Source organism: Capra hircus, chromosome 3 (genome assembly GCF_001704415.2).
Source record: "Capra hircus breed San Clemente chromosome 3, ASM170441v1, whole genome shotgun sequence".
Classification (NCBI taxonomy): domain Eukaryota; kingdom Metazoa; phylum Chordata; class Mammalia; order Artiodactyla; family Bovidae; genus Capra; species Capra hircus.
Window position 1 is genome coordinate 97,933,534 of NC_030810.1, and position 64,832 is coordinate 97,998,365.

Sequence of the window (64,832 nt, forward strand, 5' to 3'; positions counted from 1 at the left end):
AGACTATGAATGGATTATTATAAATAAATGGTCTCCAATTAATAGACATGAAATTGGCTCTAGTGTTTATTTATATAGGTAATACTTCAGAGGATATCTATATCTAATCCAGTCATATCTCAGTATACTCCTGGGATTGGTTTCAGCACCCCCCACTAATAGTAAAATCTGCAGATGCTCAAGTTCACTATATAAAGTGGTATAACATTTGCCTATAACCTATCCTCCTGTACACTTTAAATCATCTCATGTTACTTAAACACCTAATACAATGTAAATTCTATGCAAATATGCCCAACAGATTTAAGTTTTGCTTTTGGAACTTTCTGGGACATTTTTTGTGAATATTTCAATCTGCAGTTGAATTTTTGGATGCCTAACCCATGGGTATGTTGCAGGAAGGGGGACCTCTTCCAGGGCCCAGGAGTGGGCTCTTGTCTAACACTTAGAAATGAATTGTCTGAGGAGACACAGAAAGCAAGAGACTTTACTAGGAAGTGGCCCCTGGGCAGAGAGCAGCAGGGTCCGGGAAGCCAGGAAAATTGCTGTGCCATGTGACTCGCAGTCTCGGATTTTATGGTGATGGGGTTAGTTTCCAGGTTGTCTCTGGCCAATAACTCTTAGGGTCCTTACTGGTGGCATGCACATCACTCAACCAAGATGGATCCAGCCAGAAGGATTCTTGGAGGTTGGTAGGGCATACGGCTGGGAGTCTCTTTTCTCCTTTTGACCTTTCCCAAATTCTGGCTGGTGATATTGTTACTGAAATGTATGCCTGAGGGGTCCAGCTATTCACTGCTCAAAAGCCAATAAGCAGGCCAGGTTGGTGGAAAGGAAAGTTTGTTTTACTTCAGATGCCAGCAGCTGGGGGAAAGGGTGGCAGACATCTGTCCAAAGGTCATCCCCCACACACAAGTAGTGGGTGAGAGCTTTTATAGATGGGGTTGGAGGTGGTAACATGCAGAAACACCATAGTCATCTCACAGTTGACTTCAGTTGGTCATCAGTGGCGTGACCAGCATCATCTTGGTTGTTTTAGGTACAGTTTATCTTCAGTTCCCCTCTTACACTGTTGGTGGGAATGCAAACTAGTACAGCCACTATGGAGAACAGTGTGGAGATTCCTTGAAAAACTGGAAATAGAACTGCTTTATGACCCAGCAATCCCACAGCTGGGCATAAACACTGAGGAAACCAGAATTGAAAGAGACATGTGTACCCCAATGTTCATCACAGCACTGTTTCTAATAGCCAGGACATGGAAGCAACCTAGATGTCCATCAGCAGATGAATGGATAAGAAAGCTGTGGTACATATACACAATGGAGTATTCAGTTCAGTTCAGTTCAGTTCAGTTCAGTCGCTCAGTAGTGTCCAACTCTTTGTGACCCCATGAATTGAAGCACACCAGGCCTCCCTGTCCATCACCAACTCCCAGAGTTCACTCAAACTCAACGTCCATCGAGTCAGTGATGCCATCCAGCCATCTCATCCTCTGTCATCCACTTTTCCTCCTGCCCCCAGTCCCTCCCAGCATCAGAGTCTTGTCCAATGAGTCAACTCTTCGCATGAGGTGGCCAAAGTACTGGAGTATTACTCAGCCATTAAAAAGAATACATTTGAATCAGTTCTAGTGAGGTGAATGAAACTGGAGCCTACTATTCAGAGTGAAGTAAGCCAGAAAGAAAAACACCAATACAGCATACTAACACATATATATGGAATTAAGAAAGATGGTAACGATAACCCTGTATGCAAGACAGCAAAAGAGACACAGATGTATAGAACAGTCTTTCAGACTCTGTAGGAGAGGGAGAGGGTGGGATGATTTGGGAGAATGGCACTGAAACATGTATAATATCATATATGAAATGAATCACCAGTCCAGGTTCAATGCATGATACAGGATGCTTGGGGCTGGTGCACTGGGATCACCCAGAGGGATGGTACGGGGAGGGAGGCAGAAGAGGGGTTCAGGATGGGGAACACGTGTACACCCGTGGTGGATTCATGTTGATGTATGGCAAAATCAATACAATATTTTAAAGTAATTAACCTCCAATTAAAATAAATAAATTTATATTTAAAAAATCTTCAGTTCCATGGTACACTTGTTCTCATTTCTTTGCAGTCAATTCTTGAAATTATGGCAGCTTAAGTCCTGGGTATAGTCTGGTCATCAATACAGTTAACTTCTCCACCTGGTGTTTTGGTATCCATAAGACAGCTCCCTGAATATGGCTCAGAATTTCTATCATCTATTGAGATAATACTGTCTATTGAGCACATGAGAAGGAACTAAAGCTCCTATTATTATTTAGTCTCCTTAGACTGTTCTCCTTTGTTTCAGCATGCCTCTGATTAAATTTATTCTTTGACTGAAGTTTTCCACAGGCAAAAGGCAGGCAGAGGACATGGTTGGAGGGCAAGGATCATATGGTCCTGCTCTGTTTCAGACCCCCCTTTTCTTTGATACTCCTCAGTCTTGAGTAGGGACAGGCACAGAGCAAGAAAGCCAATAAACTCTCCTAGTTCCTGGACAAACATTTGAAAATTACTGGACATATTACAATGAGGATAGTAATAAAAATGTACCTTTGTACTATTTTTTATCTTAATGATTAAAGCAGATGTACAGTATATGTTTAATAGGCCACAAACAGGCTGTTTTGGTTAGCCTAAAGTTCAAATTAAATCATGTATAGTCCAGAATGACTTCCCCATACCTCAATATGTGAATATTTTTTCCATCATTTTTCACTTTTAAGTTGCAACTCTTTATATTTATATATTTGCCTAGTTGTCCACATTGGGGTAAAACTAATCTGATATCATAAACAGGCTCAGAGGTTAATAGGGAAATGCTCTACAGGCCATACATTTTATCATTCATACCCAACTGTCACACGAACATTGTACATGTGGTTTAAGTAGTACCCTTAAAATCAGCAGTGCTGCACATCATGAGCAGCTATACTCAGTGACAACTTTACTGAACAATTTTTCCATCCTGAACATTGGGGTCAAAAGTATGATTATAAAACAAACAATTACTTTCCATTAGAAGTCTCTGTTCACGTATTGCTGAAGCCTGGCTTGGAGAATTTTGAGCATTACTTTACTAGCGTGTGAGATGAGTGCAATTGTGTGGTAGTTTGAGCATTCTTTGGCATTGCCTTTCTTTGGGATTGGAATGAAAACTGACCTTTTCCAGTCCTGTGGCCACTGCTGAGTTTTCCCAATGTGTTGGCATATTGAGTGCAGCACTTTCACAGCATCATCTTTCAGGATTTGAAATAACTCAACTGGAATTCCATCACCTCCACTAGCTTTTTAAGGCCCACTTAACTTCACATCTGCTGGATCATGGAAAAAGCAAGAGAGTTCCAGAAAAACATCTATTTCTGCTTCATTGACTATGCCAAAGCCTTTGACTGTGTGGATCATAATAAACTGTGGAAAGTTCTTCAAGAGATGGGAATACCAGACCACCTGACCTGCCTCTTGAGAAATCTGTATGCAGGTCAGGAGGCAACAGTTAGAACTGGGCATGGAACAACAGACTGGTTCCAAATAGGAAAAGGAGTACATCAAGTCTGTATATTGTCACCCTTCTTATTTAACTTCTATGCAGAGGACATCATGAGAAACACTGGCCTGGAAGAAATACAAGCTGGAATCAAGATTGCTGGGAGAAACATCAATAACCTCAGATATGCAGATGACACCACCCTTATGGCAGAAAGTGAAGAGGAACTAAAAAGCCTCTTGACGAAAGTGAAAGAGGAGAGGGAAAACGTTGGCTTAAAGCTCAACATTCAGAAAATGAAGATCATGGCATCTGGTCCCATCATTTCATGGCAAATAGATGGGAAAACAGTGGAAACAGTGTCAGACTTTATTTTGGGGGGCTCCAAAATCACTGCAGATGGTGATTGCAGCCATGAAATTGAAAGACGCTTACTCCTTGGAAGGAAAATTATGACCAACCTAGATAGCATATTCAAAAGCAGAGACATTACTTTGCCAACTAAGTCTGTCTAGTCAAGGCTATGGTTTTTCCTGTGGTCATGTATGAATGTGAGAGTTGGACTGTGAAGAAGGCTGAGCGCCAAAGAATTGATGCTTTTGAACTGTGGTGTTGGAGAAGACTCTTGAGAGTCCCTGGGACTGCAAGGAGATCCAACCAGTCCATCCTGAAGGAGATCAGCCGTGGGATTTCTTTGGAAGGAATGATGCTAAAGCTGAGACTCCAGTACTTTGGCCACCTCATGCGAAGAGTTGACTCATTGGAAAAGACTCTGATGCTGGGAGGGATGGGGGCAGGAGGAGAAGGGGACGACCGAGGATGAGATGGCTGGATGGCATCACTGACTTGATGGACGTGAGTCTGAGTGAACTCCGGGAGTTGATGATGGACAGGGAGGCCTGGCGTGCTGCGATTCATGGGGTCGCATAGAGTCAGACGTGACTGAGCGACTGAACTGAACTGAGAAGTCTCTGTTACCAAAATCAGTTCAATATTCCAGGGGAACTTTGCTTTCTTAACAGAGAGAAAACCTAACTTCAGGCTTGCACCAGTTTACTGTTAGTAACAAAATTCATTTACCTAATTAAAGTGAGTCTAATTTTAATCCTGATGACATATGAATTTTTTTCAAAATTCCTTTTTCACAGACCTTTTGTCACTTTCTAACAAATTTGTCCTGTATTTCTTCATCCAGAAACAAACAACTGTAGGGCAAAATTATTACCATCATTTTTCCTCAACAAAAGTATCTCTATTCTGTATATGTTTTCTTTGTCGACAACATATATCCTACTTCCTTTACATACAAAAATGCTTCATTTATCATTTTTACATATTTTTTACTTATCATTTTTACATATTTTTTACTTATCATATTTACATATTTTTACTTATCATATTTACAAATTTTACAGTTTTTAACCATTGAAAGTTTTTACAAAACCAAGAAACAAGTCATTGAAATGTTACACCAGCATTTTCTGATTGGCGAACTTAACATATTTTATAACCTCAAAAAACATACAATTTTTATAGCATAATTTTTCTTAAGTGGTACAACATATATGTTTAATAAACCCAAACATCTTTAGTTTCCCTCTTGATCTTACAAGGAGACAAAAGTAGGTAAATTTAGATTTGTTTGATTTGTAAGTACTTATATTTTTAAGGCCAGTTAGAGTTCTTTTACAAATTAACCTCAGAGATATTATCCAAAGACAAAAAGACATACTGAGACATACAAACATCCAGAGACCTAATTCTTTCCTCTTTTTACATTTCATGAATTGAGCATTGCAATTAAACTTATCAGTTTATGGATAATAATCAGAATAGCCAAATTACACATTCAATTTAAAAAGGCTTTCCTTTTTTTTCCCCCCCTTAACTTGAAGTTTTACAGTTAACCAAAGACTGGAGTTCCAGGCACTGTGGACAGTTTATTTCAAGGACATGATAAGTGTTAACTTCAAGTTTTCTCCTAGGCATGTTTTTGGTTTCTCAGGGTCTGAAAAAAATGTTTTATCAAGTTAGCTTTCCCTACTGCATATGCAAAAAGAACCAGTTTTTTTAAATTTCAAGACTTTCATCTTAACCAATCTTCTCCGGAGTCTGAAGAATACTGTAGCCATACATTGTCCAAAAAAATTCTTTTTTATTCTTAAATTCACAGCTAGATTTTTTCTTAATGAACTGAACCTGAATTTCCCATTTTACATAAGGTAACAAGAATACCAGTTATACAAATGGAACATAAGGTCACATACCACACGACAGATCTATCATAAACCCTCTCCAAGGGTGACCAGTATGGAGTCCCAAACAAACACTTCCCCAACACAAATGGTCCGCTGCTGCTGCTAAGTCGCTTCAGTTGTGTCTGACTCTGTGTGACCCCATAGACAGCAGCCCACCAGGCTCCCCCATCCCTGGGATTCTCCAGGCAAGAACACTGGAGTGGGTACAAATGGTCCGTGGCGGTAGTCAAATGTCAGAATCCCAACACAAATGGTCCGCAGTGGTAGTCAAAGATCAGAACCAATTGGCTAAATAGCCAAATGACACTGGTGCTCCCAAGTGGTCCTCAACAGTGGTCAGATGTCAGAATCAATTTTGCAAGAATGCGCAAAAGCACTTCATGTTCACAAATGGTCTTCAACAGCAGACTGACATCAGAACCAATTGGTAAAAATGCCCAAATAGCAATCAGTGCTCATAAATGATCCTCAACTGCTGGGAGCCAGCGTGGAGAATCCCACCCATGGCAAAGATCATGAGGAAGAGGCCTGACGGGCAAAGGCGAGATCAGGACTCAAGGGACCCCCTGAACTTGCTCAGGCATCTACCCCCGAACCAGAATCTGTCTGTCTTATTATTTTATGTCTTTCACCAGCTCTTCTGACATTAGCAAGGGGCTGTCTCTGACCAAAAGAGTTAACTTAGGGCTCTAGTTGATAAATCTCCTGGGCATGAAAGGAGTGTTTCAAACCCCCTGTTAGCATTCTAGCTTACTTGGCAGCTTTATCCAGACTCTTGCAACATTGTTGAGCCTATGCAATGCTTGCTGCCAAATTCTCACATCCCTTATCCATTGTGTTCCTGGGAGTGCATATAGTCAGGATGTAGAAGAAGCAAGTAATAGCCTTAGCATTAGCAACATTAGACTTTGAGTTAATATGTTCTTTCTTTGCTGTAACCCACTGAATCTTTGCTCCATAAAAATGTAACTGTACTTTAAGGGTGACGCAGGCTAAGAATTTAAGAAGAAACACTTCAAGGGAAAATCATTGTTCTGGTGTTCTGGCTGACCAACCTTTATCAAAAGGAGGTCATGGAATATCAACAGGCCTCCAGAATAGAAGATGATGTACAGAAAATGAGACTTTTGCAGGAAGGAACCTGATATCGATAAAAGTTATTACTGATGGAATGTTGAGTTGACTCTGCATTTTTCACCTTGCTGTATGTATAACTCAGGGTATAAAAGCCCCGAGAAGAATAAAGTAAAGGGGCCTCGCTCGAAGAAGCTTGGTCACCCCGTGTCTCTTTCTTTATCTCTTTATCTATCTTTCTTCATTAGCCGACGTCGTCCATCCTGAGGATATCCCTGGACTCTGCTGAGGCTGGACCTCAGCACTCAACATCATTCATGTCAGAACCAATTGGCAAAAAGCCCAAATAGCACCTCATGTGCCAAACAGTTCTCAACATGACACACATCAGAATCAACTGGCAAGAATACCCAAATAGCAGTGAAAGTGAAAGTGAAGTCACTCAGTCGTGTTCGACTCTTTGTGACCCTGTGGACTGTAGCCCACGAGGCTCCTCCGTCCATGGGATTCTCCAGGCAAGAATACTGGAGTGGGTTGCCATTTCCTTCAGTAGTACTCACAAATGGGAAGGTTACCTGTGTGCACATCGGTGGACTTACCTGGTCTTGGAGCTTGTCAGCTCATCCCAAATGCAAGTTTCCATTCCACCAAGAAAAATGTAAGTTGGCAGCCAATGCCTAGCAGGGGAAAAACGAAGGATCCTCAACACAAATAGTTTCGGCAGCTGCTAGGAATGTCCCCCAAATCCCCTACCTGGGGCTAGCTAGCTACAAGCAGCAGGCTAATGCACTGTCATAGCCGCTGGGTCTCCTGGAAGGCCCAGGAGAGTCAGGTGTCATGAACACACAGGTGCCAGCAGTAAGTAGCCAGCCGTAGCCAGTTGTAGCCAGCCCCACATTGGGCACCAAAATCTGTCACCAAAAAGGTATGCATGGGGGGTCCAGCTGCTCGCCACTCGAAAGCTAATAAGCAGGCCAGGTGGAAAGGAAAGTTTGTTTTACTTCAGACGCCAGCAACTGGGGGTGGGGTGCGGATGGAGGACATCTGTACAAAGGCTAACTGCCCCCCCACCCACCGCCCCCGCCGACAAGCAGCGGGTGAGAGACTTTATAGACAGTGGCGGGGGAGGTAACATGCAGAAACAGCACAGTCATCTCTGACAGTCATCTTCAATTGGTCATCAGTGGTCTGACCAGCATCATCTTGGTTTTTTAGGTAAGTTAATCTTTAGTTCCAGGGTACACTTGTTCCCATTTCTTTGCAGTCAATTCTCAAAATTGTGGCAGCTTAAGTCCTGGGTATAGTCTGGTCATCATGCAGTTAACTTCACCTGGTGTCTTGGTATCTATAAGACAGCTCACAGGATATGGCTCAGAATATCACCTATTGAGATAATATTATCTATTGAGCACTTGAGAAAGAGCTAAAGGTCCTTGCCTGTGTTTAATGACTACATTATTATTTAACCTCCTTAGACTGTTTTCCTTTGTTTCAGCATTTCTCATTTCTCTGATTAAACTTATTCTTTGACTGAAGTTTTCCACAGGCAAAAGGCAGGCAGAGGACATGGTTGGGGGGCAAGGACCATATGGTCCTGCTCCGTTTCAGTATCTTGCTATTAATAGTTCCACATTGCTTACCAGGACCTCCTGTTTAAGAGAACTCATGCAAGTGGCTACTATGGTGCCTGGGGAGGGGGAGTAGTTCCAGTCAATAGTTCCCCTAACAGATATAGAGGGCCAAATATTTCTCCATCTTTGTCTGTGTATTTCTCTAGTATATATTCCTGTAAAGGAAATTGCTCAGTTTAGAAGTATATTTGTAGATGCCTATCTAATTTTGCTAATGCCTGCCCTATTTCCTTGAAAAGATGCTATACCAGCTCATATTTCCAATCATTTATAAAAATACTCTTTTTCTCCACTCTCTTGCCACACTGAATAGCTTGTGAACCCACCATTTATCTTTGCCAACAGCTAACCCCTTACTGCAGAGAAGGCAATGGCACCTCACTACAATACTCTTGCCTGCAAAATCCCATGGACGGAGGAGCCTGGGAGGTTGCAGACCATTGGGTCGCTAAGAGTCGGACACGACTGAGCGACTTCACTTTGACTTTTCACTTTCATGCATTGGAGAAGGAAATGGCAACCCACTCCGGTATTGTTACCTGGAGAATCCCAGGGACAGTGGAGCCTGGTGGGCTGCCGTCTATGGGGTCGCATAGAGTTGGACATGACTGAAGCAACTTAGCAGCAGCAACCCCTTACTGAGAGATTTCTTCGAGTTCACCCTCGTTGACTAAAGCAATGTCCTGGAAAAGCTTAAATCATATTTTTCTCTGTTCTCTTCTATTTTTTGACTACTCTGTTTTCTCATGTAATCTCAGCAGGTACAGTTGCTGATATATCACTTGCATGGTGGGTGCTGCTGCCTGTTTTGTTCACTCCTTGTTCTGAATTTTGAGGGTAAGGAGCTGATTCACAGAAGAGATTTGAGGTTGGATTGACTTGACTTCTTTTGACAAAGAGCCCAGACTGTGCCAAATTGGGAACTCAGTTACTCTGGTCTCCATGACCAGGCTTGAGCAGAATAAAAATTGGAGAACAGAGGCATTTAATTTTAATTTTCATTCTAAAAATAGATCTTTTATTTATTTCAGTCAAAATAAGGGAAAGATTGCATTCAGAGTACTTTGGGAGAACTTAGTAACCGTAGCTGTTCGTTTGCTCTCTGTTCACCCTGTGCTAATAACTGGTTCTTGATATTAAAACCTTGCCTGTTGGGCTCAGAACAAGAAGCTAAAAAAAAAAAAAAAAAATGCCGGGAGCCAGTGTGAGGAATCCCGCCCGTGACAAGGTCATGAGGCAGGAAGCTGACATACGCAAGGCGTGCTCAGACTTCAGGGACCCCTCTGGAAATTCCTAAGCATGTACCCCAACAAAAATCTGCCGGCTTTTGTGCTCTGCTTTTCCACTCTTCTGACATTTTCTGGAAAAAGTCAATTCAGGGCTTTAGTCTTCTGCATTTGAAAGAGTGTTTCAATCCAAAAACCCCTCCGATGGCTTTCTAGCCTGCCTGCAGGACTCTGCGCGTGTGATTGTTTGAGGCCTCCTGACCGCAGGAGGCACAGGAAGCTTAAAACATCCTAGGAATGTAGGGGCTTCCGAAGAGTCAAAATCTTTAGAATAGGACTGATTAAAGGTTTCATTTGTTGAGTCAATGCTTGCTGCCAAATTTTCATATCCTTTATTTTTAGATATAGTTGGTATATAGAAAAACAAGTAGTAGACCTGGTATTAGCAACATTAGATCTTTGAGTTAAGTACCTTCTTTGTTATATCCCACTGCACCTTTGTTCTATAGAGTTGTAACTTTAAATGCTTTAAGGAGATGCAGATTAAAGAAAAACACTTCAGGGGAAACAAAATTAACATTCATTAAGGAAGAGAGCCAAAAAGTGTTAACAAGCCTCTTGGCCAGAAGATAATGTAAATCACCTGAGACCTTTTGTATACAAAATGATATGCGGAAAGAATCTGGGTTGCGAACGCTACATAATTTTGTGTTACCCATTGATCTCCGTGTTTGATAAAAAGTATAAAAGGCCTTCTGAACAATAAAGGAGGGGGGCCAGGTGCCGGGGGCCAGTTTCTCGGGCCAGCTTCTCGAACTAGTCTCTCGGCCTGGTTTCTTGGGACTCTGGCTCCCCCCATGTCTCTCTCTCTCTCTTCTTCTCTCCCCTTCCCTCTCTCTGCTCTTTACTTTAACTTCAGGCTGAATCTCCATCTGGGGCGCGGAGGCTCGCCAGGTCTACTTACTTGCCCCGGCTGTTAAGACCCGCACGAAAGGGAGCTTAAGGCGAGGCACCCTTAGATATTCAAGCGGGCGCCGGTGGCCCAACGCAGATGGTGCAAATTCCTTGTCTGGAATTTTATTGGCCTTCCGCGTAAACCAAGCTATTCAGCCCTCTTCCTCCACTTAATCTTCTTATTACACTATAGTTTCTTAATCTAATCTCACATTAATAAACAAACAAGTCTTTCCACGCCAACGCCGTCCACCCTTCGAATTCCCTGGATCCACCGGGGCTGGACCCCGGCAAAAAAAGTCTGCCATTGGAAATAGAAATAGATGATGAATTCTTGGATAATGTTATGTGGAATTAGGTATTGTATTCTCTGTATTCTTTAGAGGCTTGGTTCATAACATTAAAGAGACATTCATCCAACATACCCTTCCTGGTGTCCTTAACATTACAAGGGCTTGAAAACAGTCACATCAAGGTGAGCACAAGATTTTTACTGCGATTCTTTGATCATTTTGGAGTTCTCTGCTTACACAGTTGTTCAGCATGTCCTCCCCACCTTAATAGGGCTGATATTGACCATGTCATGGTTCTGACCATCTCTAATGAGGGGCTGCCCTCATGGTCTCATGCTCCTCTGGGACGCTCTATTGACCCAAATTCTGTCAGTCACGATTTCTTTCAAGTCATCTGAAGAAAGGTCACTTAAGAGAAAGCCTAGAATTGTGGAGCCCCAGAACTGACCTCTGCCATCTCTTTCTCCAAGAGGAGAATAAAATAACTGAGGTCTCTTTTTCCTTGTGTTTCTTTATTTTGTTTATGTATTTTAAGATTTTATTTACTTTTGGCTGCGCTGGGTCTTTGTTCTGTGCCGGTCTCTCTCTAGCTGTAGCAATTGGGGGCTACTCCCTAGTTGCAGCGCATGCGCTTCTCATTGTGCTGACTTCTCTTGATGTGGAGCATGGGCTCTAGGCACGGGAGCTTCAGTAGTCATGGTACATAGGCTTAGTTGCTCAGAGGCATGTGGAATCTTCTCGGACCAGGGATCAAACTGTGTCCCCCTGCATTGGCAGGTGGATTCTTAACCAGTAGACCACCAGGGAAGTCCTCTTATGTCTCTTCAGAGCAGTGGCCTTCCTGTTCTTTCCTGTTCTTCTCTCCACAGCTTGCAGCCATAGGCACTGCAGACCACTTAACCCACCTGTTCCCATTTGCTTTCCTGCTGGTCTTGGAGGGTCTCTTGGAGTGGTAGAGGTGCTGCAGCTCACCCTAGGAACACAGACAGTAGCTGCAGCCATATTTGGGAGCCACAGAGATCTTCATAAAGAAATACCCATATGAGGGCTGAGATACCCCACCAATTAGAGCAGGGTAGAAAACCTAAAAGACAATGGAGGCACTAAAAGCTCAGACTGGGGAAGCAGGGTCCTCTTTGTGTCCCACCTCAGGCAGGTACCCATCCTGGAAAAGGAGACATTTCCCCTTGAGAGGCCACCTTGACAAAGGTCTTGCTTTGCTTAATCTGAGTCATTCTTGTTGCCACTAGGGCTTTGGGGATTTCCATTCTAGACTGTTTAGTGGTCAAACCTTTTCCTTACATGACAATCTCCTTGGAAATTTTGTCTGAAATGCAGTTTCTTGAACCTTAACTCCAAAGAATTTTAAGAAGCACCACAGGGACTATGACATAGATATTTTTTAGCTGTGTAGCTAATGCTCAGTAATTAGAGCCTGTCTGCTGCATGATTACATTTACTCATGCAAAGTTCATGCTGTCTTCTCTATTACATATGTGTTCTTCTCTGCTGTATATAAGATCAATCTGCTCAAAGAGGGTAATGAAAGCACCATGTAAAGCAGACTTGGTACATGGTGTGTTGGTATTTGCATCTTGTACTGCTTTACTTATGGTTGTGCTTTTATTGCTTCTGCACAGACCTGGGACAGGATCTGACTGGGAATATAATAGGAACTAGAACACCAGTAAAAATTAGTTATTCCTGGTAACTCTTACTTATCCACTTGGTATTTACTGAATATTCCATCTGGCAGGATTTTTTTTTTTTTTTTTGGCAGGCTCTTGAGGGGGATTGGGTGAATAAGGCAGGCAGAGCGCCTGCTCTCAGGAAGACGATCTTTTAACACAGGAGCCAGACATTTTACAGAGACACACATAAATATTATTTAATTATGGCTTTGATAAATTTTATTTGTATTCATGTGTTCCTTTGTCCCATTGTTGGCCAGGACTGAAAAATGACTGAGTATAAATAATAGGACTAAGGGACTGTAGTAAAAGAATTGTCTCAGAAAAGGTGTTTCAGATATTTTTGTTTTAACAGTGGAAATACTGATATTTGATACAATGTCCATTGCAATTCAGCTGTGCATTCCTAAAGGGTGTATCATGTGCTTTGGACAGAGAAGCTTGTGTCCACGGCTTTGTTGTGGCTTTCTTGCCACCAAGGGGTTGGAGATTTGCATGGTTGGAGCTTGGGAAAATCCCCTAATCTATCTGGGCCTCAGTTTCATCAGTAAAATAAACTTGTTATTCAAATTCTCTGAATTCCATCCTGTTCAGTTTTCTTAGAGTTGCATGAGGGGCTGAGATGCATGTTAAATGTGCCCTGGGAACTGCAGCCAAGATCTGGCCTTGGTCCTTTCTGTGTTTCCTGCAGGAGCCTCAGCTGAGCCCACACACTAAAATTAAAGAAAATCAGCAAGTTTGGAAGATAAGAATAACCCAAATAAGGCTAAGAAAATGGTGCTAACCAAAGTGACAAGTTGAGTTCAGAAAAATCAAGGGAGACAGAGGACTACATACAGCATTATCCAGTGCTTCATGGAGCAGTCTGAGCTGAGCAGGAAGAACTGGGAGAGTAACTTAATCCACAGGGAACTTGTGCACCTGCCGAGGTGATCCACATGCTGGATCAGGGTTGGTTTATACTGCTGGGAGCACCAATTCCAGAAGGAGGAGGATGGGACCTTGAGGCTCTGCCCTAGACCTGCCCTGTCTAGACCTTGGAGCTGCCCTCGCAGTGGAAGCCTTCCAAGTAAGTGTGGGCCAAGATGGATAAATGATATTTAGAGAAGAATTGGAGATGTCCATTTTTACTTTAAATAGTTCTTTCCTATTGCCAGAAGGGGCCAAGTTAAGGAGGGAAGATTTATATCTGAAGCAGAGATATTAATAATATTCTTTTGCATTTAGAGTTTGAAAGGCTTTACACACAATATCTCTTAAATATTTGTTGAGTGCTTTTCTTTTTTATGCTGTATTTCCCTGAGAAAATCAAAGCCATGAGAGAAAGAGTACAGGTGGATATTTTCAACAAAATGTGCTTGCTCTCCTCAGTTAGGGTGTTGTAGCAGCCAAGAGGTTGGGAGGGTAGATCAAGGACATCTCTTCCTAATGACAGTGTGAACCATTGAGGAATCCTGAGAACAATTGTATCTTCCTCAGAGTTATACTGGTGAGTGTTGTATGGCAAGGATAGTGTAGGGCAGACTCCTCTCTAAGGAAGGGGCTTTGTTACCTAGTGGGAGAAAGCAGAGCATCCCTGACAGTACAACTGGAATGTAGTTGAGATGGTTGGAGATTTGCACTTTTATTCAAACTGTGACTGATAATTGCTGAGAACGTCCTCAGTACTTGACTCAGCACCAGGAATCATGAACACAGAGATGAATAAAGTATCGTCTCAACTTCTTCCCTAATAGCTCAGTTGGTAAGGAATCTGCCCACAATGCAGGAGACCTGGGTTGAAAAGATCCCTTTGAGAAGGGAAAGGCTACACACTCCAATATTCTGGCCTGGAGAATTCCATGGACTGTATAGTCCATGGTGTCGCAAAGTATTGGACACGACTGAGCAAATTTCACTTCAGTCCAGTAACAGGGAGTCACGAAAAATGTAGTGGTGATGGGTTCTTTGGAAGAAGTGACAATGATGCCTAGGGATTTCTACAGAAGGGTCCTGGTTTTCCTTTCTTTTCCCCCCCAAAGCTGTATGGTCTTTCCTGGCTCAGTAACCCTGGTTCTCAGCCAGATTTCAACCTCTGGTGGTGCATTACAAAAAATAAAGAGGGAAAGCCAGGTGACATATCAGAAACATTTGTTCTTCCTCAGCTGGGAGAGGTAATCACTTGGCCACACAGGTCTTGCTGAGTTCAAAATCTCTGGCATTTCTGCAGTGAAGGAGTAACCTGATCCATTCTAGTCCCAGTGGAATGAGATCCAAAAGGAAGTATACCCTGTTGGTTGATTAGGGCCTTAATCCTCATTAAATCTTGCTGGTCCTCAATTCACAGCCTGGCATTTCAAAGGAATGCAGCAGTCTTTTCTCCCAAATGATTTAGAAGGGGAGCCAGAAGGTTTATCTTCCAGAGAAACACATTCCAGAAATGCCCTCCAAGAAATTACTGAAACTCCTGAATATACTGAATTGTCCTGTTATTAACCATTGTCAGGGGAGCGTGAGAATGCAGTTCCCTACTACCACAAATTATGCAATCATGTTTCCCACATTGTAGAAATCAGGTCAGCACTACAGAGTGCAACGGCTAAGCCTCACACTGGGAATACCACCTGCCTGCTCATGCTACTTCCGCTGTCCTGTATTTACTAATACAAAATACTAATAAAAGGGGAAATTGTGTGAGGGAGAATAGACCATAAGTGAGAGAACTCTGTACTAGCTGCTCAATTTATATGTAAACCTAAAGCTGTTCTAAGAAGTGACATGTATTAATGTTTTCAAAGGATGTAACACCTTCAAATCATAGTTTTGGTGGCATTCTGTAACTGCTAATTATTACTGAGTGTTGAGGGGCACCAATCTGGAGTCTGACCAGTTGGTGATGTCCATGCTTGGGCCTTCAACCTTTGCCAGCCTAGCAGTTCCTCCGGAATCTGGATGTGAAATCATGTAGATCAGGGTGGCCCCAGTGCTCCAGACGGTGCAGAGAGAGGACTAACATGTGGTGAAGGCTGGGAGAAACCATCGCAGGACAGAACTCTGTGAAGACCTAGGAGGAATGAGATTCTGCAGCTGCCCCACCTGTGCGCACAGAGCAAAAGAGAGTATGGACACGATATGAGAGCTACAGAATAGTGTAGCTGCCTCCTGTGCTGAAAACACAAACAGAGCAATGAGTCTTAACATGCGGACGTCTGGGCACTGACACCAGCGAGTGGCCCTCCACACCCCAACGTAGGGCGCAAGCCCCTGGCCGCCTGCTCCTCGCCGCCTCGGGAGCCCCCGCCTAGGTGACAGGTGACGACACAGCCTCTTGGGCTGGAATTGGACACGTGCCCTTCTTTCATGCTCATTCTCTTCTTTGGAATGGGAGGGTGTGAAAGGCTTTCCAAAGTGGCCGATTTTCAAATCTTTAAAACTAGCCCTTGAACCATATGAAAGCCTGCAGAGTGAAAACATCTAGAGAGCAGCCCATGGGCCGCGCTGAGCTTCCCTCTCAGGTCCGAGCGACCGCCGCCGTCTTGGGGACGCGGATGGGTGGGGAGTGGATGAACCTGGAAGGAAGAAGAGAGAAGGAAGGTGAGGGAGGAAACAGCCCAGAAGAAACACCGTCAGCTGCTCACACCCAACCACACCCCGCGGGGCGTCAGCAGCGTGGAGGCCGCGGTCGCTTTGGTTCCGATCGCATTCCCAACACAGAGAACGCTCTGCCCACCCTCTCCAATGAAGCCGGCAGAGCCCCACGATTAAACCCTTGGACCTGAGGTCCTAGGGACATTCCACGAAGTCCTAAGGGCTCTTCTGAGGATGTTCAGGGCTCCCAGAGCAGCGGGAAGAGGACAACTGCAAACAGGAAAGGAACTTTTTTCCCTGGGGGGAATTTTACCTCAGGGCAGAAAACTCTAGAAATGCCGGTAGAACAGGTGCATTTGGGGGAAGCCTAGTAACCTTTTCCTAATAACTTTTCTAGTAACAGGGAAAAGTTACTAATCCACCCCAAATGGATTTCAACTCTTTCCACATCGTCCAAACCTGAAGAGACGGCCGCGGGCCGGCGAGTCAGGCGCCCCCTGGCGTCGCGGAGGAAGCGACTCGAGGCGGGGTGACTAGAGCGCCCGACGGGAGGCGAGTCCTGGGCCCGCGGCGCTGCGCGCCAGCTGGCTCAGCAGCGGAAGAGTGAGCCAAGAAACTGGTCATGGTTCCATGGTGTAATGGTGAGCACTCTGGACTTTGAATCCAGCGATCCGAGTTCAAGTCTCTGTGGAACCTTTCTCTTCAGAAAGCCTCTTTTACTAGTGCCCCCTACCCTGGTAGGGAAGAGTCCTAACCACTGGAAGGAAAGAGAATTCCCTAAGCTAGGGCAGTTTGCTGGGATACAGAAAGAAGGGATATCTTCTCCATGAGGCAGAGGAAAAAAATCCAGGCATGAGGTAGGGAGACCACCAGGAGACCCCCACAGAGACTGAGCCAGCCTGCCTTTGAGTGTTTGAGTGTCTCCTGCAGAGGTTCCTGTCAGCAGTGGCCTGGCGCAGGGGCAGGGGCTCTGGGTGTAGCAGACCTAGGTGTGGCATAAGCCCTTTTTGAGGAGGTCACCATTAGCCCCACCATAGAGCCTCCAGAACTTACACAGGACTAGGGAAACACACTCTTGGAGGGCACAGACGAAACCTTTTGACCCAGAAGAAAGGAGCAGTGACCCCACAAGAGACTGACCCAGACTTGTCTGTGAGCTTCCAGGAGTCTCCAGCGGAGGCATGGGTTAGCGATGGCCTGCTGCAGGGTCAGGGGCACTGAGTGTGGCACTGCGTGCATGGGACCTTTTGAAGGAGGTCTCCATTATCTTCATTACCTCCACCATAGTTTGGTCTCAGGTCAAACAACAGAGGGGGAACACAGCCCCACCAATTAACAGAAAATTGGATTAAAGACTTACTGAGCATGGACCGGCCCATCAGAACAAGACCCAGTTTTCCCCACAGTCAGTCTCTCCCATCAGGAAACTTCCATAAGCCTCTTATCCTTATCCCTCAGAGGGCCTACAGAATGAAAACCACAATCACAGAAAACTAATCAAACATCACATGGACCACAGTTCAGTTCAGTCACTCAGTCATGTCCGACTCTTTGTGACCCCATGAATCGCAGCACGCCAGGCCTCCCTGTCCAACACCAACTCCCAGAGTTCACTCAGACTCACATCCATCAAGTCCGTGATGCCATCCAGCCATCTCATCTTCTGTCATCCCCTTCTTCTCTTGCCCCCAATCCCTCCCAGCATCAGAGTCTTTTCCAATGAGTCAACTCTTCGCATGAGGTGGCCAAAGTACTGGAGTTTCAGCTTTAGCATCAGTCTTTCCAAAGAAATCCCATGGCTGATCTCCTTCAGAATGGATTGGTTGGATCTCCTTGCAGTCCAAGGGACTCTCAAGAGTCTTTTCCAACACCAGAGCTCAAAAGCATCAATTCTTCAGCGCTCAGCCTTCTTCACAGTCCAACTCTCACATCCATACATGACCACAGGAAAAACCATAGCCTTGACTAGATGGACCTAAGTCAGCAAAGTAATGTCTCTGCTTTTGAATATGCTATCTAGGTTGGTCATAATTTTCCTTCCAAAGAGTAAGCGTCTTTTCATGGCTGCAGTCGCCATCTGCAGTGATTTTGGAGCCCCCAAAAATAAAGTCTGACACTGTTTCCACTGTTTCCTCATCTATTTCCCATGAAGTGATGGGACTGGATGCCATGATCTTCATTTTCTGAATGTTGAGCTTTAAGCCAACTTTTTCCCTCTCCTCTTTCACTTTCATCAAGAGGCTTTTTAGTTCCTCTTCACTTTCTGCCATAAGGGTGGTGTCATCTGCATATCTGAGGTTATTGATGTTTCTCCCGGCAATCTTGATTCCAGCTTGTGTTTCTTCCAGGCCAGTGTTTCTCATGATGTACTCTGCATAGAAGTTAAATAAACAGGGTGACAGTATACAGACTTGACATACTCCTTTTCCTATTTGGAACCAGTCTGTTGTTCCATGTCCAGTTCTAACTGTTGCTTCCTGACCTGCATACAGATTTCTCAAGAGGCAGGTCAGGTGTTCTGGTATTCCCATCTCTTTAAGAATTTCCCACAGTTTATTGTGATCCACACAGTCAAAGGCTTTGGCGTGGTCAATAAAGCAGAAATAGATGTTTTTCTGAACTCTCTTGCTTTTTCCATGATCCAGTGGATGTTGGCAATTTGATCTCTGGTTCCTCTGCGTTTTCTAAATCCAGCTTGAACATCAGAAAGTTCATGGTTCACGTATTGCTAAAGCCTGGCTTGGAGAATTTTGAGCATTACTTTACTAGCGTGTGAGATGAGTGCAATTGTGAGGTAGTTTGAGCATTCTTTGGCATTGCCTTTCTTTGGGATTGGAATGAAAACTGACCTTTTCCAGTCCTGTGGCCACTGCTGAGTTTTCCAAATTTGCTGGCATATTGAGTGCAGCACTTTCACAGCATCATCTTCCAGGATTTGAAACAGCTCAACTGGAATTCCATCACCTCCACTAGCTTTGTTCATAGTGATGCTTTCTAAGGCTCACTTGACTTCACATTCCAGGATGTCTGGCTCTAGATCAGCCTTGTATAACTCAATGAGACTATGGTAGGGCCGCCAAAGACAGACGGGTCATGGTGGAGAGTGCTGACAAAACGTCATCCACTGGAGAAGGGAATGGCAAACTACTTCAGTATTCTTGCCTTGAGAACACCATGAACAGTATGAAAAGGCAAAAGGATATGACACTGAAAGATGAACTCCCCAGGTCAGTAGGTGCCCAATATGCTACTGGAGAGGAGTGGAGAATAAACTCCAGAAAGAATGAAGAGATGGAGCCAAAGCAGAAACAAGCCTAGTTGTGGATATGACTGGTGATGTAAGTAAAGTCCGATGCTGTAGAGAACAATATTGCATAGGAACCTGGAATGTTCCATAGGAACCACGAATCAAGGTAAACTGGAAGTGGTCAAACAGGAGATGGCAAAAGTGAACATCAACATTTTAGAAATCAGTAAACTAAAACGGACAGGAATGAGTGAATTTAACTCAGATGACCATTATATCTACTACTGTGGGCAAGAATCCCTTAGAAGAAACAGAGTAGCCTTCATCATCAACAAAAGAGTCTGTACTTGGGTGCAATCTCAAAAACGACAGAATGATCTCTATTCATTTCCAAGGCAAACCATTCAATATCACAGCAATCCAAGTCTATGACCCAACCAGTAATGCTGAAGAGGCCAAAGGTAGGAAGTTAAGAAATACCTGAAATAACAGGCAATTTTGGCCTTGGAATACAAAATGAAGCAGGGCAAAGGCTAACAGAGTTTTGCCAAGAGAACACACTGGTCACAGCAAACACCCTCTTCCAACAACTCACGAGAAGACTTTACGCATGGACATCACCAAATGGTCAATACCAAAATCATATTGATTATATTCTTTGCAGCCAAAGATGGAGAAGATCTATACAGTCAGCAAAAAAAGACCAAGAGCTGACTGTGGCTCAGATCATGAACTTCTTATTGCCAAATTCAGACTTAAATTGTAGAAAGTAGGGAAAACCACTAGACCATTCAGGTATGACCTAATCAAACCCCTTATGATTATACAGTGGAAGTGACAAATAGATTCAAGGGATTAGATCTGATAGAGTGCCAGAAGAACAATGGATGGAGGTTCATGACATTGTACAGGAGGCAGTGATCAAAACCATCCCAAGAAAAAGAAATGCAAAAAGGCAAAATGATTGTATGAGGAGGGCTTACAAATAGCTGAGAAAAGAAGAGAAGCTAAAGAAAGGCAAAGGAGAAAAGGAAAGACATACCCATAACTTGCGGAGTTCCAAAGAATAGCAAGGAGAGATAAGAAAGCCTTCCTCAGTGATCAGTGCAAAGAAATAGAGGAAAACAATAGAATGAGAAAGACTAGAGATCTCTTCAAGAAAATTAGAGACAGCAAGAGAACATTTCATGCAAGTTTAATTCAGTTCAGCCACTCAGTCATATCCGACTCTTCACAACCCCATGGACTGTAGCACGCCAGGCCTCCCTGTCCATCACCAACTCCCGGAGTTTATTCAAATTCATGTCCTTTGAGTCGGTGATGCCATCCAACCATCTCATTGCCTGTTGTCCCCTTCTCCTCCTGCCTTCAATCTTTCCCAGCATCAGGGTCTTTTCTAACAAGTCAGTTCTTCACATCAGGTGGCCAAAGTATTGGAGTTTCAGCTTCAACATCAGTTCTTCCAATGAATATTCAGGACTGATTTCCTTTAGGATGGACTGGTTTGATCTCCTTGCAGTCCAAGGGACTCTCAAGAGTCTTCTCCAACACCACAGTTCAAAAGCATCAATTCTTTGGTACTCAGCTTTCTTTATCGTCCATCTTGCACATCCATACATGACTACTGGAAAAATCATAGCCTTGACGAGACAGACCTGTGTTGGCAAAGTAGTGTCTCTGCTTTTTAATGTGCTTTCTAGGTTGGTCATAACTTTTCTTCCAAGGAGTAAGTGTCTTTTAATTTCATGGCTGCAGTACCATCTGCAGTGATTTTGAAGCCCCCCAAAACAAAGTCTGTCACTATTTCCACTGTTTCCCTATCTATTTGCCATGAAGTGATGGGACCAGATGCCATGATCTCAGTTTTTTGAATGTTGAGCTTCAAGCCAACTTTTTCACTCTCCTCTTTAACTTTCATCAAAAGGCTCTTTAGTTTTTCTTTGCTTTCTTCTGTAAGGGTGGTGTTATCTGCATAATTAAGGTTATTGATATTTCTCCCACCAATCTTGATTCCAGCTTGTGCTTTACCCAGCCCAGCATTTCTCATGATGTACTCTGCATAGAAGTTAAATAAGCAGAGTGACAATATACAGCCTTGACATATTCCAGTCTCTATTTGGAACCAGTCTGTTGTTCCATGGCCAGTTCTAACTGTTGCTTCCTGACCTGCATACAGATTTCTCAAAAGGCAGGTCAGGTGGTCTGGCATTCCCATCTCTTTAAGAATTTTCCACAGTTTGTGATGATCGACACAGTCAAAGGCTTTGACATAGTTAATAAAGCAGAAACATGTTTTTCTGGAACTCTCTTGCTTTTTCAACGATCCAACAGATGTTGGCAATTTGATCTCTGGTTCCTCTGCCTTTTCTAAAACCAGCTTGAACATCTGGAATTTCACGATTTACATACTTCATGCAAAGATGGGCAAAATAAAGGACAGAAATGGTATGGACCTTACAGAAGCAGGCGATATTAAGAAGAGGTGGCAAGAATACACAGAAGAACTGTACAAAAAAGATCTTCACGACCCGGATAATCACGATGATGTGATCACTAATCTAGAGCCAGACATCCTGGAATGTGAAGTCAAGTGAGCCTTAGAAAGCATCACTACGAACAAAGCTAGTGGACATGATGGAATTCCAGTTGAGCTGTTTCAAATCCTGGAAGATGATGCTGTGAAAGTGCTGCACTCAATATGCCAGCAAATTTGGAAAACTCAGCAGTGGCCACAGGACTGGAAAAGGTCAATTTTCATTCCAATCCCAAAGAAAGGCAATGCCAAAGAATGTTCAAACTACCACACAATTGCACTATCTCACACTCTAGCAAAGTAATGCTCAAAATTATCCAGGCCCAGCTTCAACAGTATGTGAATTGAGAACTTCCAGATGTTCAAGCTGGATTTAGAAAAGGCAGAGGAACCAGAGATTGAATTGCCAATATCTATTAGATCGTTGAAAAAGCAAGAGAGTTCAGAGAAACATCTATTTCTGCTTTATTGACTATGCCAAAGCCTTTGACTGTGTGGATCACAAGAGATTATGGAAAATTCTTAAAGAGATGGGAATACCAGACCACCTGACCTGCCCTCCTGAGAAATCTACATGCAGATAAAGCAGCAACAGTTAGAACTGGACACGGAACAACAGACTGGTTCCAAATTGGGAAAGGAGTATGTCAAGGCTGTATACTGTCACCTTGCTTATTTAACTTATAGGCAGAGTACATCATGAGAGACGCTGGGCTGGAAGAAGCACAAGCTGGAATCAAGATTGCTGGGAGAAATATCAATAACCTCAGATACGCAGATGACACCACCCTTACGGCAAAAAGTGAAGAAGAACTAAAGAGCCTCTTGATGAAAGTGAAAGAGGAGAATGAAAATGCTGGCTTCAAACTCAACATGCAAAAAACTAAGATCATGGTATCCAGTCCCATCACTTCATGTCAAATAGATGGGGAAAAAATGGAAACAGTGTCAGACTTTATTTTCTTGGTCTCCAAAATCACTGCAGATGGTGACTTCAGCCATGAAATTTAAAAAATGCTTACTCCTTGGAAGAAAAGCTGTGACAAACCTAGACAGCATATTACAAAGCAGAGACATTACTTTGCCAACAAAGATCCATGTAGTCAAAGCTATGGTTTTTCCAGTAATCATGTATGGATGTTCAAGCTGGACTTAGAAGAGGCAGAGGAACCAGAGATCTAATTGCCAACATCCATTGGATCATTGAAAAAGCAAGAGAGTTCCAGAGAAACATCTACTTCTCCTTTATTGACTATGCCAAAGCCTTTGACTGTATGGATCACAACAGAGTGTGGAAAATTCTTAAAGAGATGGGAATACCAGACCACCTGACCTGCCCTCCTGAGAAATCTACATGCAGGTCAAGAAGCAACAGTTAGAACTGGACACGGAACAACAGACTGGTTCCAAATTGGGAAAGGAATATGTCAAAGCTGAGTGCCAAAGAATTGATGCTTTTGAACTGTGGTGTTTGGAGAAGACTCTTGAGAGTCCCTTGGACTGCAAGGAAATCAAACCAGTCAATCCTAAAGGAAATCAGTCCTGAATATTCACTGGAAAGACTGATGCTGAAGCTGAAACTCCAATACTTGGCCACCTAATGGGAAGAACTGACTCCTTGGAAAAGACCCTGATGTTGGGAAAGATTGAAGGCAGGAGAAGAAGGGAACAAGAGAGGATGAGATAGTTATATGGCATCACTGACTCAATGGACATAAGTTTGAGCAAGCTCTGGGAGTTGGTGATAGACAGGGAATCCTGTTGTGCTGCAGTCCATGGGGTCACAAAGGCTCAGACAGGACTAAGCGACTGAACTGAACTGAACTGGACTGATCAGGTAAGGATGTGATAGAGATGCAGAATGCCTACTTTACTGACAGCTGGAAATGGTTGACAGATATAGACGGGAGAATAGGGCCTATTGAGAACTTGCCATTTCATGTAAAAAAGAAATATTAAATAAAGATTAAATGTTCCTCAAGTAGAGGAGGGAGGGCCTGAATGAAGAGTTAGGTAGAAATGTGGATATTGCTGAAGAGAAACCTGCTGATCACCTCCATGAAATTTTCCTTTACACAGTCTACTAAATAGACCTTGAATCCCTGGATGTGCACATCACTGGCCATGGACTCTCCAGCCTGCAGTCCTTTACTTGTGGTCTCAGGTGTCCTGAACCTCCTCAGGTCCTGCAAGAGAAGAGAATGGAAAGTGGGGAGGAGAGGGTACCTGCCAGTCAACTTTAAGGAAGCCATCAGGATGCCTAAATTAGCAACCATATACATTACAAAGGATTTACCTATCTACAGTATCCCCACAAAAAGCAAAAGGAAATATAGCAAAAATAAACACGGAGCAACTTTCAGGCTTTCTGGGCAGAAACCATTCTTGAGTAGATCAATGTTCTTGGTGGTAGAAGACAGTTTAACTCGGTGAGAGGGTCCTTCCAAAGTCTCAAAGTAAATTCTTCTGTGAATAAAAGGAAAAGGTCATGGCCTTCTCTGTCAGTGGTGTCTTATTGGAGTAGAGTCCAGCAGGCTGAAGTGGGAGCCTAACGGGGTCCAGGACTCGGCCCTCAAAGCTTCGGGCTGCACGAGTAAAAGACACTGGGTGCGGCCTAAAGGTAAAAGGCCCACTGAAACTCGAACTCGGATCACTGGATTCAGAGTCCAGCGTGCTCACCATTACCCATGGCTGCCTCGTTCTCCCGAGGCTGAGCCAGGCCGCACGCAACGGTGCGGGCCCAGGACCCGCCTCCCTCCCGGGGCTCTTCATCCCGTCACGAGTCGCTTCCTCCGCGACGCCGGGGGGCGCCCGCGGCCGTCTCTTCAGCTTGGGACGTCGTCGAATGGAGACGAAATCCATTCTGGGTGAGTGACAGGGAAAGGCTTTTGGAGGCCGCCTCCAAATGCACCTGCTCTGCCGGCATTTCTAGAGTTTTCTGCCCCGAGGTAAAATTCCCGTGAGGGGGGAAAAAAAGTCTCTTTCCCCTTTGAAGTTGTCCTCTTCCCGCTTCCCGGGAGCTCTGAACTTCCCCAGAACAGTTCTCGGGACTCCGTGGGATTGCCCCATCCTCCTCCTCCACCTACCATTCTGTTCTCTACTCCCCCTCTCTCTCCTCTCCGCGTTCCTTGCTGTCTTCCCCCTGTCTTCCCCCCTCATTCCGCCCGCTTCCTTCATCTGCTTCGTTGTCTATCACTCGTCCTCAGTTTTCTTGCTCCCGCCCCAGTACAAAGCACAGGCTGTCAGAACATGGGGAAGAGCGGCTACAGTCTGACAGGAAGGTGAGGAACAGTTTCCTCATGGGAGAAGCCCCACTGCTTCTCAGGTCAGGATCCTGACTGGGATCTTTGCTGGAGAGTGGCTGAGCGTGCTTAGCCAGTGCTCGAGGCCTGGGCAGCGCTGGCCTTTAGCCCGCCTGGGACCATCCTGGAACTAGAATGGCTTCAAAATTAAAAACCTTGGGTTCGGCGCAGCTCCTGACTGATCTGTCAAATTCCGCGAAAGTGAACCGCCAACACTCTTGTCATTCATTTAGGGCTTACATTGAGAAAAATCAGGGGCTCCTCGTTTCTCCCCCTCGTGGCTATGTCTGGTACAGCGCACAGTGATGGAGTGCTGTAGATGCCGGAAAATGCAAAGAACTGGGTGATTTTCAGGACCTTGAAATTGAAAGTCCAACAAACTACCGACTAAAATAGATGCATAGAGGGGGGAAAAGTATGCTCCTCCCTTTTGACTACAAGCGGGGGTTGAAAAAGCAGCTTTCTAGCTTTAGAATTCAGGCAGAAGAAGGATGAAAGAACTTCCAACCTTCCCAGCCAACCTTCTCATTTTAAAATTTCTAATGGCCCAGAGACTCTGTCAAAGATCTCCTGCTACCATCTTTGCACAACCCAACATCTGAGCATCTAGACACTGGTAAGTCTTGAGTAGAGGTGGGGATCTTACACTTTGTGTGGGAAGGGAGGGAAGTGAAAGGAGGTTTTGCCCCTTCAGTTCAGTTGCTCAGTCCTGTCCCACTCTTTGCGACTCCATGGACTGCAGCCCACCAGGCTTCCCTGTCCATCACGCCGACTCCCAGGGCTTGCTCAAACTCATGTCCCTGGAGTCGGTGATGCCATGCAACCATCTCATCCTCTGTGGTCCCCTTCTCCTCCCACCTTCAATCTTTCCCAGCATCAGGGTCATTTCCAATGAGTCAGTTCTTCGCATCAGGTAGCCAAACTATTGGAGCCCCATAGACCGAAGTATATTAGTCAGATTCAACGGGGAGTTATAAATAAGCCAGAGCTGTGGTTTATGTCCTGTTAACAGTGGTTACTCTTAGGAAAGTTAGTGTGGAGAAGAGCTGACTTTTTTCCTTATACATTCTATTATCATGTAACTTACAAAGAGAATATATCCACGTGTTGCTTTTGTCTAAAAAAGAAAGGAAAATTTAAAAATGAAAGAAAGATGCTTCAGATGCCAGTGCAGAGGCGATTTAATTGGGAAGGAAAGGAGAGCCTGTTTGGGAAGAGAACTTGGAGAAGGTGCCAGAATTCTGAGAGGATCCCTGGGGATGAAGCTGGAGCTTCACTAGGACCAAGTGGGGCAGAGGAAGGTTTGGTTAGTGGGCTGAGCAGCAATCTCCTACAGGTGGGTTCTTCTGGAATCTATCCTCTTCCTCATACTGTCCTCTAAATGGCTCTCAAAACTACCTTCCCCCTACTAACATTATCTGTGCTTGTCAAATGAGTGTGATCATAAAGGTTGATAATTTCATAATGACTGGTCCCCACTTCCTGTATTTAAGAATGACCAATTAATGCATACACACCTGGAGTACTTTGAAGCCATAAATGTGAGGAATATCTCTATGAATCAGAACAGAGTTATTTCCAGAATGTGTTTTTATAAGGGAAAAAAGGCAAGGTACGAAAGAGCAGGTACACAATGTTACTGATCCCAGTCCTTGGACTCTTCAGGCAATAGAAATTGATAAGAGGTCAGATGAGAATTTCAGATAAAGCTTTATGGGTGCTGGTGCTACAGTACAAGGGAGTGAAAGCGAGAAACAGGTGTCCTGGCTTGCTCCCAGAGAGAAGCTGCTTGGGTTGTTAAAAGGACTAACAATGTGGGTGGTCCATGAGTTGGTCTGGGGATCTAGCTTAGAGGTGGTCTTTCCACCCCTTTGGTGGTGTCGTGTGCAAGGGACAGGTACAGTACCCTGCTTTTGTTCCAGGCACCTCAGAAATGGCAGTTGGTTTGTGGCCTTTTTGTATCTTATTGTTCATAATTGCCCCAACTGTGAAGGTGTGCAGTTATGTTTAGTATGTTATAGTTTCTTTGTATTCTATTGCTCTAGGAGATATTTGTCCAGGTGAAAGCACTCCAGTAAAGGGTCCCAGGTCCCAGCCTATCAAAACAGGATGCTATTTTTTTGTGTAAGAAAAGGGAAAACGGGCTTTCCAGGTAGCTTGGCTGGTAAAGAATCCACCTACAATGCAGGAGACTCCAATTCAATTTCTGGGTCAGGAAGTTCCCCTGGAGAAGGGATAGACTACCCACTGCAGTATTCTTGGGCTTTCTTGGTGGCTCAGATGGTAAAGAATCCTTCTACAATGTGGAAGACCTCGGTTTGATCACTGGGTTGGGAAGATCCTCTGGAGGAGGGCATGGCAACCCACTACAGTATTCTTTGTGCTCACTTCAGCAGCACATATATAGGTCAGAAAATAGGGGAAATGTTTTTATCTAGGGTTCCATGGAAATGGAATCTGAGATATAGAGATGGGTGAGGTTTTTTTCTAAGTGTAATCTTAATACAGTTTTCATTTTTTAACCATGTCACTGTTTTACATATTCTGAAAGAGGATAAAAAAGCTAATCTTAAAACTAAAACATAAAAGCAGAATAAATTAATTATGCATTAAATGATAATATAACCACATAGAATATAATTAATTCAAGTAAAATTTAAAAGCATGCTTGTCTATAGACTCATAGTGGAGTATATCCTAAGGACATTGTGAACTTTACTTTGTACATTTAAGGTTGGTCATCGTTGTGGTTGTTCAGTTGCTAAGTTATGTCCAGCTCTTTGCGACCCCAAGAAGTGAAGCACGACATGCTTCCCGGTCCTTCACTATCTCCCAGAGATTGCTGCAGCTCATGTCCATTGAGTCAGTGATGCCATCCAACCATCTCATCCTCTGTCACCCCCTTCTCCTGCCCTCAGTCTTTCCCAGCATCAGGCTCTTTTCCAATGAGTCAGCTCTTTGCATCAGGGGTCCAAAGTATTGGAGCTTCAGCATCGGTTCTTCCAATGACTATTCAGAGTTGACTTCCTTCAGGGTTGGCTGCTCTGATCTCCTTACTGTCCAAGGGACTCTTAAGAGGTTGGTTGCAGAACTGGAACAATAATTCTGAAGGTGTCTTGTGTTGTGAGAGAGAAAATTAGTAAAAAATGTTGATATTGTCAGGAATCAAGGTTATCAACTTGGAAGAAGGAGGACAAAAATATGAAATGGGAAGAGTTGAGGAAGAACCTTATGGCTTTGGATTGAAATTGGAGATAGTCATATCAAGTAATTGCCAACCAGTCCAAGCTCTGCTACTGCATGCTGCACCAGTCAGTTCAGATCAGTTGCTCAGTCATGTTCGACTCTTTGTGATCCCATGGATTGCAGCACACCAAGCTTCCCTGTCCACCACCAACTCCTGGAACTTGCTCAGATTCATGTCCATTGAGTCGGTGATGCCATACAACATCTCATCCTCTGTCACCCCCTTCTCCTGCCCTCAATCTTTCCCAGCATCAGGCTCTTTTCTAATGAGTCAGTACTTCACATCAGGTAGCGAAAGTATTGGAGTTTCAGCTTCAGCATCAGTCCTTCCAATGAACACCCAGGTCTGATCTCCTTTAGAATGGACTGGTTGTATCTCCTTGCAGTCCAAGGGACTTAAAAGCATCAATTCTTCAGTGCTCAGCTTTCTTGATAGTTCAACTCTCACATCCATACATGACTACTGGAAAAACCATAGCTTTGACTAGATGGACCTTTGTTGGCAAAGTAATGTCTCTGCTTTGTAATATGCTGTCTAGGTTGGACATAGCTTTTCTTCCAAGGAGTAAGCATTTTTTAATTTCATGGCTGCAGTCACCATCTGCAGTGATTTTGGAGCCCCCCAAAAATAAAGTCTGACACTGTTTCCATTGTTTCCCCATCTATTTGCCATGAAGTGATGGGACCAGATACCATGATCTTAGTTTTCTGAATGTTGAGTTTTAAGCCAACTTTTTCACTCTCCTCTTTCACTTTCATCAAGAGGCTCTTTAGTTCTTCTTCACTTGCTGCCAAAAGGGTGGTGTCATCTGTGTATCTGAGGTTATTGATATTTCTCCTAGCAATCTTGATTCCAGCTTGTGTTTCATCCAGCCTGGCATTTTGAATGATGTTTATATTTCTGCATATAAGTTAAACAAGCAGGATGGCAATATACAGCCTTGACATACTCCTTTCCCAATTTGGAACCAATCTGTTCCATGTCCAGTTTTAACTGTTGCTTCTTGACCTGCATATAGATTTCTCAGTAGGCAGGTAAAGTGTTCTGGTATTCCCATCCCTTTAAGAATTTTCCACAGTCTACTGTGATCCACACAGTCAAAGGCTTTAGTGTAGTCAATGAAGCAGAAGTAGATGTTTTTTTGGAATTCTCTTGCTTTTTCTATGATCCAGTGGATATTGGCAATTTGATCTCTGGTTCCTCTGCCTTTTCTAAATCCACTTGTACACCTGGAAGTTCTCAATTCATAACTGTTGAAGCCTAGCTTGAAGGATTTTGAGCACCTTGCTAGCATGTGAAATGAGTGCAATTGTGTGGCAGTTTAAACATTCTTTAGCATCGCCCTTCTTTGGGATTGGAATGAAAACTGACCTTTTCCAGTCCTGTGGCCACTGCTGAGTTTTCCAAATTTGCTGGCATATTGAGTGCAGCACTTTCACAGCATCACCTTTTAGGATTTGAAACAGCTCAGCTAAGATTCTATCACCTCAGCTAACTTTGTTTTTAATAGTGCTTCCCAAGACCCACTTGACTTCACCCTCTGGGATGTCTGGCTCTAGGAAAGTGACCACACCATCATGGTTATCTGGGTCATTAAGACCTTTTTTGTACAGTTCTTCTGTGTATTCTTACCACCTCTTCTTAATATCTTCTGCTTCTATTAGGTCCATACCATTTCTGTCCTTTATTGTGCCCTTCTTTGCATGAAATGTTCCTTTGATATCTCTAATTTTCTTGAAGAGATCACTAGTCTTTCCCATTCTATTGTTTTAAGGCTTTCTTATCTCTCCTTGCTATTCTTTGGAATTCTGCATACAGATGGGTATATCTTTTCCTTTTCTCCTTTGCCTTTTGCTTCTCTTTTGTCAGCTGTTTATAAGTCCTCCTCAGACAACCATTTTGCCTTTTTGCATCTACTTTGCCCAAAACTCTGTCTCTGAGATTTGATTCGGTACTGATGTACAGAGAAGCTGAGCTTTCAGCTTCAGAGCCAATTATGACTCCATGTTGGGTGTGTTTCTTTAACTTTTGCTTCCCGTTGCTTTTGTTCACTTAAAGGATACTGTTTATCCATAATGGACTGCCTCGTGGAATGCCGCCTCAGCTGCCTGAATATTAAGCCAATATGCCTTTGATCAGAACCCTTTCCACCTTTGGGTGGCTACAGGATGGAAGAAGTTAACACATCCCCTCCCTCAGTCTTGCCATTCTAGAAGATATTTGCAAGATTAGTACTGTTTTTACTTTATTTCCTCACCTCTCCGAACTCTGTGCTCTATAAAAGAACCTGGCATCCAGACCCCAATAAGATGGGTGTTTTGAGACAATCTGGTATCTTCTCAGTCTGCCAGCTTTCCAAATGAAATTGTATTTCTTGCCTGAACACCATGTCTCTTGGGTTTATTCCTCTGTCATGCGGTGAACAGAGTGAGCTTGGACTCAGTAACACACATATCCATACACACACACACACACACACACACACACACACACACACACATCGAAAATCATCTAAAAGATCTATATGTAATGTTATATTGTCTATTTTGTAAAATGGGATAATGAGGCTCAAAAAGATTGCATGTTTAAAGTGGTGGATCTGGTATTCAAATCCAATAAAATCTTTTTCAAATTCATGGTTTTATTTCTTCAATCTAGGCCCAGTAAAGAATTTTGTGAGGAATACACTTGGGCTTCCTAGGTTGTGCTAGTCATAAAGAACCAGCCTGCCAATGCAGGAGACATAAGAGACCTGGGTTTGATCCCTGGGTCAGTAAGATCCCCTGGAGGAGGAAACGGCAATCCACTCCAGTACTTTGGCCTGGAGAATCCTGTGGATAGAGGATCCTGGTGGGCTACAGTCCATAGGGTTGCAACAAGTTGAATACAACTGAAGCAACTTAGCATACACACTTGGAACTAAGGAATATTGGTTGTTTATAATGTAATGTAAAAATTATCTGTTTATAATGATTTTTATTCATCCATTCAACAAGTATTTATTGAGTATTCTATGTGGCAAGGACCTGTATAGTAAGGAGGCAAAAACAAGGTAGGTCTTACTCTCACAAAGATTATCTTCTAATAGTCAAACATTATATAGATAATTACTAAATATATTGCAATTGTGATTAGTGTTAATTATTATTTATGTGTTCCTTTGTCTAATTTCATCAGCTAGGGATTGAAAGGTGACTGAGCATGAAAAATACACCCATGAAATCCATGAGGATATATTTTTCCTGGACAGGAATCTTCTGATTTTTTCATCTTAAATGTGAGAAGTTCAGTTCAGTTCAGTTCAGTTCAGTCACTCAGTTGTGTCCAACTCTTTGTGAGCCCGTGGACTGCAGCACACCAGGCCTCCCTGTCCATCACCAGCTCCCGGAGTTTACCCAAACTCATGTCCATTGAGTCAGTGATGCCATCCAACCATCTCATCCTCTGTCATGAAGATCATAGTTTATTCCACTCTGATATTCCAATATGAGGCTATGTGGCTAGAGTGCAAAAAGCACTGGCCTGGAAGTCTTAAGGCCCCCAGATTTATAAAGATAGCAATGCCACCAACAAGCTGTGGGAGCTCTAGCATGTTTCTTAATCTTTGCAAGCCTTAGTTTCTTCATATATAAAATTAGGTTGTTATTCTTAATTTTTCCAGTTTTCCAAGTTTCCTGCAGAGGAACATCCTTGCCCTGGAGACTGTCTTTGTATTCACATAGGTCATGAAGGCTTAAATTGCAGCTAATCGACTAAGGTCCGTCTAGTCAAGGCTATGGTTTTTCCTGTGGTCATGTATGGATGTGAGAGTTGGATTGTGAAGAAAGCTGAGCGCTGAAGAATTGATGCCTTTGAACTGTGGTGCTGGAGAAGACTCTTGAGAGTCCCTTGGACTGCAAGGAGATCCAACCAGTCCATTCTGAAGGAGATCAGCCCTGGGATTTCTTTGGAAGAAATGATGCTGAAGCTGAAACTCCAGTACTTTGGCCACCTCATGCGAAGAGTTGACTCATTGGAAAAGACTCTGATGCTGGGAGGGATTGGGGGCAGGAGGAGAAGGGGACGACAGAGGATGAGATAGCTGGATGGCATCACGGACTCGATGGACATGAGTCTGAGTGAACTCCGGGAGATGGTGATGAACAGGGAGGCCTGGTGTGCTGCGATTCATGGGGTCGCAAAGAGTCGGACATCACTGAGTGACTGAGCTGAACTGAACTGAATCTGAGCTTTGGCAGAATGCCTTTTTATCCTCTGGAACACGAGAGGACAGGAGGCTTGAAGATCCCACTTGGCTTGAAGATCCTGGAGTTGCCTTGAGCATCCCACTTGCCTCTGTGTTTCCCTTGATAGTCTCTCATGAGCTAGGTTATCAATGCCTACCAAGTTTTGATGATAAATGATGCTTTCTGCCTGCTTTTCTCAGGGCATAGCTAAGGACGATAAAACCATTTAGTTCCAGTCTAGAATTGGCTCCTCAGCAATGGGTATTCTACAACTCACATGGCAGTCATAGTCCCCTTTTGTTTTGGTGGTGAATTTTTGTGTGCAGGACAATGGCCCAGGGAGCTGGTACATTTGACTACTCTTTTTCCACTGCTTATGTAAGTAATAAACTGCATGTAAAAGTGGCTCATTGTATTTTTGCCAGCTGAGTCAGTCAGGCCTTGGTCTTATCTTGTGTGCTTGACAGTTTCTTTCTGCTCTAGTGTTCTTTTTGAACTGTGATGAACTTTGTGTGTGTTAAACAGCCACTAGGCACTTCAGCCAAAGCCAGGGCATAGTCCTCAGTGTATGTATTTGTTGAATAAACATTATACTTACCCTATGCCCTGATGACATGTAACTGAGGTACTAGTTGGAAGAAAGTATTTGCAGGGCTAGAGAATTATCAAAACATGTGTTATAGAAGGATGAGCTGATGGCAGTCTCTTGGTAGCCATAGAGGATGAGAATAAGGACAGTCTTCAGGCTAGGTTAGGAAAGCTTGAGGGAAAAATAAAAATTGCCTACAACAATATCCAACTCCTTAAGCGGCAGCCCATGCTGAGCAGTGTGGTCTAAGAGAGTACTTATCCCATAGTGAGTTGTGCACCTGGCCGAGGAGGTCCAAAGCGTGGACCCAAAGCTTATCTATACTGCTAGGAAGCATCACCTCCAAGGGGAGGAGTATATAATCATGAGACTCTGCTGCACACTCCAGAATTCAACCTTGGGGCTGTCCTCATAATAGATGCCTACCAAATAACTTTTAGATTAGCAGGAATGAAAGATGCTTGAATAAGCGTAACAAATTTTACCTTAATGGTTCTTCTTCCTAGGATCAGGAGGGGCTAAGGGAAAAAGGATCATTGTGTGTAAAGAAATAGTAATAATTATTTTCTTCTGTACTTTCAGTTTACAAAGGATTTTATACACATTATTTCATGAATACTCATTAAGTAATTCATTTTCCTGACACCATGCTAGGCACTGGAGTCACAGAGTCAGTCAAGTTCTCCTTGAGAACCTCAAATTTGTAAGACATAAATGCTCAAAGAAGGTACTTTTATCAGAATGTGGCAACTGTACCAACCTTTGGATATTCTAACAGCATAGAGGAGGGGCATATAGTACAGGACAAAAACATGTCTTGCCACTGGGAAGGTGAAACAGTGAGAACTTTCAAGAATAATCCCATACTCATTAGAGCTCACCACAGGAGAATGTCACTGGGAATGGATGCTATAAGGCTGAGTCTTCCTAAGAAGGGTCTTTCCTACGTCTTAGTGTAGAGAATCTTAGTGTAGAGTGTAGAGAATCTCTCAGAAAATTCTTGGGATAAGAAGGTAGGGAGCTAAAAGCCATCTAATTTGGAAAAGAAGTAAATTATCTCTGTTCACATATGACATGATGTCATATAAGAAACTAAAGATTCCACACACACAAGTTAGAAATAATAAATGGATTCAGCAAAATAGCAGGATACAAAATCAACACACAAAAATCAGTTGTGATTCTGTATCCTAACAATGAACAACTGGAAAAGGAAATTAATAAAACAATTCTATTTGTCTCAAAAATAATAGCATATTTGGGAGTCAACGAAGGAGATGAAAGACTTATACAATGAAACTATAAAACACTGCTGAAAGAAATTAAAGAAGACAAAAATAAATGGAAAAATGGTCAATGTTCATGAATTAGAAGACAATATTGCTAAGATGCCCATACTGCCCCAAATGATCTACAGATCCAATGCATTCCATAACAAAATTCTAACTTTTTTTTTTTTGCAAAAGTAGAAAAATCCACCTTAAAATTCTTAAATGGAATTTCAAGGACTCCTGAATATCCAAAACAATTTTGAAAATTAAGAACAAAGTTGGAAAACGCATTTCCTGATTTTAAAACCTACTGCAAAGCAACAGTAATTAAAACAATGTGGTACTGGCATAATGACAGACATAGACCAGTGGAATAGTATAGAGTCCAGAAATAAACTCTTACTTATATGGGCAAATGATTTTCAACAAGAGGTGCCAAGACCATTCAGTGAATGAAAGGACAGCCTTTTCTGAGGGAAATGGATATCTACCTGCACTAGAATAAAGTTGAACTCTTATTTAACACCATACACATTTGTTGTTGTTCAGTCGTTCAGTCATGTCTGACTCTTTGCAACGCTATGGACTGTAGCATGCCAGGCTCCCCTGTCCTTCACTATCTCCTGGAGCATGCTCAAACTCATGTCCATTGAGTTAGTGATACCATCCAACCATCTCATCCTCTGTCATCCCCTTCTCCACCTGCCTTTAATCTTTCCCAGGATCAGGGTCTTTTCTAATGAGTCGGTTCTTCCCATCAGGTGGCTAAAGTATTGGGGTTTCCACTTCAGCATCAATCCTTCCAATGAATATTCAGTGTTGATTTCCTTTAGGATTGGCTGGTTTGATCTCCTTCCAGTCCAAGGGCCTCTCAAGAGTCTTTGCCAACACCACAGTTCAAAAGCATCAATTCTTTGGCACTCAGCCTTCTTTATGGTTCCACTGTCACATCCATATGTGACTACCGGAAAATTGATCAAAGACCTGAACGTAAGAGCTAAAATTATAAAACTCTTAGAACAAAACATAGGGGGAAAGCTTCATGACATTGAATTTGGCAATGATTTCTTGTATATAACATCAAAGGCACAGGCAACAAAAGAAACAAATAGATAAGTTGGGCTTTATCAAAATGAAAATTTTTTGTACATCAAAGGGCTTCATCAGAGTAAAAAAGAGCCCACAGAAAAGGAGAAAATATTTGCAAATCAAGTATCTGACATGGGATTGATATCCAAAAAACATAAAAAACTCTTTCAAAAACAAAAAGGAAACAATTTAGAAATGGGCAAAGGACTTAAATTGACATTTCTTCAAAGAAGATACACAAATGGCCAATAAGCATATGAAAAGATGTCAATGTGGATGATTATTAGTGCAGTGCAAATTAAAAGCTCAGGTTTCACTTCACACTCATTAGGATGGCTGTTATTAATATAACAATTAGAAAATCTCCAAACAAGAAAACAAAACAATTTCTAATACCAAGGTTGAGAGTGTTTCCAGGAAAATCATGTACTCTATAATATCCCCTCTGTCTTTCTGAGCATGTATATGAAGTTACTTTCTTACCTTCAAATTAAAAATCTTTACATTCTCAAGGACAGGACTTTTTTCTTACCTAGTCTGGCAATCTTAATCTTTTAGTTCATTGAAATTTAATATAATTACAATTATAGCTGGGTATATGTCTACCACATTACTTGGTTTTTACATTTACCATATTTTTTAATGGCCTGAAGCCATGATTTGCACACAAGTTGCTGTAACACAATCAAGGTTTAAAAAGGAACCACCAAACCATATGTTTTATGTTCCACTTTACTCTTCTTTGCTTTCTTTTTGATTAGACAAATATTTTATGTTATTACATTTTCTCCTATTAACTTGCTTTACCATTCTTTGAGATTTTACAAATATCAACATGCAACATTTATGATTTGGTATATTTTTATACAAATAATTACTTTCACAATACTTCTAGGATTCTTGGAAAACTGTAACTCCCTTTACCAGATTTTACTTTTGCTTTACTCTTGACAAACTATTGTAAATTCCTGAAGTCATTAAATATTTTTTGCCCACACATCTACCATTTTCATTATTCTTTATCCCATTCTAAATTGCCATGTTTCTAACTAGGATTACTTTCATTCTTTCATAAAAAGTACTTTTAGTATATTTGTAATATCTTTTGCTGATGTTGAGTTTCCTCAGCTTTTGTTTCCTAAAAATATATGTATTTCACCATTTTTTACTTCTTAACATTTTTTTTTATTTACTGGGGTATAATTAACATATAACAACTAAACATATTTAAAGTGCACACTTGATCTTTCCATATATATACACACATATGTTTGTGTGTTTATGTATGGTCGTTCAATTGCTTTTGACTGTTTGCAGCCCTATGGACTGTACCTCGCCAGACTTCTCTGTCCATGGGGTTCTTCTGACAAGAGTAGATTGGGTTGCCATTTCCTCCTCCAGTGGATCTTCCCGACCCGGGGATATATACCTGTGACATATATATATATATATATACCTGTGAAGCCTCACTAATAGCCTCCCCCATGGTCTCCTCCAACTCTTTTGTAATCTCTTCCTCTCTCCTATCCCTACCATTGACAACTCCATCCTTAGATAATCGCTGATCTGATTTCTGGATCATATGGTGTATACTCTTATCTGTTGGTTTCTCTTGCTCAGCTTAGTGTTTTTGAGATTTAACCACATTATTCTGTTGTGAAGGTTTATGTGTCAACTTGACTTGCCCATATAGGATGCTCAAATAAGTAGCAAAACATTATTTCTATGTGTCTGTGAGAGTGTTCCTGGAAGAAATTAGCCTGTGATCTAATAAACTCTATCGCTGTGCCACTTTCTCCCCTGTGGTATTCTACCCTGTGCATTCTGTGTTGTTGGTCTTTGCAGAGTTACCAAACTGGAAATTCTCAAAGTATCCAGCCTAGGAAATTCTTAAAGTGTTCAGCCTAAATTCATTTCCTGTATTTCAGGGATTAAAGTCCTTTATTGCTTGGTTTTTAATATCTAAAAGTCATTATTTAATATATTTTGTCTGGATCTTTGGTTGTTTTTGATGGGAGGATAAATCTGGTCCCTGTTATTCTATTTTGACCAGAAATAAAAGTCTGGTAATTTTTGATTGGATGCCAAAATTGTGACTGTTTATGTGCTGGATATTTTTGTATTGATAGGTTTTTTTTAAAAAGATATATTTATGTATCTCTGACTGCGTCTTCATTGCTGCACACAGGCTTTCTCTAGTTGCGATGAGAGGGGCTATTCTTTGTTGCATCGCACAGGCTACTGATTGCAGTGAGGTCCCTTGTTGCAGAGCACAGGCTCTAGGTGTGTGGGCTTCAGTAGTTGTGGCACGTGGGCTGAGTAGTTGTGGCTCAGAGGCTTAGTTGTTCCATGGCATGTGGAATCTTCCTGGACAATGTGTCCCCTACATTGGAAGGCAGATGCTTAGCCTCCAGAACACCAGGGAAGCCCTCCTATAGGTATTCTTGAGTTTTGTTTTGGAATGCAAATTATTTGGAAACCACTTGGCCTTTTAAGAATTTTTAGGATAGTTCTTTTATGTCCTATCCCACATTAGTCCAATACTTGACAAATGTCTTGGGACCATGTACTTCAAACAAGTTCCTTTTCTCTAGCTGGTTTTATTACCACAGAACCACGGGGTTTGGGAGATTTTGCTCTGCTTTTTATGAGCTCTTATGGTAGCTCTTAAGCCTCATATGCAGTCCAGACTTCAATAAGTGTCCTTTAGAGAAAAATAGCTGTGCATTGATGCCCTTCAAGTTTTCAACTCATCCCTCCATTGCCACATACCACTAATGGCTTTGTTGGTTTCACTTTACCACCATCAGATACCTTCTGCCTGGGAAAAGCTCAGTCTTCAGCCCATGCTCAGAATCAGCAAACAGCTATTGGTAGTAAGATGGCTAGTGATCTCAGTTTGCCTTGGACGGTTCTACTTTCCCTCTTGGATGTTAGTTCATTCAGTCCTGGTTGCAGCCCTGTTAATCTAAAAACAAGATGCCACTCTCAGAATCCATTCTGTGCTCAGACTGGCTGTTGATCAGGTAGATCCCTGGATTCCTTTACTCTCCCCAGATTTCCTAACTCTAGGTCACTCTCCCAGACTACCTCCAGGAGCCAGCTTTGCCAACTGGGGGAGAAAGAGAAACACCATCTTCATATTTCCATTTGTGGATACAACAAAAGACTCCAAACATTCAAAATATCCCCAGTCTGTTCCCTGAGCCCCCAGAAATAGTTTCTGAGATCCTCTTGAATGCAACACCCATTCCACTACCTAATCCCAACACCTAATGTGTAATTGTGACCCAGAACTTGTAATCAATGACAAATATCCCTGAAAACAAGAACTAAGATAGGTCTGTAGTCAGAGTTTTGAGGATCAGTCAGCTGGGAATTAAGATTTTTACCCCCAAGATCCAGGTATACCAGTCTGCAGTAATCTTTGTGGCTCTTTCAGGTGTTCAGATGGAGAAGGCGATGGCACTCCACTCCAGTACTTTTGCCTGGAAAATCCCATGGACGGAGGAGCCTGGTAGGCTGCAGTCCATGGGGTCACGAAGAGTCGGACACGACTGAGCAACTTCACTTTCACTTTTCACTTTCATGCATTGAAGGAAATGGCAACCCACTCCAGTGTTCTTGCCTGGAGAATCCCAGGGATAGGGGAGCCTGGTGGGCTGCCGTCTATGGGGTCACACAGAGTCGGACATGACTGAAGCAACTTAGCAGCAGCAACAGCAGCAGGTGTTCAGAATTCTCACCTGATGTTCTCATCACAAGCTATCACTAGCAGGAGGGCTTTGGAAGTTGTAGTCAAGGGAAATTAATTCTAGAGTAGCTGAGAATTTGGTGAAACCCATTTTTGTTTTAAAATATCTTATTGCATGTGGACCTTCTGACAGAGAACCTTGCCCTCCTCCCTAGAAAGTCAATGAAGAGAATACTCTCAAGACGAGAGTCTTCTTCAGAGTATGACTGAGTGCCTGAAGAATTCTAACAGAGAAGTTCATCTCCAATGTAAGTGCCCTGGAGCCAGGGGATGGATTAGAGAAAGGGAGGTAGTACTCAAGATCTCCATATACACTGCTGAATGGTGACCAAATAGGGCCACAGAGAGACTCACAAGGTCTCCAAACCACCTGTGTCATGGGTAATTGTTGATGTGAGAGAGGAGAGGAGTTTGGAAGGGATACAACAAAAGACTCCAGATCAACTGGGCCAGAAGGAAGCGCTTTAGAAAACACGTCAATGAAAGTTTGAGCCTTGATAGAATTCTGGTGCCATTTTGTTGTTTCGGTGACCAAGATACATGTTTAGGAGACTCTTCTGCCAGAGGCTGAGTCCCCATCACACCCACCACTGTACCTCTAGTCTGCATGCAGTGTCCTGACTTATTGTTGGGGTTTGGGGGTAATTGTTTTGGTCCATTTCTGCTATCGCAGTTCTTCATTACCTGTCCTTGTACACCTCCACTTCTTCAACCCTCTCTGTTCTCACCCTCTAGTCACTCCCACCATCATTCCCCTCTTTCCTTTAAGGAAATTTAACTCAGGTGACTTCAGAGCAGCAAATAGAGAGTAGCCTGATTGTGTTCTTTGAAGAAAAGTCCAGATGCTAGCTACATAAAAATGCCATGAAATGAAGGGATGGAAAATAAAAAGGATATTATAATCATGGGCCTGGGCAAAGCCATCTGAGGGAAGTGATTTCTGTCAGAATGAAGTATATAACCTGCTTTCACATATAAGTGCATATCTGACAGAGAAAGAATAAGTAGGGAAGTTCCAGGATAATGGTCCTCATTTCTGAGTATATGTTAGAATCATCTGGAGAGCTTAAAAAATATAGATACTTGGACCCCATCAAAGAGATTTTCATTTAATTGGAGTTTAGGGGCTTCCCTCGTGGCCTGCAATGCAGGGGACCTGGGTTCGATCCCTGGGTTGGGAACATCCCCTGGAGAAGGGACTGGCTACCCACTCCAGTATTCTTGGCTGGAGAATTCCTTGAATAGATGAACCTGGTGGTCTATGTACAAGGGGTCACAAAGAGTCAGACACGACTGAGTGACTAACATTTTCACTTTTTTCCGTTGCCTCAGTGGTAAAGAACCTGCCTGCCAATGCAGGAGACACAAGTTTGGTCCCTGAGTCGGGAAGATCCCCCTGGAGAAGGAAATGGCAACCCACTCCATTTTTCTTGCCTAGGAAATCCCATGAACAGAGGAGCCTAGTGGGCTGCAGTCCATGGGGCCACAAAAGAGTCAGACCTGATACAGCGACTAAACAACAAGGTAGTAGGCTGGGCATCAGTATTTTTATAGCATCTGAACAGGTAATATTAATGTGCGGCCAGGGATGAAAATCATTAGGCTAATTCAGGACAAGATGATAGCTAAGTGTGCAGTTTACAGAAAGTGCTAAAAATCAAATCACAGTTTGCTTTCCTCTAGTTAATGCTGGCAGAGCCTGGGTCAAAAAGAAGAGGAATGATATCACGTGTCCCATATACCTATTACATTTCTATTTAAAAATATCCATGTGGCAATTTCCATTCTTTAGGTCCTGAGGCTACCTGGACAGATACATCTTGATGGTATAATCAGTAATTGATGAAGAACTCAAATATTATTGCTGTATAATACTTTTATTCAACAGTTTAATGGGGAAAAAACTCACATTTCAGTATGTGTTACATCACAGAATTTTCAGACACGTCAGAATCCAGTGACAAATTACACTTGGAGAAAAGCTTTAAAATCCACTCTTGTAAGCCACTCCTTTGTGAAATATTGAAAAGCAGCTTTGTCTCTCAGCACTAAAGATTATAAAAAGCACCATTTAAAGGAGGACTGACATATTTAATTCCCTTCAAATTATAGTCTTATTCCCCCTTTATAACAGAGCTGTATTCATTCAAAATGCTTTGGTGAAGTAACAACCAACATTCTAAAATTTACCAAAATTTAAGCAAGTTTCACATATGAAGCCAGTATGGAGATTAGAACTAATCAACATTAGTGAGCTTTGGCTGCTCTAAAACCACAACCTGGGTAGGTGTTCTGTAGATGGGAACAGAAAAGAAGTTAGATGATCAGTACATAATACTTAGGGTAGGTACTCCTCAGTCATTTAACCTGACTACAAAATCCAGAGTATTCAGTATTTCACACCAATCATACTGCAAAAGCACTATGCTACATAAAATTCAACTCCACTCACATTGAAACTAATACAAAACTTAACTTTTAAATAATTTATTCAATTCAAAGCACAAGTGAGTAAAGCAAATCAAGACAAAGGCCAAACTTGAATCCTGGAGGGATTCCATTGCTAAGAACTGGATTTTTAAGTAACAGACTCTTAGAGCCTTTTCCTCTGCTTCGTTTTTCTTATAATTTTTAAAGATTTGGCCTTTTTATTATGAAAGTTCCAGTTCACTGCAGAAATGACAGCCCTTCAACCTCCAATTGTGATTGGTGCTTAAGGAGAGACAAGTGCTAAATCCAGAGTTTTAAAAGACCCTAACTCCTATTCCTCCCAGGTCCTCCATCCCATGGGTAACTACAGTCAGCAGTTCCTAGTAAAAGACAGCAAGGACTCAGCTTTAACAATGAGTCAGAATAATACAGGAACAAATGGTGTATCTGCTCTTAAGTCTATGCCCCAAATCACTAGAACATGAAGATTTAGAGATCTCTGAGAATAGAACATATTGCAAACATACACAAACAGACTATTGCATACAATTTTTAGTTGAGGTCAAAAATTTAAAAGCCCTATTTCCCCAATTAAAAGCAGGGGAGTCTATTGTTAATATGTCTCCTTCATTTATACCCAGATTACTATAAGCCCAGTCTAGAAGTAACTTCTTTCTTAATTTAACTTCATTTTAGCAGCATACATGCAGTACCAACACTTGTCAAAAAATTTTTTTATCTCAGATCCGTTAGGTACAACAGACTAGAAATAATCAGAGTGAAGTGACTGGGCCTGGGTTTATAGGATCCTGTCAGAAACTTCTCTTGAATTATTTTATAGGGTTTCTCTACCATATATAAGCATTGTTTTTTTTTTTAAAAAAAAAGCCAACACTCTTGAGGCCAGATACCCTTCAGGGCTTTTACCTAGTGATTAAATCCCATTCAACTCTAATCTTAAAGCAAGCTAATAATCCTGACACAGATGCTCTTCCTTCCATGACACATCTTCCTTAACAGCAAGATGACTAATATTTGCTTTAGGTAACATTTGACTTTAGACCCTTGTAAAGTTTGCCCGACACATGAAGTTAAAGCATAATATAGAAGAAAGTGTAGAAAACATAAACAAGAGACAAAGGGAAGATTTTTTTATATGGTAAATTCTATACAATGGGATCCAAAGACACCAGGATGTGTCTGATTTAATTTTTAAAAGGGTATTTCTAGTTCTGGGTTACTTAAGCCTTAATTTTCCTAGTATCACTCCCTGGCTCAGTTACTCTGCTTCCCACAACTCCTATTCCACTATACAGTTCTTTAATAGTCAGCCCCCTCAAAGAGTTACATTCTTACTTTTTAACTCTGTGAAACTTATAGGCAAAAGCTAAGCAACCAACCAACAAAAAAAAAAAATTTTTTTTTACTCTTTATTCATTTTCAAACTCTGTCAAATTCTTCTGCAGAAAATAAACTAGCCCTTTAACCAATATAAAAGAATGAGTGAGCTGTACTTTGGGGTACTTTCCTCCTTCCCTTTCAACCTAGAACAGTTTCTTGGAGGCAGACTGAGGAGAGTATGATAAGAATTATCAAGGCCATGGGATGTTATCAGCAGCACAGAGAAGGGACAGGACCACTTAAGTCATCATCCAATTCCTCTTATTCCCTTTCCAAAACTGCTGGTAGGCTCCCATTTCTTATCTGGCTGAAAGATTGATTACCTCAGAATTTGGAAAACTGATACCTTCTGCACATTTCCAGATCAGAAAGATTGGAAGGTCACCAACACCAAAACCTGCTGTTGCTGAAGACAGACCCACTCATTTCATAGAAGCCTCTGGCCTGAGAAAAATGGGAGGAATCTCTCTTCCTACCCCACGCTAATGATATTATCTGTGCAGAATAGAAATTTTAATACATGAACACGTGGATGATTACATGATGATACCGCTGACAAGACATATAAGTACAACAAAATCTTCCATGAAGCAAGCAAGATTTTAAATCCTAAGTGACTCACTTATTTACTGGCTATTAGAAAAATACAAAATTCTAGTATAACTGGAGACAGTATAGATCCTGACAGTTGGTTCTAACAGAATTTTAGAATGGCACACCATTCTAAATGTGACTAGAACCATAAAACGTTCTCCACAAAAGCATTTTGCTGTAGAGAGTGGCCTTGCGTGGCTAGAGCAGTATTTACTCTCAGCAATTAACCACCAAAGCACTTAGCAATTTGCATTCTCAGCAAGACAGCAATCCCATACCATACTGCTCACACAGATGATCTAAGAGTTCTACATACCCAAAGACAACTATGTCATCAGCTTTACATGGGAAAGAGAGGAGGTAGCTAATTGACATGTGGGTGCCCTTTCAGTGGGACTGGGCTCATCTCAAGGAGCCTCTCAAGCATCAAATCTGGCCTCCTTCAGTACTGAATGTTTGGCTTGCACTTATTTGTAATGCAAGAGCCACAGAAACTTAGGGGAAAATATCTTATCTCCGAATCTCAAGAGTGGATTGAGTAGAACTTTTTACTCCACAAATGGAAATCACTGACCCCTCATCATCATCAAACACTTTTTGGGAAAAGATACAGAAGAGCAAGATGACTGTTAGCATTTAGCACATGAAAGCAATACTTTTCACTGCTGAGACTACCAAGGGTAATTTCTTGCTTCTTGGCGTAATGAATCTTTAAGTTGAAGGAAACTTTTAGTGCACAAAATGAGCCTGAATGGGCCTGTATCTAGAACAATGTTAACTGTAATGATGTACAGAGTCAGCCTCTTTAATGTATGATTGTAGAGGGCTAGAGTAGAGAAGAAAATACAGTGAGCTATTTATCAAAAGCTTGAGGTTCTCCAAAAGCAGTCTCTTTAGACCAATGAAAAGGCATTTTTTGGAGAAAAGAAAAATGTAGGCACATAAAAATCTTCCAAGGACAAAAAACATGAAAGTTTTTACTAGTTTAACTCTTACCTTCAAAGCTGTCTGTGAAAAAACACATGGAAGCAGGGCCAAACCAGGTGGGAAGAAGTATGGGAATGTGCCAATACAGCCTTAACTGTGGCACCAAACCAAAACAAAAAAGTAGGCCTTCTGCATTCTGCCTTTCATATCATACTGAGCCAGAGTTTCTTCAGTAGAAGTTAAGGTAAGTGGTAACAAAGTGTCATGGGCCTGTGCTGGCTTAAAAAGGAGACATTCTGGCAGCCCTAATCTGTGAGGTGGGTCAGGTCTCACAAAGCCTTTGAAAGGGGTCACTTACCTACTAAGTTCTGTGCTAGGGAACGGTCAGGTATAGGATTTGAAGGAGGCTAACAAAGCAAGAATGTGAAATGAAAGGGAAAAGGGTTCTTATGGGGCATCTGGTATCATTTAAAAAAGCACAGATTGTGCCACATTCTCTGGGAATACAGAGAACCCATGCAAGAAAAGCTGCTCCTGCAAGGAGGCAGCTGTAAGTAGGGCAGCAGTCTGGCACAAGTCCATTCCTTGGAGAGCCAAGGTAGTAGCAGTGATAGAATCTCCACCCAACAAGGATCCTGAGAGTTTGTTCTTCATTCACTTTAGGAAAAAAGATTCCTGTAATGGCTCTTCCTGAAGCTCTCCCAAATAGTCTTGGTGAGTTCCCATAGGCAGGGAGAATACATCTAGCTAGGAGGCTTCCATTAACTTTCCCTTCATATATATATATATATGTATATATATATATATATATATATATATATATATAGTGTTAAAATAAATTCCATAAACTCATAAAGCTCTCATCTGCAATCAAATGCAAAAGCAGAGCATCCTACTCAGGCACTGAAACACACATATTAGCCTCAAAGCAAATCAGCCTTCCAGTCCCAGCTAAGACTGGTCCAGTCCAGAAAGGCAAGGGAGATGCTTCTCCTGAATCCTGGGAGGCAGGAAGGGATCCCTCAGATGGGCTTGTACAGAAGAGTAGTGACATACTTCTTCTTGTAGCGATGGGTTGCACTAAGGACCATCACACTGTCCTGCAAGGGAAATAAACACATGCAGTTATTTCACTAGTTCAGGATGGAAACAGCCGTTCTCAGCCATTAATCCCTGACAGTTGCTCACTTTAAACAGAGTTACTTTGATATTATAAAAAAAGGTGGTCTGGGAGTCAAATCAATTTGTTTTGATCCTGACACCTACTGTTACACTCTGTGACCCTGAGTAATTACTTTGTTGTTCAGTTGCTAAGCTGTGTCCAACTTCTATCTCCAAGTCTTTTTTCCTCATCATTACAAAGATTAATACCCACCATTAAGATGGCTCCAATGATTACATGAAAATATCTGACACAGAATCTGACAGAAAACAGGTGCTGAAGAAATATTAGTGTTCTATCTCACTTCCTTTTCCACCTCAAATTCAAAACATTGGGCTTAAAACTATCACGGAAAAAAAGAAATATTGTGACATCTGTTTCTAGAAGGAAGTCTTAAAAGCAATGAGAAGAAACGGCAGTGATCCTTTTGAAAAACCATTTCCAAGCCCCAAAACAGGTCTGGGGCTGGACTTAAAAACCATTCTCTCTGATCAAGAGGGGACTCAGGAATCATCTTCTATCCTTGAACAAAGTAGACCCTAAAATCCTCCTTGGAAAGACACTCCATCCAATGAAGCAATTCCAAACAGCTTAAACCATCTTGAGAGAACCAGGGATGGTTATCATCCACAATGTATACTTACCAGATTGACATTCTGTGACCACAGCCTAAACATGACAGAAGCAAGGCAGGTAAAATATTTAACTCCAGAAAGAATTTGGTAGAAATCAAGAGCAGGTGACAAATAAAGACCTACTTGGAAAAACCAGCACCATAATCTCTAGGAAAGAACATGGAATGAGGACAGGAAGACAGGACCTCAGTCCTCTCTCTGGTCCTTACTGGCAATATGACCTTCTCTGAGCCTTAGTTTCTTTATCTCTAAAACAGGAGTTAAAAATAATACTTATCTTACAAGCTTATTAGGAAAATTAAATTCAATAATACACGTTTATAAGTACCTTATAATCTGTTACAGACAGCTGTATCAGTGATTTCCCTAATCTGGCTGCATATCTAAGAAACATAAGCAACTTAAAAAAATTACTGAGGTCCATCCTAGATGCACTTATTCAGAATCCCTGGGGATAGAGCTTCTGAATCTGTATTTTCACAAACTTCCCCCAAGTAATTCTGTTGATGCTCAGCTTAGTTTGGTAACTACAGAACTATAAAAAATATCCCAATAGCCAGACCACAAAGACATTACAGGACTGAACAGATATTTTCAATCCAGAATCTAAAGCAGCAGAGAAATCAAGAAGCATTCTAAGAAACCAAGAAGCATTCTAAGAGCTGAGGAGCGGTCGGGTAGGGTGGGGGTGGGGTTAGCGGTGCAGAGGGCAAGTCTGGTCGCCTTTCTCCTTTAATTAGTGTATAGGAAAGATGCAAGCACTGGGGTATATACGACTCAGGCACCTTAAAGCCAGCTCATGTCCACCTTTAAACACTAGAGGCCTTAATATCAGATTTAAACATTCTTTGAACTAGAAAGTAAACTTGTTTTTTCTGCAAATTAAATCCTAGTACTTACTATGAACTCACACTTAATTAAGTAGGTGGTGCAAAGGTTATAGCTACCCAAAAAGAAACCAAGAAACAAAAAAGTCCGTTTAATCACAGGGCAATTCAGCTAGCCAGAACTCAGATATCCAATACTAAGATTTAGAATAAACAAACTCACCCTTTGGTTAAAAAAGAGAAAGTTCTTCTCTTATAATTGGACCATTACTGCCAGCTTCAGCAAACCACTAGAGAACATGTGTTCAACTCTTGCCCTCCTGTTTTTGGGAGCTATGTGAAGAAGCAGGCCCACCATTTACCTTAATGGACAATGCATAGAGATGGTTCAGCATAACATGATTGGGCTCGGGGAGCAAGGCTGGGTCACACTGTTTAAAAAAAAAAGACTACATGGGGTTAAATGTATAATCTTAAACCAAACAGTTTATTCTTCCTCAAAGATCTTTGGAACTGTTGAAAAACTCAAAACTAGAAGGTATTATTGCTTTTAAATAATTCACTTATTCTAGTATACATCAATCGGAGAAAGCAATGGCACCCCACTCCAGTACTCTTGCCTGGAAAATCCCATGGACGGAGGAGCCTTGAAGGCTACAGTCCATGGGGTTGCTGAGGGCTGGACACAACTGAGCGACTTCACTTTCACGTTTCACTTTCATGCATTGGAGAAGGAAATGGCAACCCACTCCACTGTTCTTGCCTGGAGAATCCAGGGACAGGGGAGCCTGGTGGGCTGCCATCTATGGGGTCGCACAGAGTCGGACACGACTGAAGTGACTTAGCAGTAGCAGCAGCAGTATACATCAATAATATATTCTCATCATAGAAAATCACAAAAATTCTGAGTCCAGGGCAGAAACTCTAAGCTTCAGTATCTATTCATCCTCTTTTTAATGGACCTTACCCACAACACATACAGAAGGTTTGTGTTAAGAGGCAAAAATAATCTTAGTGGGAATCAAGTGAATTGACTAGAAATATAAATTATATGAAAAATATGCTTCTTTTGGATATTGCCAAATGATAAATACTTCTTATCTTATGTTGTAATGAAAGTCTTAGAAACTGTTTCTAGCAATCCACAGCTCTGAGCTGATACATTAGGACCAGAAGAAAACTATGAATTTTTATATCTGTACTTGGAAAAGTCACAACACAGCCCTGGAAAAAGGAACCTGTAATGCTACTGATACATACATGATTCATATTCAACAGACCTTTGTAATAATCCCAAACTCTAAGATTACTACACTTTGGCTCAAATGATCCTAGTAACCCTCAGATGCCCCAGCAATATTTTTAGAATACTCACAGATATGTTAGTGTCCTTGTTAAGAATAACTTGGAGAAGGTGAGGAGGCAGGATGGGTGGGGATTTAAATCTCTCCTCTGATCGAAACACATACATTTCTTGACCATAAGGCCCTGGGGGTGAGCTGGAAAGGTCTGGAAGAAATTTATTGAAATATAGAGGAAAGTTGGACAGCTAGTAGAGATGCATGAAAAAACTGTCAATACATGGCAGGCAATATTAAATATGGTAGAAGTCAAGAATCATAAACTTGTGACTTGTTGGGTCTACAACTATAAGGTAAAAGAAAAAGTCTGGGTCATTCGGAACATAAACCATGAAGTTCTTCATGGCAACATGATGTGGAGGACAGGGGAGGAGATAAGGTTGTAGGTTCAGGGGAGAGCTACTCCATTTATCAACTGTATGACTTGGAACAAATCTCTCTACTATAGTCAATTTCTTCATTCATAAAATGAAAACAACAATTTCTGCCCTATTTCACAGTGTCTTTATAGGAATCAAATGAGACAACAGATGTGACAATGCCTTAAAAACTATTAAACATGAAAATATTAGATTTTTCTTTTTCCCACCCAAGCAACAATAAAGGTTATAGATTCTAGGACTATTGATACTACAATGACTGTGACAATGAGGAAAAATGACTAACAATGTAGTAGTCATTAGGGAAATACAAGTTAAAACCATAAGATACCACATCACACTCATTAATTTGGCTATAATAAAAAAAGACAGACAATAATAATTATTGGCGATGATGTGGAGAAACAAGAACCTTTGTACTATTCCCATTGCTGGCTGGAATGCAAAATGGTGCAGCCACTCTGGAAAACAGTCCAGCAGTTCCTCCAGAAGTTAAGCACAGTTACCATATGACCGGCAATTATACTCCTGGGCATATACCCAAGAGAAATGAAAACAGATGTCCACAAAAGAACTTGAACATAAATGTTTATAACATCATCATTTGTAACATACAAAAAGTGGAAACAGTCCAAGTTTCATCAGCTAAATAAATGGATCAACAAAATGGTACACCCATACAAGGGTATTTAATTCAGTTGTAAGGAATGAAGTACTTAAACATATTAAAACATGGATGAGCCCTCAAAACATTATGCTAAGTTAAAGAAGCCACACACAAAAGACCACGAAGTGTATAATCCCTTTTATACGAAATGTCCAAACTAGGAAAATCCATAGAGACACAAAATAATTTAGGGATGCCAGAGGTGGAGAGAAGCAAGGAATGGGAAGTAACTGCTAATGGGAATGGAGTTTCTTTTGGGGGGTTAAAATGGTCTGGAATTAGATGGTGATAATGGTTGTACGACTCGGTGAATACACTAAATATTATCTAATTGTACACCTTAAAAGAGTGAATTTTATGGCATGTGAAATTAAATCTTTAAAAAATGGGAAAAGTATATATAGCTAAGAACAGAAATACACAAAAATGAGGAGAACTATAATTTTTTGCTTGATATTTTTTACAGTTCCTAGTAAGAAGGATTTTTAAACCAATTCAACATAAGAATTCAGAATTCAATTATATGTGGGGCAAAAGAAGAGTAGCAAAAATACTGTTAAATTAAACAATATCTTAAAAACATATAGAACTTGACACTTTTCAAAGTACTCTGTTATTTTGTCATGTGAACTACAAAATTACTCTTGGCAAGTACATAGAACAGTTTTTTCTCTTTTCATTAAAAAAAAAGGTAAAGTCATTTAGCTAAAGTTATATACATGGCAAGATGGTCACTGAGTGCAGATTAAAACTCAAGATTCCTAATAAAATGTATTCTAAACCTTACCTCAGAGGATCAGGAAATTGGGTGAAAGAAGGAAAGGAAGAATATCAACAGTATGCTAGTCTTCTCTCTATATAATTATATGTCTATTGTTCACTGGTTGCTTTGCTAGAATCATATAATGCAAAAATTTAGTCATAGTGGCCTCGACATTTAACTTGGTATTTTTTAATCTCTTTTTAATTTCTACCCCACCAGTTAATAACAATGTCCAGCCTTACTTTCTGACCTTATATAATGAAAACAATATCTGTAATTTTTCTAAGCAGATAATATTATACTACTGATTATTCTCTTTAGAAATTATTCTGCATAGGCTACCCTTGTATCCTGAGATTCTAATATGTCTCACTTCAGCCACTGTGTCTCCTCAGCTGAGAATCACTGAGAGTTTAAGCCTTTGATTTTACTGATAAGAAACTTTGAAAACTAAAGATGTTGAAGGACTGACACATAATGGGAAAGCTAGTTAGTAGCGGAGGCAGGTTTTGAACTCAAAAGGGAGAAGTTTGCTTACTGGGAACACAGTTCTTTAGACACTCACAGTCTTTACTGTAAAGAAACAAAACTGGTCACTGTGAATGTGGACGGCAAATCGCTTTTCTGGTGTTACAGCCAATGTAAGTAGAGATGAAGGCCTTGGAAAAAATACTGGGAGAAACAAAAGCATAGAGGTCTATTCCTCTATTGAGGATTTTTTTTTTTTAACCCAAAACTTTAAAAATTTCAGTTAACATATACACAAAAGAAATTTGAGGTTTTTATAACTCTTTTTTCCCCAAAGACTGCCATATGGGTAGGGCCTATTAAATATACAACTGCCAACTAAGCTATCAATCTGGCAGGATTAAGTTGAGGCAGCTAAACATGGCATAGGAGACCTAAGTAGCTCCTGCTAGTTGATACTGTCAAAGGTCAATGAAAAAACTGAAATATTATTAGAAATAGCTTTTTAAACTATAGATCACAGCACATTAGTCGTTTATAAAAAGAAGAATAAAGTAGAAAATAAAGTGCTTCAGATGTAATAAAGGCAAACATTAAAGTGCAAGACATGTTACTGGTTTGTGTGATGTGTGTGTTGGGTTACAATGTAAATTTAATGTAGATCAAATATATTTACTTTCACTTACTGTGAAATCAAACACATTACACAGATTTCATTCTCAGAGAATATGACCTAAATGTTTACAGGAGAAACATACATACAATTTGGAAGATTCCTAAGTCGAAAATGAAAAAAACAAAAACCACTCTTGGGAAGAAACATGCATTTTAAGAAAGGAAAGATCAAGAAAGAGCAAATACTACAAAATTACCTCGACAAGATGTCTCTGAGCTTTCCATTGAATCTAGCTTTAAAGCATCAAACACCTCAAAATCAGATTTCTTGACATGAATCAAATTGTTAATTGTGCCAAGCTGACTGGTAACCACAGGCTGAAACAGTGAATGGAAAAAAAAAAAAAATTCATGAATCCCCATTTCAAATACATCTCATCCATTCAACTCTCCTCTTTTTAGAAGGGATTATACTTGACACCACCATCTTTTATCAACAGGGAAATCCAACAGCAATGATATTTGACACCCAGCGGAATAACAGCTAAAAGGAGACTGTTAAGCCAGTGGTTACCCTCGGAGGTCAAGGTCTTACCTCTGATGGATCGTGAACCCACTGTCCATCCACAAAAAACTTGTACTGGTGCTCTCCCTCAGGGAGGTCCAGGATGGCAACAAAGTCATTATGGCTACAGAAGAAAACAGAAAGTTAAACAGACTAAATTCTTATTAGAAGACAGAAGATAAATGTAAAACCATGAGGCAATCACAGTATCATACCAGTGATCTCCCACACTCCTAAGTGATTGCACCCCCTGGAGTGAAAAATAATTTATAAACCCATCCTCCTTTTCTATATCCCCTTGAGCATGTATTTGCTATCCCTCCTAACAACTTTAATTTTTAACTAATATCTGAAAAAGAACAATAAAGATATTAATCCCCCAGAATGTTTCACTTTAGTACAACTATTTTGCTTCAGCAGAACAGATCCCTCAGGAGTGTAAAAAAGATAGCAAGTAGGTTCAGGATACGAAGTGCCTCAAGGTACTCTTTCCACATTTTGGTGAGCATTTTCTAGAAAATTACCTATATACAAAGGGCCATAGTCAGTTACATAACTCATTGTTGCTCTGTAAGCAACAAATAACATTACTACCTAGCACTTTTCAACGTGTTTTGTTTTAGTGCAGAAGTCAGGGCAACTGGACTCAGGCAGTTACGGGAGACTTCCCACAAGCATAGAAAGGACTTCTATTAATACAATCCTAAAGAACATACCTCCAAAACTGTTGGAAGTCCCTCTGAGGCAATGACATTCTAAGTGGTAAAACATCTCTGACTCACTAAAAGGTTAAAAAAAATGTCACAGATATAGTTACTGGTCACAAAAAATGTTCTAGAGAAAGTCCCTAGCAGGTGGAGAGGAGTAGTCCAGCCAAGTCTCTCTCCTGAGAAAGGAAATTGGGTCTCTACTCCTGGACCCAGCAGACTCAACCAAGACACTTGTCTTCACCTCTTAATCAGTGGAATCTTGGTGCTCCAATTGTTGAAGGACCCAGAGATGAAGACCTCCTTGCCTCCTTCAGACCAGCGGATAACAGTGGGCCGGGCCTGCTGTGTGGGCTTTACGGAGTCCTCCAAATCCTGCTGCCATGATACAAACTCTTTGTCCCCAGGGAGCTGTAAGAAGGATTAGGTCATCCCTAAATTGTGTCCCTGGAATTCTGAAAAGGTCACTCTCCTCCTTAGGGCAGAGGGGGGTGCTACATTTCTGATAAGGATTAATAAGTCTTGAAATGAGCAACTACTTCAAATTTTGAACAAAACTATAGAAAAGAAACTCATCTAGGACCCATATGGTCAAATGGCTTATGCCCAAAGTCTGCCCAAATCACAGCTTAATTTCTGAGTCTGCATGAATCACTCATCCTTTCAGAGTCTTGGGGTGTCCCTTAAAATACAAACAAACAAAAAATCTTACTTCCTGTCACCAGATTAACTCATAGGCAGACAATCATGATATGCTTATCTCTTAAGAGAAAAATATCAAAATAAAGCACAGTTCTACAAAAAATAATTAAGTTAGTCATCTATTTTTTTTCTTTTGCTGTGCCATGCAGCATGCAGGATCTTAGTTCCCCAACCAAGGATTCAAACCCTCACCCCTGCAGCGGAAGCACAGAGTTTTAATCACTGGACCACCAAGGAAGTCCTGAGCCATGTATTTTTCATATGTAAATATATGCATCTCAATTATCAGTTGTAATAGAAATCAGAGATACTAAAATTCTTAAATAATTCATAATTTCCTCTTTAGTTAATAGGTTATAAAAAGACATTAAATATATAAAAATCAGATCACTGGTTTCCTAAATTTTGAGAAATAGTTATGAAATCTTACTTATTCATCTATGCCAGGCTTATACTAGTAATTTTCAGGAGTAGGGATGAAAATTGTGGAGCTACAAGAACCATCGGATCAAAAACACAGTTTCCTTTATAAAAGTGGTTCCCATATCAAATGAGGTATGTAGGGTTGCAGAAGAAAACTGACTCCTTAGTCAAGTTTATTTTCATTACCATCCTTTAGAACAGAAACTGGCAAACTATGGCCAGTGAGCCAGATGCTTTTATAAATAAAGTTTTATTGGAAAATAGCCACACTCATTCACTTACTAATTTTCTATAGCTGCTTTCATGCTGCAATGGCAGAACTGAATATCAGTGACAGAGACTGTATGGTCTACCACAAAGTCTAAAATATTTACTATCTGGCCCTTTACAGAAAACGTTTGTTGACCTATACTTTAGAGTGGCTTAAATGACTTTGGTAAATAAGTCTTTATGGTATCAAGCCAAAATATTATTAATACCAAATAAAATAATGTGGGATAAAAAAAAAGACTAGTTTATTCACTTGCACTTTACTTTCAAAATGGCTGAGGCAGTCTACCTTCCATACTGTCTCTGAATATTCCTCAAAACTACAGTATGAGACGTTAGTGGCAACATAATCCTTAGTAAACAAAGAGAACTGAAGGAACTTTCACATTATATAAGGAAGTGACAAGAGAAAAACTTGATCTCCATTTTCTCAAAGCAATGAACTCATTTGACAGTCTGGATTAGAATTATAGAAATTTTTACATTCCTAACAATTATATATGCCTCAGATTCTGATTCAGATATAGGACCTGGGAATCTATTTTTAAGAAGCTTCCCAGACAATAATCCTAAAATTTAATGTTGAAAATGAAGAAAGAAATCTCATCATTAGAGATACATCCTAAAATACTTATAGGTAAAGTAATATTTGATATGATGGTCTGGGATTTGCTTAAAAATAATTGGTGGGGGTAGAGTGGATTGGGGTATAGATGATATGAATTCATTCATGATTTGATCACTGTTTAAACTGGATGACAGTTATATAGGATTCATTACACTGCTCTCCTGACTTTGAAACATGGAAAATGTTTCAGATTTTCCATGAAGTGTTTAAATAAATCCCAGTAAGTCTAATGTGCAAATAGGATTGAAAACCACTGAACTAGTCCACTGAAGGGTGGCATTTGAAGCAATATAGGCCCTTCTGCCACTGTTTCTATCATTTACTTGTATGCTTTATTATTTTAGAATTTGAAAGCTACAAACTATTAATATGCCTAGCTTTGGAAGAAAGCCCTTCCACGTATGATATGACATTTCTGTGGTAGGCATCAGTGCAGCTGACAAGCAGAAAGATTGTTTACTCCAAGTTAAATAGTCAGCAAAATCATCAGGAAAAGAGGCAAAACAACTAGAATTACAATTGAAAACTGTTTAAGTGAAACACTGAGGAAAGAAATAGAATAGACTGAGCAACTGTAAAATCTTAGATTTGGAAATGACCTTGGGAATTATTTGAACCAATCTTAGTTCACAAATGGCAAGACTGAGGTAAGGGAAAGAATGATCCAAAATAGGCTCCATTTCAGATAGAGCAACCTGGCTTTTATTCAGGACACCGATTACTGCAGCCACAGTTTGACAAGTACACAGTACTTAAATCCTGAGTCATCAGTGTAGGAAATGGATAAAAATACAATCACCTTGAGAAAGCTTTGAAGAAGTAGATTCAGATGGCTGGGGAGATAGCCCAAGAGTTGAGGAAGAAGTCCTGAAGTGGAAGAAGCAAGAAAGGAACAGAGAAGAAACCCCAAGAAATCACCTTCACTTCTCTCTGTGATTATGTTTTCAATTGGGATCCAAGAAAATAAACAGAATCCACATTTCATGTGTTACCAACCCAGCAAAATTACTCTCTATTTACCCTGGTCGCTCAGACGGTAAGGCATCTGCCTGCAATTCAGGAGACCCAGGTGCAATCCCTGGATCCGGAAAATCCCCTGGAAAGGGAATGGCAACCCACTTCAGTATTCTTGTCTGGAGAATCCCATGGATATGGGGTTGCAAAGAGTCGGAGATGACTGAATGACTAACACACACACACATTTACAAGAGTAAATAAAATAAAACCTCAGATGTGTGGCAAGGGAGAGTGATAACATCAAACACACTCCAATCTCCTCAATCCCTCCATTTTTCTACTTCATCCCAGTCAGACGACCAGGTGGAATTACTGTATTTAATGCAGACAGCTCTAAAAGTGATTAGAAACATTCGGATGTAATTTTATTGCTGTCAGCTCCATCTATCCTTTCTGTAGGGTGAACACAAGTTGCCACTTTCCTGAAAGTCCTAGACTGACAGCCAGGTCTTCAGGGAAACTGTGGGTTGTCCCTTTTCAGTTTGGTAATATTATGAAGTAATACCGGGAAGTGAAGAAATCCTCAACTTATTTGCTCTCCCACTTAAGAAGTAGCTGGACATGAAAAAAAGCACCTCAGCCATAACTATAAAGTATGAGATGAAAACTAAGCAGTCAACCAAATAATGTCCTTTATTGATCCCCAGGACTAGGAAAAAGTATTCATATAAGCAAGGGGTTGCTGCTCAGTCATGCCAAAGAGGAAGAGGATCTGAAGTGCTGATCTCTTAGAAGGGCAAAAATGAGACTAATACAAAGAAGTAGAAGTGTTCAGGGAAAAGTCACTTACCTACCTTAGGGCAAATGTGAGAAACTGCCGCCTGTGGTCAGCAACTCAGGTAACCTACAGTCTGAAGTTTTTCACAACCTACAAATTCATCAATACTCTAGAAGAGGCATCCAGGAGAACCAAGGGTGGAGGGGGGCGGCGGGGGGGGGGGGGTTGTTGGCCTCATCCTAAAAATGTGGCAAACACAGGAGTCCAGTAACAGGAACTCCGCCTCTATCCTATTTTGAGGCAGCACCGCAAAAAGAATGACCACCCAGTATCTCCGTCCCCAGAAAAAAGCCTTTAATTCTAAAAGCCTTAATTCCGGTCAGTGTGGTAAGGAAAAAACAAAAGAGGGAGGAGGAGCCCTGACACTCAGCCTGCTGCAGGACCGCCACCAACTAGGGGCGTGGGGACGCTCACCTTGGAGTCCGGCAGGCTGAAGACGCTGGGGTCGTCGGTGCTCCCCACCATGATCTTATGTTCCTTACCCGGAGCATGGCCGCCGGCGCCCTCGGCGCGCGCAGCCTTGGCGCCGTGGCGCTCCCCGGCCACTCGATCGCTGGTGTTTCCCATGGCTGTGCAGCTCGAGTCGGGGGCCACCTGCCGTAGGGAACAGCATGGGGCAAGGGACACCCCGGCAGTCTTGTCAGGGGAGCCCCCGGCCCCGCCCCTGCGTCTGGGGAACCGGGCGAGGGAATCCCCGCCCCAGGGAAGCCGTGCCTGGGGGACCTCTTCCTCCCTGGCCTCCAAGAACACCCGGAACCCCCAAACCCTCTAGAGGCCCGCTGCTCAAGAAACCCCCTTTCGGGAACTCCCCCGCATCCCCCGCGCTCACGGTCCAGGGGCGCCCCCACCCCAATCACCTCCCGCGATGCTCTCCCTCCTCCCGGGATCAATGGTGAGATGGCTGTTCTGCGGATAAAGCCACCAATAAAGTTATCGAAATTGAAGCCTCGCCCCGGGCTAGCGAGCCGGGTTTCCTCCTAAAATGGCTACAAGATCAGTGGCGTGGGGCCCGCCCCGCGCGCGTTCCCTGCGGGCGCGCCGCGACGGCGCCCGGGGCCAGCCGGCCTCTCTAGCCGCCGCCGGCTCGGTGGTGGGCCGCCGCGCGCAGCCTCCAGCGCCAGGCGGGGGCGCCCGTGCCGCAGTCAGCGGAGTGCGGGGCCAGGACAGCTTCCCTGGCAAGCCTGCGCCGGAATCTTAGGTTTATTTCAGTTCAGTTCAGTTGCTCAGTCGTGTCCGACTCTTTGCAACCCCATGGACTGCAGCACTCCAGGCCTCCCTGTCCATCACCAACTCCCGGAGTTTACTCAAGCTCATGTCCATTGAGTCTGTGATGCCATCCAACCATCTCATCCTCTGTCGTCCCCTTCTCCTCTCGCCTTCAATCTTTCCCAGCATCAGGCTCGTTTCAATGAGTCAGCTCTTCCCTACCCATCAGGGGGCCAAAGTATTGGAGTTTCAGCTTCAACATCAGTCCTTCCAATGAACACCCAGGACTGATCTCCTTTAGAATAGACTGGTTGGATCTCTTTGCAGTCCAAGGGACTCTCAAGAGTCTTCTCCAACATCACAGTTCAAAAGCATCAGTTCTGCTCTCAGCTCTCTTTATAGTCCAACTCTCACATCCATATATGACTACTGGAAAAACCATAGCCTTGACTAGACGGACCTTTGTTGGCAAAGTAATGTCTCTGCTTTTTAATATGCTGTCTAGGTTAGTCATAACTTTTCTTCCAAGGAGTAAGCCTCTTTTAATTTCATGGTTGCAGTAACCATGCAGTGATTTTGGAGCCCCAAAAAATAAAGTCTGACACTGTTTCCACTGTTTCTCCATCTATTTGCCATGAACTGATGGGACTGGATGCCATGATCTTTGTTTTCTGAATGTTGAGCTTTAAGCCAACTTTTTCCCTCTCCTCTTTCACTTTCATCAAGAGGTTGGTTGAGCCCAAAGACCTGCCATGGGGAAAGGATGGTTCCCAAAAGATACCTGGGGTCCCTTCCCGGGCTCTGGTGCACTGTACCAGGAGGAGCTGTGTTGGTTTCTTCTCGGCCTCCTCACCTGGTCTCAGGTTTGCCAAATGTCTTCATTTTGTAGCATCTTTTCGACAAGCTTCCCAGAGAGGTGAGTTCCTGTAAGGAATAAGAAATAAGAATAAGGACTTGCAATTGAAAGCTAAGGAAATAATGGTAATTGCTGGGGGTTAAAACTAAGTGTTATGGGGAGTACTTAGCAGTCAGAGTGGGACCCCAGGGAAGAGGGAATATTTAGACAAATCTTGACAGATTGTCAAAATTAGAAGAAAGCTATTCTAGGCTAAGAAACGGTATTTGCAGTGAGCAACCTCAGAAGAAATAAAATTCAAGTAAGAAAGCAACAGAAACATCAGAAGGAACACTTAAGGCAGAAAAGGGCAACAACAGCCCTTAGGTTGGGATAAATTCAGCTTTCTACTGATAATTAATGGGATATCTGTGGTATTTGCTAATTCTGACTCTGTATTATGATTATATGCATGTCTAATGACCTACTAGAAACCCTTGTTGCTCAGTGTGTATTACAGTGACCAGCAGCATTGCCATCATCTGGGAGCTTGTTACAAATGCTGAATCAGAGGCCCCATCCTCTGTTCTCTCTCTGTGCATGCATGCTTAGCCCTGTCCAACTCTTTGCAACCCCATAGACACTCTTTGCGACCCCATAGACAGTAGTCTGCCAGGCTCCTCTGTCCATGGGATTTTCCAGGCAAGAATACTGGAATGGGTGGCCATTTCCTTCTCCAGGGGATCTTCCTGACCCAGGAATCGAACCCGCCCCTGCCATCTCAAAAGCAGATTCTGCATTTTAACAAGATCCCCCAAGGGAATGTGAATACACCTGAAAGTATAAGAACCACTGCAGTGACAATAGACAGAGAGAAAAACTAGGTTTGATTCTTTTTCATAGTCTTGCATGCCCCTGTACAGAGTAAACTTTTAATAAAAATTTGCAGAATGAAGGGTACATGAATTCTGCTTGCTACATTTGTAACAGGATAATTCCACTTGGTGGTTCAGTGATAAAGAATCCACCTGCCAGTGCAGGAAAAGCAGGAGACTCAGGTTGGACCCCTGGGGAGGGAAGATTCCCTTGGAGGAGGAAATGGCAACCTGCTCCAATATTCTTGTCTGGAAAATCTCATGGATAAAGCAGCCTGCTGGGCTATAGTTCATAGGGTTGCAAAGAGTCAGACATAACTCAGCAACCATGCAGAAATTCCACTTAGTCTTAAATACAGACAGTCATGGGGGAACCCAAGTCACACAAGGCCACCCTTTCTGAATGAGCAGAAAGGTTGAAAAGTTCAACCTTTTAGTTGAAAAGTTCATTTTTCTATTAAGTTGAATACCCAATCACTTAAGTCCAACAAATCCACTGCTTCCATTTATGTTTTTACTCTGCTCCTAAGAAATTCAGTTATTCTGTGGCTTCTCACCAAAGACAGTTTTCAAGAAGAAAAAATTACATATTTTACTTCAACCTTTTGCTTACCCCTCCAAAATCTTTGCTGTCTAGTTACCTGCTACTTGGATAACCTTATACCACCCCCACTTCCGCCTCCCCACCTCTCTTTTATTCCAAGTTCCTTTTAATTTTTCTATAGGACTCTGAAGTAAGGGCCTTGAAGGACTAATATATTAAATCTTAATTTATTTACTATTCAGCTTTCTAACCCAGGGTGGTTTCTGCACACCAAATAATTTGTCCCTTGTCTGTATTTCTTTATAAGCATCAGATCACCATAGGTGAGATAAATCTGGTTTGGAGGATTATCCATGTCACCGTTCTGCTCTAATAGCATTTACAAATCAGTCAGTAGTTAATAATAAGAGTCAACTTTGCATAATTGCATTTTTAGACATAGGATAAAAATAATTTCACATTGTAGGAAGGATTATCTTCTTATCCCCAGTCTCATGTCTGTTTGTTTTTTCCTTCTACTCAGGAACGACTAGGTAAAGAAACATGACCTCTTAACTCAGTCATGTCCGACTCTTTGTGACCCTGTGGACTGTAGCCTACCAAGCTCCTCTGTCCATGGGATTCTCCGGGTAAGAATACTGGAGTGGGTTGCCATTTCCTTCTCCAGGGGATCTTCCCGACCCAGGGATTGAACCCGGGTTTCCCGCATTGGAGGCAGACGCTTTAACCTCTGAGCCACCAGGGAAGCCCGCTAACTGATGCTAGTATAATTTTATCTCTTTAGACTGAATACGGTTGCCCCAGTGTCCTATCTTTCCTTCTAGAGGGAAGGAAAAGAAGGTGGTAATAGGCAAAATAATTAGTGGAGGTTCTCTTGGTATTACTGTATCTCAGATATCACTGCCACTGTTCTCCTCAGATAAGCCATTCTGCCTAATAAACTGAGGAGAATAAAGGAGAGCTTGGGAGACTTCATAGCTTTTATATGTGTTGCTAAATGTATCCTGCTTCCTCTGAGAAGTGAGGATGGGGAAAAAATCTGTTGATTTTATGGAACTAGACGACAGGTTAGACTCTGCATCTGGAGCTTTACTGTCTCCATTCCCCAGGTTGCATCCCTATTTATGATCAGGAATGAGTATGACATCTCATCTTGGTCATTTCCATTTCCAAAACAATTTGATCTTTTTCTATAAAGTTAAACATACACGTAACATGCAATTTAGTAATACCACTCTTAGGTATTTATTCAAATGAAATAAAGATAGGTTCACACAAAACCTTGTATACAAATATTTATTTGTACAATATGTGGCTTTATTCACATTCACCCCAAAATGGAAACAACACAAGTATCTTTCACTTGGTAAATCCATAAGCAAAATGTGGTATAGCCATAAATGGAATGTGCTCAGTCATGTCTGACTCTTTGCAACTCCATGGACTGTAGCCCACCAGGCTCCTCTGTCCGTGGAATTTTCCAGGCAAGAATACTGGAGTGGGTTGCCATTTTCTTCTCCAGGGGATCTTCCTGACCCAGGGATCAAACTCGGCAGTGAAAGAGATTAAATTCTTGATATACACGTCATGGACAAAGTTCAAATGCATCATGGGAAGTGAAAGAAGCCAGAGTCTATCTACATGACATTCTGGAAAAAGCAAGACTTAGGGTTGGAAAACAGATCAGTACTTTCTAGGAGCTGAAGGCGGGAAGAGGGGTTTACAAACATGACTGAGAAACTTAGAGTCATAGAATAAGTTTACATTATAGAATACTACTGTATATTGAATGTAATGTATCTGTCGAAATTTACAGAACTATACTAAAAAAAGGTGATTTATTGTATGAACATTATGCCACAATAAAAATAAAAACAATTTAATTCCATTTAAAATCAGCTTTAGGAAGAGGAAAGATACAAGTTTATACATAAAAGAGACTACTCAACCATTGTGGAAACTATTTTTAGAAATAAATAACATCAATATTAATGTTTTCTAATTTTATTGAGGTATAACTATATTATATATACTTAAAGTATTCAGTGTAATGATTTGATCTATGTATGCACTGTGAAATGATTCCCACAGTAAAGGTAATTCATACCTATCACTTCACATTTAGTGTGTTTGTGTGGGAAAATGCTTAAGATTTACTCTCTTAACAAATTTCAAGTATACAACACAGTGTTATTAACTGTAGTCATCATGCTGTTCTTATTCATCTTATAACTGAAAGCTTATACCTTTTGACCAACATCTTCCCATTTCCTCTACCTCCCAACCCCTGGCAACCATCATTCTGCCCTCTATTTCTCTGAGTTTAACATTTTTTTTTAGATTCCAGGTATAAGTGATTCAATACAGTATTTGTGGTTCTCTGACTGATTTATTTCACTTTGTATAATGCCCTCAAGGTCTGTCTATGATGCTGGACATGGCAGGATTTTCTTCTTTCTCATAGCTAAGTAGTATTCCATTGTGTGTATGCATGCTACGTCATCTTTATCCATTCATCTTTAGACAGACACTTAGGTTGTTTCCATGCCGTGGCTATTGGGAATAATACTGCAGTGAACATGGGAGTGCAAATATATTTTCAAGATCCTGATTTCATTTCCTTCAGATATATACATTATATCTGATGATTACTGGATCATCTGGTAGTTCTGTTTTTAATTTTTGAGCAATCGCCATACTGTTTTCCATAGCGGCTGTACCAATTTACATTCCCACCAACAGCATACAAGTATTCCCTTTCCTCTGTGTCCTTGCCAACACTTAGTCGCTTATCTTTTTGATAATAGCCATTCTAACAGATGAGGTGATAATATCTCATTGTAGTTTTGATTTACATTTCCCTGATGATTAGCAGTGTTGAGTGCCTTTTCATGTTATCTGTTGGCCTTTTGTATACTTTCTTTGGAGAAATGCCTATTCAGGTCTGTGATGTCATGATTTATAACAGGAAACATGTATTTGGCCTTTGTCTCTATTTCTGGCACAGAGCTCTCAAAATCCTTGGCATTTTCTAAGTGATGAGAACATTAAAGGTGTCTCTTGATGATGTGACTTTTGGACTGAACCTAAGGATGGGGCTGGTTGCCAGGAAAACCAAACACTATTTAGAGGGTTGAACTTTCAGTCCCATACCCCTGACCTCTGCGGAAGGGTGAGGAGCTGGAGGTTGAGACAGTGGTCAATGGCCAGTGCTTTAGTCAGTTATAATTACTTACTGAGGCTTTCATAAAAACCCCAAAAGGACCGGGATTTGGAGAGCTTCCAGACTGGTGAATACATGGACATTCACAGAGAGTGGCTTACTTGGAGAGGGCCTGGAAACTCAGTCCTTTCACCATACCTTGCCTTATGCATCTCTTCCTTCTTGTTCCTGAGTAATATACTTTTATAATAAACCAATAATCTAGATAGTAAGTGGGTTTCCAGAGTTCTGTGAGGTACTCTAGCAAATTAATAAAACCTGAGGAGGAGATCTGGGAAACTGATCTATAGCCCATCTCTCAGAAGCTCAGATGACAAGCTGGACTTGTGGTTGGTGTCAGAAGTGCATGTTTTTATAGTGGGGGGTAGGACAGTCTTGTAGGACTGAGCCCTTAACTTGTGAGATCTGACACCATCTTCAGATAGATAAGATAGGAATTCGGTTTCATTCTTTTGCATGTGGATATTCAGTTTTCCCAATCTCTTACGAAAGAGACTCTCCCCATTTTGCATTCTTGGTGCCTTTGTCAAAGATTTGTTGATCGTATATATGTGTGTTTATTTCTGTGCTATCTATCCTCTTCCATTAGTCTATGTGTCTTTTTTTTTTATGCCAGTTCCATACCGTTTTGACTATTATTATTTAAAATCAGGAAGTATAATACCTCCAGTTTTGTTCCTCTTTCTCAAGACTTCTTTGGCTATTGAGTCTTTGTGGCTTATTTTTATTTTATTCATTTTGGCCACACTGCACAGTTTGTTGGATCTTAGTTCCCTGACCAGAGGTTGAACCTGGGCCCATGGCGGTGAGAGCACTGAGTCTAACCACTGGACCGTCAGGGGATTCATTCCTTTTTTATTTTATTTGTAATAATTTTATACAGGCTGAGAATTCTGTCTACCAGCAGGAAGAAGGACCAAATTCAAGAGTCCAGAATTTTCCCCACATATTATCATAATTCTTTCAGGCTTCAAAGGATTTCCATATGAATTGTGTCGTGTGATCCTCGAAACCACTTGTGAGGGTAGGTGGAACATCTAGATGGTCATTGTATAAAAGAGGTTCAGGTTAACTACTTGGCCAGTTATTTCCTGAAATGATACGTATAGTCTGTTATTTTAACAAACCTTTTTAAGGAGCCTAGTACTTGCTGGTCTTAGCTAAAGGCCCTTGCTCTGGACCTACTCACAATCTTGAAATCTCCATAGAAACCACTATGACCCCAAATAGATATGATTCCTAATCTGACACTTACAAACCCATAAATGTCTCTAATGACACATATGACTTAAATGTTCACTAAAAATGTCCTCCAAATATAATATAGAATTATATTATTGGAAGAATT

The 64,832-nt window shown here is 41.6% G+C and overlaps 1 protein-coding gene and 1 non-coding gene across 3 annotated transcripts; one reads left to right on the forward strand and one right to left on the reverse strand.

The window, feature by feature from the left end:
• On the forward strand, positions 16,848–16,919 carry TRNAQ-UUG. The gene has a single exon. It is a non-coding gene; the product is annotated as a tRNA-Gln (tRNA).
• PRKAB2 (protein kinase AMP-activated non-catalytic subunit beta 2) lies at positions 41,338–57,806 on the reverse strand. 2 transcript variants are annotated; one of them, XM_018045996.1, is made up of 8 exons: positions 57,659–57,806; positions 57,216–57,395; positions 53,228–53,394; positions 52,307–52,400; positions 51,969–52,089; positions 48,833–48,966; positions 47,820–47,888; positions 41,338–45,933 (listed from the first exon to the last, which is right to left on the reverse strand). In XM_018045996.1, exons 2-8 carry the CDS (start codon positions 57,366–57,368, stop codon positions 45,856–45,858), a joined length of 816 nt encoding a protein of 271 aa, XP_017901485.1. In that variant the 5' UTR covers positions 57,369–57,395; positions 57,659–57,806; the 3' UTR covers positions 41,338–45,855. The 2 variants fall into 2 exon arrangements, with proteins under 2 accessions (XP_017901485.1, XP_013817925.1); XM_013962471.2 differs by lacking the exon at positions 57,659–57,806 and having other exon boundaries at positions 57,216–57,551.

What these genes read in the sequence shown, in the direction of transcription:
- PRKAB2 (XM_018045996.1), bottom strand. Translation starts at nt 57,368, where the DNA reads ATGGGAAACACCAGCGATCGAGTGGCCGGGGAGCGCCACGGCGCCAAG. An exon ending in TCAGCCTGCCGGACTCCAAG is followed by an intron (nt 53,395 to 57,215) that starts GTGAGCGTCCCC and finishes TCCTTCTTACAG; the next exon opens with CTCCCTGGGGACAAAGAGTT. An exon ending in CTCAGAGACATCTTGTCGAG is followed by an intron (nt 48,967 to 51,968) that starts GTAATTTTGTAG and finishes AATTTCTTCCAG; the next exon opens with ACCTTTCCAGCTCACCCCCA.